At 31.2% G+C, this 67,762-nt stretch overlaps 3 protein-coding genes across 3 annotated transcripts; all 3 read left to right on the top strand.

Annotated features, from left to right (window-relative positions):
* The first annotated feature begins 40,099 nt into the window (after positions 1–40,099).
* LOC132953620 (protein FAM200C-like) lies at positions 40,100–40,603 on the top strand. Its single transcript, XM_061025999.1, has one exon. It carries the CDS (start codon positions 40,100–40,102, stop codon positions 40,601–40,603), a length of 504 nt encoding a protein of 167 aa, XP_060881982.1.
* A 2,335-nt stretch (positions 40,604–42,938) lies between these two features.
* Positions 42,939–43,421, top strand: LOC132953630 (SCAN domain-containing protein 3-like). Its single transcript, XM_061026007.1, has one exon. It carries the CDS (start codon positions 42,939–42,941, stop codon positions 43,419–43,421), a length of 483 nt encoding a protein of 160 aa, XP_060881990.1.
* Positions 43,422–52,167: 8,746 nt separating this feature from the next.
* On the top strand, positions 52,168–60,728 carry LOC132953640 (SCAN domain-containing protein 3-like). The gene is made up of 2 exons (XM_061026017.1): positions 52,168–52,602; positions 60,594–60,728. Exons 1-2 carry the CDS (start codon positions 52,168–52,170, stop codon positions 60,726–60,728), a joined length of 570 nt encoding a protein of 189 aa, XP_060882000.1.
* Positions 60,729–67,762: the final 7,034 nt, after the last annotated feature.

Here is a 67,762-nt window from a genome sequence, read left to right on the forward strand (position 1 = left end):
CAAGCGGTTGATTCTTGAACACAATGGCTCAAGGGAGGGTAGGAAGTGCGCACTTGTGCTGTCGTGTACATGAAAACGGATGTGATTTGGACGAGAATACATGTTTAAAAATACAAAAAGGCTACAAAATTGGCTAAAGACAGTCTGAAACATAGACCAAATACGACGATTAGGGATGTGGGGCAAACGTCTCCAGTTCACCTTCCTGCATCCGCTACTGGTCTACAACAACCCGGCTACCCATACCAGCATACATAATTTTCACAAATTAGAGTCAAGTCTGCAATATTAATTAAAAATTAGAAAAAAAAGTGATGAAAACTGAGAAGTGAAAGAATAGAAAGAAAATATAAAACCCGTTGATCTTCATGTCTGTGATTCTATACTGTAAAAAACATTTCATTAAATGTAATACTATATCCTTGTATACTGATAAATGGTTAAGACGATGATACAACCTTAGTACATTTACATTGTAAAGTTCCATTATTTTTCGTTGTTAGTAATACGTTTTAATAAAGTAAAACTAAGCTAATAGTCTGGTGTTATTTTTATTGGTGGTTGATACGGAGCGTCTGTTCGTGACGTCCCGTGTCGTAAATACCAATGCGTTGTGTATTGTTATGATTCGTTTATTATATAACCAATAAGTAATGTTTACAATGATCGGGGCAAGTTATCCCGGGCCGCGCGGCAGGCTTAAGGAAGCGGCCGCGGCGGGCGGGTTCGGGCCTGAAGAGGCGCGAGCAAAACAATAGTCGGGACTTGCCTATACGTTTCGTAGAAGTAATACAATAATAGGGGAGAGTAGAAACCGTCCGTGCACGGACTCGAGCAAGTCGTGTGGGTTCGGTTCTTCCTCGCGGCGAAACTCGAATAAGCTCGCCGTAGGGGGGAACGAAGTACTACTTGTCGGCTTGCTGAATAGTCGATTGGCCAAGTTACGTCGCGAAGTCGGTTCCCGGCGTGTCTTGGTATTCGTCCAACGGTGTGACTGGACTCGATTGAACGGGTGGACTGTCAGTAATGGATCGCCGGAGTATAATTATATTATACGCTGCCGTCGGTGGGTCAATCAGGTCCCGGTGTGGCGGCTATCCGTTGTCGTCGATCGCTGGATGTACACGGTAGGCTTGGCGTCGTCGGTCCGTGAAGTGGCGCTTATTAGCCAGGTATGCCGGGTACTGTTGAGTCTCGGCGGTATCGGGCGATCACGTTAGATCGGTGCGTTCAGGGTGCGTCGTCGTGGACTGGTTAGGTCGGATCAGCTTCGCCGGTGTCGTTCAGGTCGGTGTTGCTGCTGCGTTGATGGTCTTCGGGTCTTCAGGTCTTCGGGTCTTCTATAGTGCTTGTTGACTTGTAGAAGATATGTTGAAGACTGGTGTGGTGGATTGTTTGACCGGTGAACTGTCCCGGTATATATACTATTTGTTTCCCTTTGTTGTCCTGTGATTGGTCGAGGATGGTTGCTTTGATAAGCAATAACCACACCTCGACCCGTTGGTGTTCGCTTTGTTAATGTGGTTCTTGTTTGTTATTTCCGTGAAATTTTCCTGTTGGTAAACTACTTATTCTAATATGTCGCGTCTATTACTTGTGTCGCATTATGTTGCCATACTGTTGTGTTTGGTGGTCCTGAAAAGGACCACTTTAATACAGTGACGGTTTATCCCGTTACATGGTTTAGACTACACAGTAACAAAAGATTCACTCCGAAAAATAATTGAGCAATTGGGTTGTAACGAAACAAAAAGAAGCGAGTGCGTCCGCAGTGCGCACAGTATCGAACAAATGTGAGCCGGACGGTATTAAACCACCGATATACACGGACACAATTTTCCAAATTTATACAGCATTCTCCCTGGACCTGCGTAAGCTGGACGGTATTAACGACACCGTTATACACGGATACGCCACAGATCTTACGATCCATATCCCTTGTACTGACGTCAGTTCACCAAGGAATCGCAATCGTCCCTCCTAGCAGCCTCGATCTCCTCGACCGCAGAGCCGTTACTAAAAACGATTGCCGCCGGATCAGTGCGAACACACACCACGCAACACCGCCAACCCGCAACTGCATCGTCTTTCGAGTTGCTATCACCATATTGTGCCTTCGACTCCAACTACTCAGTGAAGCCACATTTTAATGAATTACCATTTTGAATTTTTCCTTACTCTACCACCGGCTACAACTACATTCAATTCTCATCGTCCAGGTAAAAATATAAATAATTAAATACCTACTTAATATTTCAATAATCAAATTAAAAATATGAATATATAAGTAAAATATACATTTTACGGTTTAGTGGAATTTGTTTCTTCGCCGTATGAAGAGAATACACGTATCAAATATGATTATTGCTCACGGTTTTGAAATACTAAATGTGTTAATGAAGTCTTAACAGAACAGACACATATTTCATTATACAGTATGTTTCAAGAAATATGCCGACAGTTAAGTATGAATTAATTCGTAACGGGACAAAAATTATGATGATCGAAATAAAATACGGGGGCTTAAATATTTAACTCATCGATAACCATCATTTTATAGAGTTTAAGCTATATGATTTTACAAAAACATTTGGACTTACGGAAGCAAAAAAAATATTATCTTAATATTAATCTATTTAACTTCAAACATATTATATTAATGTTTATATTTAATACTTAATAGTACCGTTAACATTTAAATATTGATTTCAACCTGGTTAAATTTTCATAGAAAAATCGTAATTATTAATTGAATTGCCAGACATTAGCATTCTATTGATCGGTGCGAATTGACTATAATTATTACGATAAGTAGGTACATAAAACTTTTTGTCACACGTTTATTAGTTTGTGGGACATTTAGAGGTATTTAGCTAAATAGTTCTGTACAAATTATTTGAGAATTCAGTAGTTTATATAACAAAGACACATCATGAAATGTTCTCCTATTTTCAAGCGACTCTATATTTTATCTGCTAGCTAGTTGCTCAAATGAAACGTCAGTTCTATTAGACTCATATGCCAGTACTCACAAAAATCGTTTTTGGACTCGTTTAATTTTACTAATTAGTCCAGCTTGGTAAGGATTCCAAATAACTGAGCCATATTCTAGAATAGAGCGGACTAAAGAACAATATAATGGTATAAAGTATTTTGGATTTTTAAATTCTAAACAGTTTCGTCTTATAAAACCAATTTCTAGAGAGCTTTATTACACATTATGGTTATGTGATTATTAAATGATAATTTATTTGACAATAAAATACCTAGGTCGATAAATATATAAATAAAAAAAGTGAAAGAATAGAAAGAAAATATAAAACACTTAGATCCTCATATTTGTGATTCTATATAGTAAGAAACATTTTGATAATGTGTATAAACGAATTTAATAATATGTTCTTGTATACTGATAAATGGTTAAGACGATGATACAACCTTAGCACATTTACATTGTAAAATTCCATTATTTTTTGTTGTTAGTAATACGCTTAATAAAGTAAAACTAAACCAATAGTCAGTCTGTTGTTATTTTTATTAAGAAATTATCAAAACTTTTTTCTTTTTTTTTTTTTATTAAAATATAATTACAATTTATACACATTCGGTACAATAAGTAATTTTGATCAAAGATTATAAATACATAGCGAGCCTAAAATATATTGGGGGCCCTTAGTAGTGCCACCTGAATAATAATCAAAACTAAAACTTTATTTTACGCTTCTTGAGTTTTTATAAATTTTGAAATTTATTAAAAAATCTTCAAAATCAATTATTTTCTTAATATAACTTTTATATAATGTTTGTATGATATAATATTAAAATAAACAAAAAATATATATTTTTTTTTTAATAATGGTTCAGTATGTTTTAACATTTTGTCACACTTAACTAATTTGCTAGTAGTATCACTTTTTATTTTTTATTTACTCATTCTATTTTGCGTTATTTAGTATTCCATTATAATTTTTATTCCAGTTTTTTCATAAACATCATAACTGATGAATTGCAGTAATAGCTTAAGTAACATAAATCTTATTTGATTGGTAAATTATTTTTAAATAGTTAATAAAGATAATATTAATTATATAGCTACACTTACACAACCACTATTTGTTAAATATTCTCTACCACACATTTGATTATAATCTTATTGACTGTTAATGTACTGTGTTATATATGTTATATATAACCCCATTGCTTGTAGTCAAATAAATATATATATACCTTTTGTTTTTAAACTGTAAACACGTTTTACCACGTGCAAATTAGCTAACAGTTACATCCAAACAATTATGTTGGAGCTTATGGGTTTTAATTCAATATTCTTTCAAAAATAATACATTTATGAGCTTACAAATCGTTAGACTATGCCAGGGGCTCATACATATGCGTTTATTTAAGAATATATAAAACCATATCTAAGTACACCATGTATCAGTTGAATATTTTACTTACAATGATTATCATACTCAACAATATTGACTAATAATAGGTTATATATTATCAGGTATTTTCTTTTTTTTACTTCTTTAATTTTAAAACAAATGTATATCAATGTTAATGCAAATGTGGTAGAAAAGAACAAATGGCTATTATACAAGTATTGGTACACAACTAATAGTTTATTAATTATAATTATTAAAATAATATTATATTTATATACAATTTCAAACATTTTGATTTATAAATGGATTATGTGAAGTGTAGTTGAAGTAATAAGCTTTAGTTCATAACTCAGAACCAAATTATATCATACATTTATTATTTTAAATTATGTTAGTGCGTAACGATTCTACCATAAAATGTTTTTATGATGAAATCAACATCAACAAGCGTAAAATATATTTAGTTCATATTATAATTATTATCACTATAATTAAGTAAAATGGAAATTTTCAAGACTCAAAAGATACAAATTTGTCATAAAATAGTTGAATTATCACACCATATGTTTATAAAGGCGAACAGTCATACAACAAACTTTTTATTACATTACAACAACTAAAAAATATATAAAAATCTAAATGACAAGGTGCTAGATTGACCATCGATCAAAACATTAATTATCAAAGTGGGTTATCCTAAAAATACTTAGGAAAAACAGGGTAGACTACAAAATATGGTCTAACAAGCCTTGGGTGGGCAATGGGACTGTGTGGTATACGCTCATGAAAATTGTTGTCAATGGGACGAGAATACTAATTGTGTTTATACTATATAAAGTACCCTTAAGTTTAAATGGCCAAACCCTTGTTAATATTAACTTATAACAACAATAAATTTGGTTTATTTTAGCGCCCTTGAGTTGATTCTCAAATGTATTATGAAATAATATTTAATATTTGAAAAAATGATTGCATGGTCACATGAGGATTTGTTATCATAGTATCACAGTTATTATATGTTGTGCAGAAGGGTACAAGTCGTTTACCTATTAATTTTATTTTTATTGTATTAAACTAATATAATTACGTTATTTTAATCACAAAACCGTATTGAATAAATCATACAAGATGCTTGATTTCATAAATAGAAATACGCAACAATTAAAAAATTTGTATTGTTCTCTTGTACGTTCTTCCTTGGAATTCGGCTCATTAATTTGTTCACAGAATTTATCGACATATAATAATAAACTTGAAATTGTTGAATACAAATTGTTGAAAAAAGTTGCATATATTCATAATATTCTTATATCTAGAGCAGGGGTCTCCAACCTACGGCCCACGATCCGAATTTGGCCAACCTCGGTTTTTGTATCGGCCCGCCAAGCTAATTAATGTTTTGAAAATAATATGTTTAATATATTATTATTCTCATTTAATTTTGATTGTTTTTAATTTATTGAATTAATTAAATACAATTAATTTATTTTTTTTCTTTTGATATTATTCATAACAGTTTATAATTGTCAAGTAATTTATTGTAATAATTATTCATCTATTTTTGTTTCATTTTTTTATGTTTATTTTATGTATTATTATAAAGGACTTAGGTCAGTTAAATTATTTATAAATAAAAAATAAATATTATAATACCTTACAAATTCTAGAATTATTTACTTACCAAAAAATGTGTACAATTATAAGTAAAACAAAAATAAAAAATAAAATAAGATTTACTGAAAAAATAATAATTTTAAAGTTATTTGACTCAACTGATAACAACTGAACTTAATTTTTGGTTTTTAAAAACAATAAAAATACTATATAGATAAAACACCTTAATTGTATTCAGTGGTTATGCCACGATTATGAAATTGGTTGTGGGTGGGAGGGTTATGTGTAAATTAAATCAAGTTTTACAATTTATTTTCATAAATATTTCAAAAATATCTCATGATAAGCGTTAATCTGTTTTTCATTATTTGATAATGACATATCAAAAAAAAAAAATACAAAAATTACAAAAATAAAAGTATGAGACTTTGGAAACAATGATACAGTTGGCAGTACGATATGGGAACATAAACTATTTTTCATTACTAATCTTGACAAAGACCGCTGTTTTAGTTTAAAAAAGTGACTTACTTCTAGCCCTGAGTATTAGTGACTAGTGAGGCATGATTTAGGACTATAAATTAAATTTTACCGCTCACAACAATAGTAACCAACCACACTGATTCAGATGTAAATTTATTTGGCATGATTTTATAATAGACTCCAATCACATTATTTTTTAAACCCGACTATTTTCAATAACTTTGATTTAGTACTTACTACAAATAGTAAAACAGAATAACAATTAAACTTTGGAAGAACAGTTTAAATTTAAATCATCAACAGGCTGAAAAAAACCAGCCAGACTACTCCTGCTATAAAGTTAACTGACATACAATTTATTGAAACGTAACAACATTATTCGTTTACAAAAAAACAACTCTTATAACTCATATGTTGAAGCTATCACTACCACTAATTGTTATTATTAACAAATAACTCTTAAATATAAATTTCAGTTACAATATTTTATGTTTTTTTATATTGTATTATTATTTTAGGTATAATAATGACCGGACCACCAAATAATATGGTCTTCAGACCATCGTGGAATGAATTCAAACATTTTAGCACCTATGTTGAATATAATCAATAGGTTAATATTTTAAACATGTTAAGCTTATTTATTTTAAATTTCAGTGTCATTTTATTAAAGACCATCATGTCCTATCTGATGAAGTTGGTGGATTAGTTCAACTTGTAATTGAAGAAAATTATAAAGAATTGTTATACAACAACAATCGTAAACCTGAGAAGAAGCTAATATATAGATAACAGACAGCCAAGCAAAAAAAAGAACATTGGTATCATCTCAAGGCCATGCAAAGAAATCTTGGTAATTAAGAGGACATGTAAATGACTTTGAAATGCTACTCGACGGTAGATACCTCTAACCACTGACCGAATTTTGGAAGTACGTTAGATTACTATACTGCTCCAATAACCTCAAGCAAATTTCACGTACAATTATATATATATATACACATACACACACATAAATATATACACAATTAAAGCCTACTAACTGACAGTTATATTCAACGGAAATCAGTAGTTCAAAATCAATATTTTATTGAAAAAAATATGTATTTCAGACCACCTTTTTTAAAGCGGTTACGGTTGCCGAACGCACAAGATAAACTGTCCGGATTATACCTGCTTAACACGTGTTGCACATAATAATAAAATAGGTACTTATTATTAACGCCCGACTATTGCCACCAAAACTATTGTTGAGGTCATACAAACCGGTTCCGATTAAACGCGTTTGACGAATATTTTAAATGCATTTTGAATGCGTAGGTATTAAAATAATATTAACATAGGTATCTAATAAATTGGAAAATAATACGTTAATTAAAATTAAAATTCACAAACGCCAAAGTAGGTACGATAAATAAATACATTTTATTTATACAAGTGTTATTTTCTTGTATAATATAGGGAACAGGTATGAATTTATAATTGACGATAATTATAATCACTATGGATGTTTAGTATTAATAATATGATCATAATACTTACGGTGGTGAGACGGCATCGCTGCAAGTGTGAAAACGACGATGAATCATATCGACTGACCTGGCGGTGACCATCGAAGCAAAATCATAAGTGAAAACGATCCGCGGTGGTTCTGATGGGACACGACATCCCTCCGGTGAACTAATGACTAGAATGTGCGTGTGGCGTGTGTGACCGGCGACGGTAGGTGGCGTGTGGCGTGTGTAACAGTAGGTACGACGTACACCGCAGCCGAGTACAGCACGCCCGGTATCGGAATCTCTCGTGCGTTTGTGTGACGCGGGACAGACGTCGATAATAATGTTGTACACATGCACGCATGCGCGCCGGACAGGGGACGTAACCTCGCCACGCGCGCGTTAGCGCAAGTGTGTGTGTGTGTGTGTGTGTGTGTGTGTGTATTTCATAAGGCAAACTGCAAAACATTTTAAATACGCACGTCAATTGAAATATTCAACAAAAAAAAAAATCAGAAATTTTTAGTATGACGCAAAAAATGCAATTTAGAATTCGTAGGTATTAAAATAATATTAACATAGGTATCTAATAAATTGGAAAATAATACGTTAATTAAAATTAAAATTCACAAACGCCAAAGTAGGTACGATAAATAAATACATTTTATTTATACACGTGTTATTTTCTTGTATAATATAGGGAACAAGTATGAATTTATAATTGACGATAATGATAATCACTATGCATGTTTAGTATTAATAATATGATAATAATACTTACGGTGGTGAGACGGCATCGCTGCAAGTGTGAAAACGACGATGAATCATATCGACTGACCTGGCGGTGACCATCGAAGCAAAATCATAAGTGAAAACGATCCGCGGTGGTTCTGATGGGACACGACATCCCTCCGGTGAACTAATGACTAGAATGTGCGCGTGGCGTGTGTGACCGGCGACGGTAGGTGGCGTGTGGCGTGTGTAACAGTAGGTACGACGTACACCGCAGCCGAGTACAGCACGCCCGGTATCGGAATCTCTCGTGCGTTTGTGTGACGCGGGACAGACGTCGATAATAATGTTGTACACATGCACGCATGCGCGCCGGACAGGGGACGTAACCTCGCCACGCGCGCGTTAGCGCAAGTGTGTGTGTGTGTGTGTGTGTGTGTGTGTGTATTTCATAAGGCAAACTGCAAAACATTTTAAATACGCACGTCAATTGAAATATTCAACAAAAAAAAAAATCAGAAATTTTTAGTATGACGCAAAAAATGCAATTTAGAATTCGTAGGTATTAAAATAATATTAACATAGGTATCTAATAAATTGGAAAATAATACGTTAATTAAAATTAAAATTCACAAACGCCAAAGTAGGTACGATAAATAAATACATTTTATTTATACACGTGTTATTTTCTTGTATAATATAGGGAACAAGTATGAATTTATAATTGACGATAATGATAATCACTATGCATGTTTAGTATTAATAATATGATAATAATACTTACGGTGGTGAGACGGCATCGCTGCAAGTGTGAAAACGACGATGAATCATATCGATTGACCTGGCGATGACCATCGAAGCAAAATCATAAGTGAAAATGAGCCGCGGTGGTTCTGGTGTGACACAACATCCCTCCGGTGAACTACGAGTGTAGTGACTAGAATGTGCGTGTGGCGTGTGTGACCGGCGACGGTAGGTATGTCACACCCCTCGGTCGAGTATCGGAATCTCTCGTGCGTTTGTGTGGCGGGGGACAGACGTTGATATTGTTGTTGTAAACGTGCACGCATGCGCGACGGACAGGGGGCGTGCTAGCGTGGGGGCGCGCGCGCTCGTGTGTGTGTCCGTGTGTGTGTGCGTATCATATTGTATACATTGTTCAATAGGTCTAAAAGGTATTTTATTAAAATATCCATGTAGGTACTCTAAAACATATAATATTTCTTATAATAATAATAATAAACGTTTTTCTGTTTGTTTGACAATAAAAAAACTACCTATTGGGGGACGAGGTGGCCGAGCGGTCTAACGCGTCGACTGCGGCGCTGGCAGTCGCGGGTTCGACTCCCGGCCACTGGGCGGCATTTTTCTTCGGGCAAGTCACGGTGTCCGGAGAACAAGTGCTGCCATCCCCCACCCGGGCATAACAGATACCTACGGGTGCCCAAATTGAAAATTCTGCCAAAACCCAACACACACGTGTTCCCCCCTGCTACTACCAACACCTATTGAAATATAATCACGGCAATAATAATTTTTTTTTACATATCATTATTATTTCAGAATATTATTGTTATATAATAGTATCTATATGATTGGTTAGACTATTTTATTTTGATTTCGACATGGAAATATAGGCGTTCATAAACTATTATAAATCAATGAATAATAAACCTTCAATGACCATCGTTATTTGTATCACCATTCTCCAACCAATTACCTACCGCGGATAATGCAAAAGTTATCAGTATATTTGTTTGATTTGTTCAAACAGTAAAATATGATCATACTAATATTACAAGGTTCACTCGAAACCTTAAAACGATAATTACTATTCTATTACATATTAGTTTAATATGTTTAGTCGACGAATTATAATAATACCATAATAAGTAGGTACCTAGCAGGTACCTACGTCTGTCAACGATTTGCTGCGCATGTAATTATTTCCACATAGGTACATTGGTAGTCGCGTATATACATGGCGGATATCGTATTTATTTTATTAACACACGATGTTGTGTTTAGTATAGTGAAAATAATTTTCCATATTATTTAACGTTGGAATACAGTCTATCCATATCACTGAACATGGGGGGCGAGGAGACTTTACAGCGCCGGTCTTGTATTTGACCATTCGATTACAGTCGTCTTTGTGAAATAAAAACATGTTACCAGTAGATATGTTCGTGTTCATTATACAGTTGATTTTTGAGCATGCTCATTCATAATTACTTATTATATAATAAACTTAGGTACTAATAATTTATCATATTGATATTTTGTAATTTTAATTTTAAAAAATACTAAGATAATTACGAATAAAAATTTGATAAAAAAAACTAAATTTTCAATAATAATAACAAAATTAAAGATACTAAATGAGCATTATTATAAAATCACCGCACATTAACAGTTAATGGTCTTATCGAATTAAAGGCAAGTGTACTTCTGTAAGAGTAGGTATTGTGAAGTAAATAAAACACCTATCGATGCTCAAATTGTTAATATACATACTATGAATATAGTTAGAATATAAGACAATTAGACAGCTTATGATATTACTAAGTGGATTGATGATATTGTTGTGAATAAAGTAATTTATATACAACAATATTTACGTGGAACCTTGTTTAAGATTTTTAATACTTAACTATAAAAGTAGAACATTTTATAAATTTTTAACTACAAAATAATTATTACAATTTCATTTTGATAAATTTTGTCAAAACTTTAAATGCTCATAAAAAAAATGCATATACATTTTCAATATTTTTAATTTTTTGTTGTAACGATATATCAGGAACTTTGTATTAAATTCTCACGCTTCTTGAACAACAAATAAATAGTTATTATTATTTATAGAAAAAAATTTAAAAAATTTATATTTTTAATTTTCTGTAAACAGCTCAAAACAATGAGAAATTAAACATTCAGACAATTTTTCATGTATCAACAGTTATTTGTTTTTGAATTACAACAAAATAACAAAATCGATACATGAGAAATCGAGTAAATATCTAATGTTGTACAAATTTTAAAATCAAACGCTCATAAAAATGTAATTTGTCTTTCCGGTAGAGATTTTGTTATTGATAAAGATAGATAAACTTATAAGAAATCTTGTATTAAATTTTCAAATATTAGAATTGAATAGAATATTTTTTATGAATTTCTAACTCAAAATAATTTGCACATTTTCGTGATTTTTACGTGTTTTGTCGACATTTGAACTTTATTATGCTTATAAAAAAAAAAATTGTATTTATGGATTTTTATTTTTTTCAAATGTCATTGTAACAACATATCAGGAGCTTTGTATTCAATGTTTAAGGTTTTTTACCCAACAAATACAATTTTCTTGTCATTTATAGAAAAAAAAAATAATACAATTGTAAACTGTAAATCTCTGTATACAGTTCATAACACATCGAAATATTTTGAAAAATATATAAAGTATAGATAATGCTAATATAAACAACCAGTGATAATTTTTTTCAGAATCATTTTTTTTAGAGTTACACCAAAAAACAAAATCCATTTGCTCGAATTTTTTCTTATTAGATTCTGAGTGGAACGATTGATTTTACAATGATGTGTGTTTTTTTTATTTTTATTTTTATTTTTGTATCTGTGTACACGATTAGTTGTGGAAATAATGCTTCGATTTTCTACTTCAGTATCTTGTTTGATGGGAAAGTGAAACTAGTTGCAACTTTTGGGAGGTAAAAATTTAAAATTCCCAATAGTTTTCAAAAACGACCGGAAAAACGGGAAAATTGGTTTTTGACAAAGGCTGACTGACTTCCCATCTGACATAGAAAATCAAAGCATTATTTCGATTACTCATCGTATAGGTACACAGGCAATAATATAATAATAATAATCATTAAATTTTATATTTTTTTTATTCTTATTATTATTGACAGCTCTATTGAACGATTATGGCTTCAGGGATTTTTTTTGTCCTTGATTCGTGTATGCATGTGTAATTGGAGGTTAAGGGTAAATGTGATGCGTATATCCATCATCTGCTTTAAATATTATTATGATTTATATTTTTAAATACTGTCCAAATAGGACAGTAAATTTGGTTAGATTTTTTTCTATATAATATTATTGTGAGACTAATAGACTATAGACTATATTATATTATATATACTATACAAATTCTATACTATATGCATTATGCATATTCACTACTGCATATACTATACTAGTCTATAGAAATATTATGTGTGTGGAGTTAAAATCTTAGAGTATAGAGTGTAGACACACTATTTACATTATTCTGTGAAAATCATCGAGAATGCTCTTTATTATTTAATTTTAAATATGATTTATTACTGTTCTGCTAGTACAAATTGTTGATTATGGTCATTGAAATTTTCGAGACTTTAAGTAAAAAAACGTTCGTTACCTGTGCAGTGCTAAATCGAAATCACGGGTAATTCAGTACCCCTCAAGGTGGAACCGATAACTTTATGGGCATATATAATAATTATAACAATATACTATTACGCAATATTACCGCAGTATTATCGTGTATATTATAATTGGTGTACAAAAGAAATTTTTTTGTATATAGGTATTATTATAATTTACACAATATTATTATGTGTAATATAATTAAACTGAACACGACTATATTCAACAAATGTGCCATTATTCTGCACTCTGCAGCGAAAAGTTTATACAAACCTTAGAATATATGTACTATACGAAATAATATAATACCATAAACTATATTATTGTGTTCGGCATATGGCAGCTGTGAGTGTATTTATACCTACAAGTATAGTGGTAGTATCCGACGTAAGTTTTAGTGCAGGATTCAGAACTCTCGCCAAATGTTCACTCTCTCATTTCGCCTGGAAGTTTCGTAGATACCTAAGATACCTTTATAATATTATGAGAACCTATATTAAAGGGCTGTGTGTCACTGCATAGGTAAAGAACGTTTTTTTACTTTAAGTCTCGGAAATTTCAATGACCATAATAGACAACCTACGAGTGTAGTGACTAGAATGTGCGTGTGGCGTGTGTGACCGGTGACGGTAGGTATGTCACACACCTCGGTCGAGTATCGGAATCTCTCGTGCGTTTGTGTGGCGGGGGACAGACGTTGATATTGTTGTTGTAAACGTGCACGCATGCGCGACGGACAGGGGACGTGCTATACTCCGGCCCACGAGAGGTATTTTTTAGAATTTTTTAAAATATGAATATTTTTTTGATTAAATTCATTAGGAACGTAATAACATTTTTTTAAATTAAGTTTTAGGACATTTTCTGACATGAGTATATTTACTACTCATATAATGTTAAAAAATTGTTGTCCTACGTTAAGGTAGCATTATTTATTTATTTATTTATTTTTTGGTCAGGTTTATCTGTTACACCTTGTATATGTTTTACATAATTCGTAAATTCTAAATTATGAACGAAACGAAATCATTTTTATATTTGAACATCGTATTATAGTAATTAAATAATTAAATAATTATTGTTTCAGTTTGTTGGAAGAGGGCAAAAACAGAATATTGTGAATTTATACAAGTCAAAAAAACATCAACAGCCAGACATAAAGTATAAAGATATGATAGCATCTATTTCAAAAGAAATTGGGTTTAGAAAGCGTACAGTGATAACCACAATAAGTGAGTACAAAAATACAGGACAGTTGAAGTCGCCGTGTAAAACAAAAATCCGCCCCAAAATCAATGACAAAATTGACGATTTTGACAAAAACGCAATTCGTCAAAAAATTCATGGATTTTGGTTTAGAGGTGAAATCCCAACTTTAAGGAAAATTGTCAATGCTATTGATGAGGATCCAGATATTCCGAGTTTACCTAGAACCTCTTTACAGCGGATATTGAAAGAGTTAAATTTTGAATATACAAAAAGGAATCGGAATAGTGCGCTTACGGAAAGAGGAGATCTCGTTGTTTGGCGACAAAAATATATTGAGGACATAAGGCAATATCGGAGTGAAGGTCGTACAATATATTTCCTTGATGAAACGTGGGTAAACGCAGGGGAATGTAGCAGTAGAGTATGGATTGACACTTCGGTAAAATCTCATAGGGATGCATTCCTGAAAGGACTATCTACAGGCCCCAAAAATCCATCAGGTAAAGGCAAACGTCTAATAGTTGTCCATATTGGTTCAGCAGATGGTTTCGTCGAGGGGGGTCTATTGTGTTTTGAGTCGAAAAAAAACACAGCAGACTACCACGACGAAATGAATGGCGACACGTTTTACGAATGGTTTTGTGGAGTTCTGCCTCGATTAAAGGAAAATTCAATAATAGTTATGGACAACGCATCGTACCATTCTGTTAAAAAAGACCCGGTTCCCACAGTGGCTTGGAAAAAAGAAGACATAATAAATTGGTTAAAGTCTAAAGACATTGTTTTCGATAAACCGATGGAGAAATTTCGATTGCTTGATAAGGTAAACGAAATTAAACCTCTTCACACTAAATATGTAATTGACGAAGAGGCTTTGAAAACAAATCGACTTGTATTATGTTTGCCACCTTACCATGCCGAACTTAATCCTATAGAACTTGCGTGGTCTGTAGTGAAGAATCATGTTAAACAAAATAATACAACATTTAAACTAAATTATGTTAAAAAATTGCTGATCGAAGGTGTCCAGAAAGTGACTTCTGACATGTGGGCCAATTTCGTTAGTCATACTATTAAAGAAGAAGACAAATTGTATGAAATTGACTTCATCACTGAAAATATGCTGGATAATGAAGAATCACATTCACATATAATGACTATAACTGGTGACACTTCTTCTGATTTTTCTGACGAGTAATTATTGTAAAATATATACCTAATTAATAAATGTGACTTAAATATTTTTTTGTATTTATATACTAAATATTATATTTTTGTTATTATCCGATTCTAAAATATAATATTTATAAAAGTGACTTACATTTTTTTTTGTATTTATTTACTAATAATAAGTATATTTTTTGTTTTTTCATACAGTTGTAAAATATATTATTAATACTAACATAACTAAATCACTTTTGAATACCTACCTAAACGTGAAATATTACGTTATAGTATACATATTATGTAGGTACTTATATACTTTAAATTTTACATGTTTTGATACTATTACGTACAATTTTGTAAATATTGAATATTTAAAAATAAAAATAAATTTTAATTAACATTTGTTCCACTCGTGCTATACGTTAATATTATGAATGACAATATATTATAATCACTCTGTATAGCGCTTGTTTCGCGCTGTATGCACGCCACAACCCGACACTGAATGACACAAAGTAGGGGAATAGAGGTCTCGGAATGGTCGCAGCCGGCAGTCTCCGGGTTACTTCTCTCGTGGGCCGGAGTATATAGCGTGGGGGCGCGAACGCGCGTGTGTGTGTCCGTGTGTGTGTGCGTATCATATTGTATACATTGTTTAATAGGTCTAAAAGGTATTTTATTAAAATATCCATGTAGGTACTCTAAAATATATAATATTTCTTATAATAATAATAAACGTTTTTCTGTTTGTTTGACAATAAAAAAATTACCTATTGAAATATAATCGCGGCAATAATAATTTTTTTTTACATATCATTATTATTTCAGAATATTATTGTTATATAATAGTATCTATATGATTGGTTAGACTATTTTATTTTGATTTCGACATGGAAATATAGGCGTTCATAAACTATTATAAATCAATGAATAATAAACCTTCAATGACCATCGTTATTTGTATCACCATTCGCCAACCAATTACCTACCGGGGATAATGCAAAAGTTATCAGTATATTTGTTTGATTTGTTCAAACAGTAAAATATGATCATACTAATCTACTAAATCGTAAAATATATTTAGTTCATATTATAATTAATATCACTATAATTAAGTAAAATGGAAATTTTCAAGACTCAAAAGATACAAATTTGTCATAAAATATTTGAATTATCACACCATATGTTTATAAAGGTGAACAGTCAATACAACAAACTTTTTATTACATTACAACAACTAAAAAATATATAAAAATCTAAATGACAAGGTGCTAGATTGGCCATCGATCAAAACATTAATGATCAAAGTGGGTATAAGTTAGCTATGGACCTTCCAGAATAGGATGTCTTAAATAACTCGAAAGAGAGCAATATTTGATCAAGTAAATTTGATAAACTACTCAATTTTATGTTATAATATTTTTTTTTCTAACCGTGTGTGAGAAAGGTAAAAATACTTAGGAAAAACAGGGTAGACTACAAAATATGGTCTAACAAGCCTTGGGTGGGCAATGGGACTGTGTGGTATACGCTCATGAAAATTGTTGTCAATGGGACGAGAATACTAATTGTGTTTATACTATATAAAGTACCCTTAAGTTTAAATGGCCAAACCCTTGTTAATATTAACTTATAACAACAATAAATTTGGTTTTTTTTAGCGACCTAGAGTTGATGCTCAAATGTATTATGTAATAATATTTAATATTTGAAAAAATGATTGCATGGTCACATGAGTATTTGTTATCATACTATCACAGTAATAATATGTTACGAATACGCTTGGGCACACCACACTACCATCCTAACATATTATGATATCGGTGAAGAAGTTATCAATTCAACAAATTTAATTTCAACCAACATTTTTATGTGTAGATATTTAAAATTACCTATGTCAAATAAATATTCACATAATATCTTATTATATTTTTCATATTTTATAAATTCAGATGAATATCAAGTTAAAAAATATTCATCCATCAAACAATAAACAACGAAATTCAATACTTAATTCAATGGAGAAACTGTGGGTTAAATCAAAACACATGGAAACCAGAAGAAAACCGAAAAAGTTAAGTGTTTTGATAGTAATAATAAAATAGAAAAATAATTTGAATAATAATAATAGAGTATATTTCACATATTCAGTGCAAGGTATAACACACTTACGGTCACACCGTTTACATACCTATTATAATATTTTCCTAACAGACCGGTCTCAGAATATACCTATACATAATATATAAATAGTTTATATCTACTGTAATGATATGCTGACACACCATTATAATAAACTAAAATTTTACAGAATCATAAACAACGGCCAGACTGTCGCTTGTAGAAATCGGTCGCATCAAATAAAACCATTAACAACGGCAGTTAAGATATCGGCACGCACTCATAACAATATAACGTAGGATGTGTGTGACTTTATTTTATGCTAACGCCAAAGAAAAATCTAGTTCCCAGGCCCACGATAAATTGGTGACAAAGCCACCCACCACTCTCTGGTCAGCAGCCTCGAGTCCGTCCCTTAAATCAGTGCATGAGCACCAACCACCAGAGTAACAACCTCTCAAGTCCCAAAAAACCGATTTCGTCGAGCGACAACTGGACTCCTAATGCGAGCAATAATCAGTGCGTTCTTTAATTCAATTTGTGTATTTGAAGTATTACTTTGTTTTATCTAAAACCTAAAACTCCTACAATATTATCTACAAACAACTGCGAATCAGGTAAGGCATATAAAATAATATTTTATGTTGATTGCAGTTAATACATTGTATGTGCTTTTTTTCCATAAAATTTTATTGTATGGTATATTTGATCTAATTCTCGAATAAACGATCTCGAGAGCCCTACGAACACCTGGTGGAAGGTATTAGCGTAATTTTACTACTCTAACTTTTACCATTTTAATATAACTATCGACAGGAGTCGTATTTATATTTTATCTCATTTCTACATTATAACCCTACATCATAGCAGTAATAGTAATTTACGTAAAATAAAGATATTACAATATTCCGACAATATACCGGCGGCTATATATCAAAAGATACAATAATAATTAACGTTACCCGACCGCATACGCATTTGACAGGAAAGTTGATGCCGCCACTGGTCCAGCGTCGACCATTGACCGATATTGCGATTTGACTAAATTACGCCGATGTCGTAACACAATAAGAATACGCTTGGGCACACCACACTACCATCCTAACATATTATGATATCGGTGAAGAAGTTATCAATTCAACAAATTTAATTTCAACCAACATTTTTATGTGTAGATATTTAAAATAACCTATTTCAAATAAATATTCACATAATATCTTATTATATTTTTCATAATATATAAATTCAGATGAATATCAAGTTAAAAAATATTCATCCATCAAACAATAAACAACGAAATTCAATATTTTATTCAATGGAGAAATTGTGGGTTAAATCAAAACACATGGAAACCAGAAGAAAACCGAAAAAATCAAAACAAAAATGATCAACTTAGACCAGCGGTTCCCAACCTGGGGGGCGTATACACATCGATGGGGAGGCGCAAGTAGTCATCACAAAGTAAAATTTTTATCTATCAAATTTTATTATATTTAAAATTAAGAGAAAAAATGAAAAATTAATAAAGACTGGTTATCGTTATAGAATATAGATTATAGAATATAGGGTCGTTAAAGTCGATAAAGTAATCGATAAAGATTACAAGTGTTTAGCCATAATTAGGTGCCATGCCACATCGTCCGTAAATTAATCAGTACGATAAGAAAAAGCCAGGGTTAAAAACTATTGGATTAGTTTAGACTCGATTTAGTTTTATTTTGCAGTTGCTCAGTGCACGTCAGTGTCGTAGTACGTAGTCGTCGCGAGTGCACGTATATCAAAGTAATGGCTCCTCCGAAAATAAGAACGTATATCGATGATTATGTCAAATTTGGTTTTACGTTCATTGAAAAAGATGGTGTCCAAAAGCCTCAGTGTGTTATTTGTCACGTTTTCTTAAGTAACGATGCCCTTCCGACCTAGTCGACTAGAACGACATTTAACCACAGCTCATCCGATGCTAAAAGGAAAACCTAAAGAGTTTTTTGTTGCTAAAAAAAATTCTTCAAGTAAAATGAAAATTGACCATACCGGTGAGTTTCAACAGAATAATGAAAAAATTGTTGAAGCTTCATATCACATCGCCTTCATGGTGGCTCAGCAAAAGAAACCCCATACCTTATGTTATTTGTCACGTTGTATTAAGTAACGATGCCCTCCGACCTAGTCGACTAGAACGACATTTAACCACAGCTCATCCGATGCTAAAAGGAAAACCTAAAGAGTTTTTTGTTGCTAAAAACAATTCTTCAAGTAAAATGAAAATTGACCATACCGGTGAGTTTCAACAGAATAATGAAAAAATTGTTGAAGCTTCATATCACATCGCCTTCATGGGGGCTCAGCAAAAGAAACCCCATACCTTTGGTGAAACATTAATTAAACCTAGCATACTTAAAGCTGTTGAAATAGTACTTGGCGAAGAAAGCAAAAGGAAAATAGCTCAATTATCTCTTTCAGATAATACAGTGAAACGACGTATAGACGTAAGTCTTAGACGGAAACGAAAAATATCTAATTCGAGTTATATTTAAAATATATTTACGCTAGGATTATATCGGACCGATAACCTATCGTCCGACGTTAAACTCATTGCCCGAGCGGCACGTCGTCATGAATTATTATTTGGACGTAATATTACAATATATAATTTGTGACACTCAGAATTTGATTTTGTTGTGTTTCATCATCAACTCGATTCTAACCAGACACTTCGACAGGAACACGATCGACCTTACTACATTCAACTCTCATCGTCCAGGTAAAAATATAAATAATTAAATACCTACTTAATATTTCAATAATCGAATCAAAAATATGAATATATAAGTAAAATATGCGTTTTACGGTTTAGTGGAATTTGTTTCTTCGCCTTATGAAGAGAATACACATATCCAATATGATTATTGCTCACGGTTTTGAAGGCAACAAATATTATTTTCTACAGGCGCCGCCGTTTCGGCTAATGATAATTTTTTTAAATGGACACTGACCAAAGAAATGAAAGGAACAACGTACATAGCACACAATTCAAAAGCTTACGACACTGTTGTAATAAGATGGTAATTATTTATATCAACAAGTCACTGTTGTTGCCACTGGTCACTTCTAGCCTCTCTGCCTAAGAGTGCAATTAATGTTTTTGTCATTATGTAATAAAAAATATAGTTTTGTGTTTAATATCGAAATACTAAATGTGTTAATGAAGTCTTAACATAACAGATTCGAGTATCCGTCATCGGACCGTCGGACCGATAGCATATCGTCTGACGTTGAACCCATTGCCCGAGCGGCACGTCATGTATTATTATAAGGTCGTAATATTGCTATACATATTTTGTGACACTCAGAAAGTGTTTGTTTTGTGTTTTTTCATCACCTCGATCCTAACCAGACACTTCGACCGGAAAAGGATCGACCTTGATTCAATCATCGAGTACACGTCACTACGTATTAAACGAAAAAAAGAACAAATAATATATGTGTTTGGCAATAGTATCAGATCTCCTTAGAGTTGATATACTATATACCACGACGCTTACTAATCTCTGAAGTTAAGTGTTTTGATAATAATAATAATAATAATAGAGTATATTTCACATATTCAGTGCAAGGTATAACACACTTACGGTCACACCGTTTACATGCCACTTATAATAGTTTCCTAATAGAACGGTCTCAGAATATACCTATACATATATAAATAGTATATACCTACATCATAACAGTAATAGTAATTTACGTAGAATAAAGATAATACAATATTCCGACGCTATACCGACGGCTATATATCAAAAGACACAATAATAATTAACGTTACCAGACCGCATTCGCATTTGACCGATATTGCGATTTGACTAAATTACGCCGATTTCGTAACACAATAAGAATACGCTTGGGCACACCACACTACCATCCTAACATATTATGATATCGGTGAAGAAGTTATCAATTCAACAAATTTAATTTCAACCAACATTTTTATGTGTAGATATTTAAAATTACCTATGTCAAATAAATATTCACATAATATCTTATTATATTTTTCATAATATATAAATTCAGATGAATATCAAGTTAAAAAATATTCATCCATCAAACAATAAACAACGAAATACAATACTTAATTCAATGGAGAAACTGTGGGTTAAATCAAAACACATGGAAACCAGAAGAAAACCGAAAAAAACAAAACAAAAATGATCAACTTAGACGGAAACGTAAAATATCTAATTCGAGTTATAATAAAGATAATACAATATTCCGACGATATACTGACGGCTATATATCAAAAGATACAATAATAATTAACGTTACCCGACCGCATACGCATTAGACAGGAAAGTTGATGCCACTGCTCGTTTAATTTCAACCAAAATTTTTATTTGTAGATATTTAAAATTACCTATATCAAATAAATAATCACATATCTTATTATATTTTTAACAATAAATAGCGCAAGCGGTTGATTCTTGAACACAATGGCTCAAGGGAGGGTAGGAAGTGCGCACTTGTGCTGTCGTGTACATGAAAACGGATGTGATTTGGACGAGAATACATGTTTAAAAATACAAAAAGGCTACAAAATTGGCTAAAGACAGTCTGAAACATAGACCAAATACGACGATTAGGGATGTGGGGCAAACGTCTCCAGTTCACCTTCCTGCATCCGCTACTGGTCTACAACAACCCGGCTACCCATACCAGCATACATAATTTTCACAAATTAGAGTCAAGTCTGCAATATTAATTAAAAATTAGAAAAAAAAGTGATGAAAACTGAGAAGTGAAAGAATAGAAAGAAAATATAAAACCCGTTGATCTTCATGTCTGTGATTCTATACTGTAAAAAACATTTCATTAAATGTAATACTATATCCTTGTATACTGATAAATGGTTAAGACGATGATACAACCTTAGTACATTTACATTGTAAAGTTCCATTATTTTTCGTTGTTAGTAATACGTTTTAATAAAGTAAAACTAAGCTAATAGTCTGGTGTTATTTTTATTGGTGGTTTAGACTACACAGTAACAAAAGATTCACTCCGAAAAATAATTGAGCAATTGGGTTGTAACGAAACAAAAAGAAGCGAGTGCGTCCGCAGTGCGCACAGTATCGAACAAATGTGAGCCGGACGGTATTAAACCACCGATATACACGGACACAATTTTCCAAATTTATACAGCATTCTCCCTGGACCTGCGTAAGCTGGACGGTATTAACGACACCGTTATACACGGATACGCCACAGATCTTACGATCCATATCCCTTGTACTGACGTCAGTTCACCAAGGAATCGCAATCGTCCCTCCTAGCAGCCTCGATCTCCTCGACCGCAGAGCCGTTACTAAAAACGATTGCCGCCGGATCAGTGCGAACACACACCACGCAACACCGCCAACCCGCAACTGCATCGTCTTTCGAGTTGCTATCACCATATTGTGCCTTCGACTCCAACTACTCAGTGAAGCCACATTTTAATGAATTACCATTTTGAATTTTTCCTTACTCTACCACCGGCTACAACTACATTCAATTCTCATCGTCCAGGTAAAAATATAAATAATTAAATACCTACTTAATATTTCAATAATCAAATTAAAAATATGAATATATAAGTAAAATATACATTTTACGGTTTAGTGGAATTTGTTTCTTCGCCGTATGAAGAGAATACACGTATCAAATATGATTATTGCTCACGGTTTTGAAATACTAAATGTGTTAATGAAGTCTTAACAGAACAGACACATATTTCATTATACAGTATGTTTCAAGAAATATGCCGACAGTTAAGTATGAATTAATTCGTAACGGGACAAAAATTATGATGATCGAAATAAAATACGGGGGCTTAAATATTTAACTCATCGATAACCATCATTTTATAGAGTTTAAGCTATATGATTTTACAAAAACATTTGGACTTACGGAAGCAAAAAAAATATTATCTTAATATTAATCTATTTAACTTCAAACATATTATATTAATGTTTATATTTAATACTTAATAGTACCGTTAACATTTAAATATTGATTTCAACCTGGTTAAATTTTCATAGAAAAATCGTAATTATTAATTGAATTGCCAGACATTAGCATTCTATTGATCGGTGCGAATTGACTATAATTATTACGATAAGTAGGTACATAAAACTTTTTGTCACACGTTTATTAGTTTGTGGGACATTTAGAGGTATTTAGCTAAATAGTTCTGTACAAATTATTTGAGAATTCAGTAGTTTATATAACAAAGACACATCATGAAATGTTCTCCTATTTTCAAGCGACTCTATATTTTATCTGCTAGCTAGTTGCTCAAATGAAACGTCAGTTCTATTAGACTCATATGCCAGTACTCACAAAAATCGTTTTTGGACTCGTTTAATTTTACTAATTAGTCCAGCTTGGTAAGGATTCCAAATAACTGAGCCATATTCTAGAATAGAGCGGACTAAAGAACAATATAATGGTATAAAGTATTTTGGATTTTTAAATTCTAAACAGTTTCGTCTTATAAAACCAATTTCTAGAGAGCTTTATTACACATTATGGTTATGTGATTATTAAATGATAATTTATTTGACAATAAAATACCTAGGTCGATAAATATATAAATAAAAAAAGTGAAAGAATAGAAAGAAAATATAAAACACTTAGATCCTCATATTTGTGATTCTATATAGTAAGAAACATTTTGATAATGTGTATAAACGAATTTAATAATATGTTCTTGTATACTGATAAATGGTTAAGACGATGATACAACCTTAGCACATTTACATTGTAAAATTCCATTATTTTTTGTTGTTAGTAATACGCTTAATAAAGTAAAACTAAACCAATAGTCAGTCTGTTGTTATTTTTATTAAGAAATTATCAAAACTTTTTTCTTTTTTTTTTTTTATTAAAATATAATTACAATTTATACACATTCGGTACAATAAGTAATTTTGATCAAAGATTATAAATACATAGCGAGCCTAAAATATATTGGGGGCCCTTAGTAGTGCCACCTGAATAATAATCAAAACTAAAACTTTATTTTACGCTTCTTGAGTTTTTATAAATTTTGAAATTTATTAAAAAATCTTCAAAATCAATTATTTTCTTAATATAACTTTTATATAATGTTTGTATGATATAATATTAAAATAAACAAAAAATATATATTTTTTTTTTAATAATGGTTCAGTATGTTTTAACATTTTGTCACACTTAACTAATTTGCTAGTAGTATCACTTTTTATTTTTTATTTACTCATTCTATTTTGCGTTATTTAGTATTCCATTATAATTTTTATTCCAGTTTTTTCATAAACATCATAACTGATGAATTGCAGTAATAGCTTAAGTAACATAAATCTTATTTGATTGGTAAATTATTTTTAAATAGTTAATAAAGATAATATTAATTATATAGCTACACTTACACAACCACTATTTGTTAAATATTCTCTACCACACATTTGATTATAATCTTATTGACTGTTAATGTACTGTGTTATATATGTTATATATAACCCCATTGCTTGTAGTCAAATAAATATATATATACCTTTTGTTTTTAAACTGTAAACACGTTTTACCACGTGCAAATTAGCTAACAGTTACATCCAAACAATTATGTTGGAGCTTATGGGTTTTAATTCAATATTCTTTCAAAAATAATACATTTATGAGCTTACAAATCGTTAGACTATGCCAGGGGCTCATACATATGCGTTTATTTAAGAATATATAAAACCATATCTAAGTACACCATGTATCAGTTGAATATTTTACTTACAATGATTATCATACTCAACAATATTGACTAATAATAGGTTATATATTATCAGGTATTTTCTTTTTTTTACTTCTTTAATTTTAAAACAAATGTATATCAATGTTAATGCAAATGTGGTAGAAAAGAACAAATGGCTATTATACAAGTATTGGTACACAACTAATAGTTTATTAATTATAATTATTAAAATAATATTATATTTATATACAATTTCAAACATTTTGATTTATAAATGGATTATGTGAAGTGTAGTTGAAGTAATAAGCTTTAGTTCATAACTCAGAACCAAATTATATCATACATTTATTATTTTAAATTATGTTAGTGCGGGGAGAGAGAAGAGAGAGATTCACGTGCTCACTGTGTAACATCAACAAGCGTAAAATATATTTAGTTCATATTATAATTATTATCACTATAATTAAGTAAAATGGAAATTTTCAAGACTCAAAAGATACAAATTTGTCATAAAATAGTTGAATTATCACACCATATGTTTATAAAGGCGAACAGTCATACAACAAACTTTTTATTACATTACAACAACTAAAAAATATATAAAATCTAAATGACAAGGTGCTAGATTGACCATCGATCAAAACATTAATTATCAAAGTGGGTTATCCTAAAAATACTTAGGAAAAAACAGGGTAGACTACAAAATATGGTCTAACAAGCCTTGGGTGGGCAATGGGACTGTGTGGTATACGCTCATGAAAATTGTTGTCAATGGGACGAGAATACTAATTGTGTTTATACTATATAAAGTACCCTTAAGTTTAAATGGCCAAACCCTTGTTAATATTAACTTATAACAACAATAAATTTGGTTTATTTTAGCGCCCTTGAGTTGATTCTCAAATGTATTATGAAATAATATTTAATATTTGAAAAATGATTGCATGGTCACATGAGGATTTGTTATCATAGTATCACAGTTATTATATGTTGTGCAGAAGGGTACAAGTCGTTTACCTATTAATTTTATTTTTATTGTATTAAACTAATATAATTACGTTATTTTAATCACAAAACCGTATTGAATAAATCATACAAGATGCTTGATTTCATAAATAGAAATACGCAACAATTAAAAAATTTGTATTGTTCTCTTGTACGTTCTTCCTTGGAATTCGGCTCATTAATTTGTTCACAGAATTTATCGACATATAATAATAAACTTGAAATTGTTGAATACAAATTGTTGAAAAAAGTTGCATATATTCATAATATTCTTATATCTAGAGCAGGGGTCTCCAACCTACGGCCCACGATCCGAATTTGGCCAACCTCGGTTTTTGTATCGGCCCGCCAAGCTAATTAATGTTTTGAAAATAATATGTTTAATATATTATTCTCATTTAATTTTGATTGTTTTTAATTTATTGAATTAATTAAATACAATTAATTTATTTTTTTTCTTTTGATATTATTCATAACAGTTTATAATTGTCAAGTAATTTATTGTAATAATTATTCATCTATTTTTGTTTTATTTTTTTATGTTTATTTTATGTATTATTATAAAGGACTTAGGTCAGTTAAATTATTTATAAATAAAAAATAAATATTATAATACCTTACAAATTCTAGAATTATTTACTTACCAAAAAATGTGTACAATTATAAATAAAACAAAAATAAAAAATAAAATAAGATTTACTGAAAAAATAATAATTTTAAAGTTATTTGACTCAACTGATAACAACTGAACTTAATTTTTGGTTTTTAAAAACAATAAAAATACTATATAGATAAAACACCTTAATTGTATTCAGTGGTTATGCCACGATTATGAAATTGGTTGTGGGTGGGAGGGTTATGTGTAAATTAAATCAAGTTTTACAATTTATTTTCATAAATATTTCAAAAATATCTCATGATAAGCGTTAATCTGTTTTTCATTATTTGATAATGACATATCAAAAAAAAAAAAATACAAAAATTACAAAAATAAAAGTATGAGACTTTGGAAACAATGATACAGTTGGCAGTACGATATGGGAACATAAACTATTTTTCATTACTAATCTTGACAAAGACCGCTGTTTTAGTTAAAAAAAGTGACTTACTTCTAGCCCTGAGTATTAGTGACTAGTGAGGCATGATTTAGGACTATAAATTAAATTTTACCGCTCACAACAATAGTAACCAACCACACTGATTCAGATGTAAATTTATTTGGCATGATTTTATAATAGACTCCAATCACATTATTTTTTAAACCCGACTATTTTCAATAACTTTGATTTAGTACTTACTACAAATAGTAAAACAGAATAACAATTAAACTTTGGAAGAACAGTTTAAATTTAAATCATCAACAGGCTGAAAAAAACCAGCCAGACTACTCCTGCTATAAAGTTAACTGACATACAATTTATTGAAACGTAACAACATTATTCGTTTACAAAAAAACAACTCTTATAACTCATATGTTGAAGCTATCACTACCACTAATTGTTATTATTAACAAATAACTCTTAAATATAAATTTCAGTTACAATATTTTATGTTTTTTTATATTGTATTATTATTTTAGGTATAATAATGACCGGACCACCAAATAATATGGTCTTCAGACCATCGTGGAATGAATTCAAACATTTTAGCACCTATGTTGAATATAATCAATAGGTTAATATTTTAAACATGTTAAGCTTATTTATTTTAAATTTCAGTGTCATTTTATTAAAGACCATCATGTCCTATCTGATGAAGTTGGTGGATTAGTTCAACTTGTAATTGAAGAAAATTATAAAGAATTGTTATACAACAACAATCGTAAACCTGAGAAGAAGCTAATATATAGATAACAGACAGCCAAGCAAAAAAAAGAACATTGGTATCATCTCAAGGCCATGCAAAGAAATCTTGGTAATTAAGAGGACATGTAAATGACTTTGAAATGCTACTCGACGGTAGATACCTCTAACCACTGACCGAATTTTGGAAGTACGTTAGATTACTATACTGCTCCAATAACCTCAAGCAAATTTCACGTACAATTATATATATATATACACATACACACACATAAATATATACACAATTAAAGCCTACTAACTGACAGTTATATTCAACGGAAATCAGTAGTTCAAAATCAATATTTTATTGAAAAAAATATGTATTTCAGACCACCTTTTTTAAAGCGGTTACGGTTGCCGAACGCACAAGATAAACTGTCCGGATTATACCTGCTTAACACGTGTTGCACATAATAATAAAATAGGTACTTATTATTAACGCCCGACTATTGCCACCAAAACTATTGTTGAGGTCATACAAACCGGTTCCGATTAAACGCGTTTGACGAATATTTTAAATGCATTTTGAATGCGTAGGTATTAAAATAATATTAACATAGGTATCTAATAAATTGGAAAATAATACGTTAATTAAAATTAAAATTCACAAACGCCAAAGTAGGTACGATAAATAAATACATTTTATTTATACAAGTGTTATTTTCTTGTATAATATAGGGAACAGGTATGAATTTATAATTGACGATAATTATAATCACTATGGATGTTTAGTATTAATAATATGATCATAATACTTACGGTGGTGAGACGGCATCGCTGCAAGTGTGAAAACGACGATGAATCATATCGACTGACCTGGCGGTGACCATCGAAGCAAAATCATAAGTGAAAACGATCCGCGGTGGTTCTGATGGGACACGACATCCCTCCGGTGAACTAATGACTAGAATGTGCGTGTGGCGTGTGTGACCGGCGACGGTAGGTGGCGTGTGGCGTGTGTAACAGTAGGTACGACGTACACCGCAGCCGAGTACAGCACGCCCGGTATCGGAATCTCTCGTGCGTTTGTGTGACGCGGGACAGACGTCGATAATAATGTTGTACACATGCACGCATGCGCGCCGGACAGGGGACGTAACCTCGCCACGCGCGCGTTAGCGCAAGTGTGTGTGTGTGTGTGTGTGTGTGTGTGTGTATTTCATAAGGCAAACTGCAAAACATTTTAAATACGCACGTCAATTGAAATATTCAACAAAAAAAAAAATCAGAAATTTTTAGTATGACGCAAAAAATGCAATTTAGAATTCGTAGGTATTAAAATAATATTAACATAGGTATCTAATAAATTGGAAAATAATACGTTAATTAAAATTAAAATTCACAAACGCCAAAGTAGGTACGATAAATAAATACATTTTATTTATACACGTGTTATTTTCTTGTATAATATAGGGAACAAGTATGAATTTATAATTGACGATAATGATAATCACTATGCATGTTTAGTATTAATAATATGATAATAATACTTACGGTGGTGAGACGGCATCGCTGCAAGTGTGAAAACGACGATGAATCATATCGACTGACCTGGCGGTGACCATCGAAGCAAAATCATAAGTGAAAACGATCCGCGGTGGTTCTGATGGGACACGACATCCCTCCGGTGAACTAATGACTAGAATGTGCGCGTGGCGTGTGTGACCGGCGACGGTAGGTGGCGTGTGGCGTGTGTAACAGCAGGTACGACGTACACCGCAGCCGAGTACAGCACGCCCGGTATCGGAATCTCTCGTGCGTTTGTGTGACGCGGGACAGACGTCGATAATAATGTTGTACACATGCACGCATGCGCGCCGGACAGGGGACGTAACCTCGCCACGCGCGCGTTAGCGCAAGTGTGTGTGTGTGTGTGTGTGTGTGTGTGTGTATTTCATAAGGCAAACTGCAAAACATTTTAAATACGCACGTCAATTGAAATATTCAACAAAAAAAAAAATCAGAAATTTTTAGTATGACGCAAAAAATGCAATTTAGAATTCGTAGGTATTAAAATAATATTAACATAGGTATCTAATAAATTGGAAAATAATACGTTAATTAAAATTAAAATTCACAAACGCCAAAGTAGGTACGATAAATAAATACATTTTATTTATACACGTGTTATTTTCTTGTATAATATAGGGAACAAGTATGAATTTATAATTGACGATAATGATAATCACTATGCATGTTTAGTATTAATAATATGATAATAATACTTACGGTGGTGAGACGGCATCGCTGCAAGTGTGAAAACGACGATGAATCATATCGATTGACCTGGCGATGACCATCGAAGCAAAATCATAAGTGAAAATGAGCCGCGGTGGTTCTGGTGTGACACAACATCCCTCCGGTGAACTACGAGTGTAGTGACTAGAATGTGCGTGTGGCGTGTGTGACCGGCGACGGTAGGTATGTCACACCCCTCGGTCGAGTATCGGAATCTCTCGTGCGTTTGTGTGGCGGGGGACAGACGTTGATATTGTTGTTGTAAACGTGCACGCATGCGCGACGGACAGGGGGCGTGCTAGCGTGCTAACAAGTGCTGCCATCCCCCCCCCGGGCATAACAGATACCTACGGGTGCCCAAATTGAAAATTCTGCCAAAACCCAACACACACGTGTTCCCCCCTGCTACTACCAACACCTATTGAAATATAATCACGGCAATAATAATTTTTTTTTACATATCATTATTATTTCAGAATATTATTGTTATATAATAGTATCTATATGATTGGTTAGACTATTTTATTTTGATTTCGACATGGAAATATAGGCGTTCATAAACTATTATAAATCAATGAATAATAAACCTTCAATGACCATCGTTATTTGTATCACCATTCTCCAACCAATTACCTACCGCGGATAATGCAAAAGTTATCAGTATATTTGTTTGATTTGTTCAAACAGTAAAATATGATCATACTAATATTACAAGGTTCACTCGAAACCTTAAAACGATAATTACTATTCTATTACATATTAGTTTAATATGTTTAGTCGACGAATTATAATAATACCATAATAAGTAGGTACCTAGCAGGTACCTACGTCTGTCAACGATTTGCTGCGCATGTAATTATTTCCACATAGGTACATTGGTAGTCGCGTATATACATGGCGGATATCGTATTTATTTTATTAACACACGATGTTGTGTTTAGTATAGTGAAAATAATTTTCCATATTATTTAACGTTGGAATACAGTCTATCCATATCACTGAACATGGGGGGCGAGGAGACTTTACAGCGCCGGTCTTGTATTTGACCATTCGATTACAGTCGTCTTTGTGAAATAAAAACATGTTACCAGTAGATATGTTCGTGTTCATTATACAGTTGATTTTTGAGCATGCTCATTCATAATTACTTATTATATAATAAACTTAGGTACTAATAATTTATCATATTGATATTTTGTAATTTTAATTTTAAAAAATACTAAGATAATTACGAATAAAAATTTGATAAAAAAAACTAAATTTTCAATAATAATAACAAAATTAAAGATACTAAATGAGCATTATTATAAAATCACCGCACATTAACAGTTAATGGTCTTATCGAATTAAAGGCAAGTGTACTTCTGTAAGAGTAGGTATTGTGAAGTAAATAAAACACCTATCGATGCTCAAATTGTTAATATACATACTATGAATATAGTTAGAATATAAGACAATTAGACAGCTTATGATATTACTAAGTGGATTGATGATATTGTTGTGAATAAAGTAATTTATATACAACAATATTTACGTGGAACCTTGTTTAAGATTTTTAATACTTAACTATAAAAGTAGAACATTTTATAAATTTTTAACTACAAAATAATTATTACAATTTCATTTTGATAAATTTTGTCAAAACTTTAAATGCTCATAAAAAAAATGCATATACATTTTCAATATTTTTAATTTTTTGTTGTAACAATATATCAGGAACTTTGTATTAAATTCTCACGCTTCTTGAACAACAAATAAATAGTTATTATTATTTATAGAAAAAAATTTAAAAAATTTATATTTTTAATTTTCTGTAAACAGCTCAAAACAATGAGAAATTAAACATTCAGACAATTTTTCATGTATCAACAGTTATTTGTTTTTGAATTACAACAAAATAACAAAATCGATACATGAGAAATCGAGTAAATATCTAATGTTGTACAAATTTTAAAATCAAACGCTCATAAAAATGTAATTTGTCTTTCCGGTAGAGATTTTGTTATTGATAAAGATAGATAAACTTATAAGAAATCTTGTATTAAATTTTCAAATATTAGAATTGAATAGAATATTTTTTATGAATTTCTAACTCAAAATAATTTGCACATTTTCGTGATTTTTACGTGTTTTGTCGACATTTGAACTTTATTATGCTTATAAAAAAAAAAATTGTATTTATGGATTTTTATTTTTTTCAAATGTCATTGTAACAACATATCAGGAGCTTTGTATTCAATGTTTAAGGTTTTTTACCCAACAAATACAATTTTCTTGTCATTTATAGAAAAAAAAAATAATACAATTGTAAACTGTAAATCTCTGTATACAGTTCATAACACATCGAAATATTTTGAAAAATATATAAAGTATAGATAATGCTAATATAAACAACCAGTGATAATTTTTTTCAGAATCATTTTTTTTAGAGTTACACCAAAAAACAAAATCCATTTGCTCGAATTTTTTCTTATTAGATTCTGAGTGGAACGATTGATTTTACAATGATGTGTGTTTTTTTTATTTTTATTTTTATTTTTGTATCTGTGTACACGATTAGTTGTGGAAATAATGCTTCGATTTTCTACTTCAGTATCTTGTTTGATGGGAAAGTGAAACTAGTTGCAACTTTTGGGAGGTAAAAATTTAAAATTCCCAATAGTTTTCAAAAACGACCGGAAAAACGGGAAAATTGGTTTTTGACAAAGGCTGACTGACTTCCCATCTGACATAGAAAATCAAAGCATTATTTCGATTACTCATCGTATAGGTACACAGGCAATAATATAATAATAATAATCATTAAATTTTATATTTTTTTTATTCTTATTATTATTGACAGCTCTATTGAACGATTATGGCTTCAGGGATTTTTTTTGTCCTTGATTCGTGTATGCATGTGTAATTGGAGGTTAAGGGTAAATGTGATGCGTATATCCATCATCTGCTTTAAATATTATTATGATTTATATTTTTAAATACTGTCCAAATAGGACAGTAAATTTGGTTAGATTTTTTTCTATATAATATTATTGTGAGACTAATAGACTATAGACTATATTATATTATATATACTATACAAATTCTATACTATATGCATTATGCATATTCACTACTGCATATACTATACTAGTCTATAGAAATATTATGTGTGTGGAGTTAAAATCTTAGAGTATAGAGTGTAGACACACTATTTACATTATTCTGTGAAAATCATCGAGAATGCTCTTTATTATTTAATTTTAAATATGATTTATTACTGTTCTGCTAGTACAAATTGTTGATTATGGTCATTGAAATTTTCGAGACTTTAAGTAAAAAAACGTTCGTTACCTGTGCAGTGCTAAATCGAAATCACGGGTAATTCAGTACCCTTCAAGGTGGAACCGATAACTTTATGGGCATATATAATAATTATAACAATATACTATTACGCAATATTACCGCAGTATTATCGTGTATATTATAATTGGTGTACAAAAGAAATTTTTTTGTATATAGGTATTATTATAATTTACACAATATTATTATGTGTAATATAATTAAACTGAACACGACTATATTCAACAAATGTGCCATTATTCTGCACTCTGCAGCGAAAAGTTTATACAAACCTTAGAATATATGTACTATACGAAATAATATAATACCATAAACTATATTATTGTGTTCGGCATATGGCAGCTGTGAGTGTATTTATACCTACAAGTATAGTGGTAGTATCCGACGTAAGTTTTAGTGCAGGATTCAGAACTCTCGCCAAATGTTCACTCTCTCATTTCGCCTGGAAGTTTCGTAGATACCTAAGATACCTTTATAATATTATGAGAACCTATATTAAAGGGCTGTGTGTCACTGCATAGGTAAAGAACGTTTTTTTACTTTAAGTCTCGGAAATTTCAATGACCATAATAGACAACCTACGAGTGTAGTGACTAGAATGTGCGTGTGGCGTGTGTGACCGGTGACGGTAGGTATGTCACACACCTCGGTCGAGTATCGGAATCTCTCGTGCGTTTGTGTGGCGGGGGACAGACGTTGATATTGTTGTTGTAAACGTGCACGCATGCGCGACGGACAGGGGACGTGCTATACTCCGGCCCACGAGAGGTATTTTTTAGAATTTTTTAAAATATGAATATTTTTTTGATTAAATTCATTAGGAACGTAATAACATTTTTTTAAATTAAGTTTTAGGACATTTTCTGACATGAGTATATTTACTACTCATATAATGTTAAAAAATTGTTGTCCTACGTTAAGGTAGCATTATTTATTTATTTATTTATTTTTTGGTCAGGTTTATCTGTTACACCTTGTATATGTTTTACATAATTCGTAAATTCTAAATTATGAACGAAACGAAATCATTTTTATATTTGAACATCGTATTATAGTAATTAAATAATTAAATAATTATTGTTTCAGTTTGTTGGAAGAGGGCAAAAACAGAATATTGTGAATTTATACAAGTCAAAAAAACATCAACAGCCAGACATAAAGTATAAAGATATGATAGCATCTATTTCAAAAGAAATTGGGTTTAGAAAGCGTACAGTGATAACCACAATAAGTGAGTACAAAAATACAGGACAGTTGAAGTCGCCGTGTAAAACAAAAATCCGCCCCAAAATCAATGACAAAATTGACGATTTTGACAAAAACGCAATTCGTCAAAAAATTCATGGATTTTGGTTTAGAGGTGAAATCCCAACTTTAAGGAAAATTGTCAATGCTATTGATGAGGATCCAGATATTCCGAGTTTACCTAGAACCTCTTTACAGCGGATATTGAAAGAGTTAAATTTTGAATATACAAAAAGGAATCGGAATAGTGCGCTTACGGAAAGAGGAGATCTCGTTGTTGGGCGACAAAAATATATTGAGGACATAAGGCAATATCGGAGTGAAGGTCGTACAATATATTTCCTTGATGAAACGTGGGTAAACGCAGGGGAATGTAGCAGTAGAGTATGGATTGACACTTCGGTAAAATCTCATAGGGATGCATTCCTGAAAGGACTATCTACAGGCCCCAAAAATCCATCAGGTAAAGGCAAACGTCTAATAGTTGTCCATATTGGTTCAGCAGATGGTTTCGTCGAGGGGGGTCTATTGTGTTTTGAGTCGAAAAAAAACACAGCAGACTACCACGACGAAATGAATGGCGACACGTTTTACGAATGGTTTTGTGGAGTTCTGCCTCGATTAAAGGAAAATTCAATAATAGTTATGGACAACGCATCGTACCATTCTGTTAAAAAAGACCCGGTTCCCACAGTGGCTTGGAAAAAAGAAGACATAATAAATTGGTTAAAGTCTAAAGACATTGTTTTCGATAAACCGATGGAGAAATTTCGATTGCTTGATAAGGTAAACGAAATTAAACCTCTTCACACTAAATATGTAATTGACGAAGAGGCTTTGAAAACAAATCGACTTGTATTATGTTTGCCACCTTACCATGCCGAACTTAATCCTATAGAACTTGCGTGGTCTGTAGTGAAGAATCATGTTAAACAAAATAATACAACATTTAAACTAAATTATGTTAAAAAATTGCTGATCGAAGGTGTCCAGAAAGTGACTTCTGACATGTGGGCCAATTTCGTTAGTCATACTATTAAAGAAGAAGACAAATTGTATGAAATTGACTTCATCACTGAAAATATGCTGGATAATGAAGAATCACATTCACATATAATGACTATAACTGGTGACACTTCTTCTGATTTTTCTGACGAGTAATTATTGTAAAATATATACCTAATTAATAAATGTGACTTAAATATTTTTTTGTATTTATATACTAAATATTATATTTTTGTTATTATCCGATTCTAAAATATAATATTTATAAAAGTGACTTACATTTTTTTTTGTATTTATTTACTAATAATAAGTATATTTTTTGTTTTTTCATACAGTTGTAAAATATATTATTAATACTAACATAACTAAATCACTTTTGAATACCTACCTAAACGTGAAATATTACGTTATAGTATACATATTATGTAGGTACTTATATACTTTAAATTTTACATGTTTTGATACTATTACGTACAATTTTGTAAATATTGAATATTTAAAAATAAAAATAAATTTTAATTAACATTTGTTCCACTCGTGCTATACGTTAATATTATGAATGACAATATATTATAATCACTCTGTATAGCGCTTGTTTCGCGCTGTATGCACGCCACAACCCGACACTGAATGACACAAAGTAGGGGAATAGAGGTCTCGGAATGGTCGCAGCCGGCAGTCTCCGGGTTACTTCTCTCGTGGGCCGGAGTATATAGCGTGGGGGCGCGAACGCGCGTGTGTGTGTCCGTGTGTGTGTGCGTATCATATTGTATACATTGTTTAATAGGTCTAAAAGGTATTTTATTAAAATATCCATGTAGGTACTCTAAAATATATAATATTTCTTATAATAATAATAAACGTTTTTCTGTTTGTTTGACAATAAAAAAATTACCTATTGAAATATAATCGCGGCAATAATAATTTTTTTTTACATATCATTATTATTTCAGAATATTATTGTTATATAATAGTATCTATATGATTGGTTAGACTATTTTATTTTGATTTCGACATGGAAATATAGGCGTTCATAAACTATTATAAATCAATGAATAATAAACCTTCAATGACCATCGTTATTTGTATCACCATTCGCCAACCAATTACCTACCGGGGATAATGCAAAAGTTATCAGTATATTTGTTTGATTTGTTCAAACAGTAAAATATGATCATACTAATCTACTAAATCGTAAAATATATTTAGTTCATATTATAATTAATATCACTATAATTAAGTAAAATGGAAATTTTCAAGACTCAAAAGATACAAATTTGTCATAAAATATTTGAATTATCACACCATATGTTTATAAAGGTGAACAGTCAATACAACAAACTTTTTATTACATTACAACAACTAAAAAATATATAAAAATCTAAATGACAAGGTGCTAGATTGGCCATCGATCAAAACATTAATGATCAAAGTGGGTATAAGTTAGCTATGGACCTTCCAGAATAGGATGTCTTAAATAACTCGAAAGAGAGCAATATTTGATCAAGTAAATTTGATAAACTACTCAATTTTATGTTATAATATTTTTTTTTCTAACCGTGTGTGAGAAAGGTAAAAATACTTAGGAAAAACAGAGTAGACTACAAAATATGGTCTAACAAGCCTTGGGTGGGCAATGGGACTGTGTGGAATACGCTCATGAAAATTGTTGTCAATGGGACGAGAATACTAATTGTGTTTATACTATATAAAGTACCCTTAAGTTTAAATGGCCAAACCCTTGTTAATATTAACTTATAACAACAATAAATTTGGTTTTTTAGCGACCTAGAGTTGATGCTCAAATGTATTATGTAATAATATTTAATATTTGAAAAAATGATTGCATGGTCACATGAGTATTTGTTATCATACTATCACAGTAATAATATGTTACGAATACGCTTGGGCACACCACACTACCATCCTAACATATTATGATATCGGTGAAGAAGTTATCAATTCAACAAATTTAATTTCAACCAACATTTTTATGTGTAGATATTTAAAATTACCTATGTCAAATAAATATTCACATAATATCTTATTATATTTTTCATATTTTATAAATTCAGATGAATATCAAGTTAAAAAATATTCATCCATCAAACAATAAACAACGAAATTCAATACTTAATTCAATGGAGAAACTGTGGGTTAAATCAAAACACATGGAAACCAGAAGAAAACCGAAAAAGTTAAGTGTTTTGATAGTAATAATAAAATAGAAAAATAATTTGAATAATAATAATAGAGTATATTTAACATATTCAGTGCAAGGTATAACACACTTACGGTCACACCGTTTACATACCTATTATAATATTTTCCTAACAGACCGGTCTCAGAATATACCTATACATAATATATAAATAGTTTATATCTACTGTAATGATATGCTGACACACCATTATAATAAACTAAAATTTTACAGAATAATAAACAACGGCCAGACTGTCGCTTGTAGAAATCGGTCGCATCAAATAAAACCATTAACAACGGCAGTTAAGATATCGGCACGCACTCATAACAATATTACGTAGGATGTGTGTGACTTTATTTTATGCTAACGCCAAAGAAAAATCTAGTTCCCAGGCCCACGATAAATTGGTGACAAAGCCACCCACCACTCTCTGGTCAGCAGCCTCGAGTCCGTCCCTTAAATCAGTGCATGAGCACCAACCACCAGAGTAACAACCTCTCAAGTCCCAAAAAACCGATTTCGTCGAGCGACAACTGGACTCCTAATGCGAGCAATAATCAGTGCGTTCTTTAATTCAATTTGTGTATTTGAAGTATTACTTTGTTTTATCTAAAACCTAAAACTCCTACAAAATTATCTACAAACAACTGCGAATCAGGTAAGGCATATAAAATAATATTTTATGTTGATTGCAGTTAATACATTGTATGTGCTTTTTTTCCATAAAATTTTATTGTATGGTATATTTGATCTAATTCTCGAATAAACGATCTCGAGAGCCCAACGAACACCTGGTGGAAGGTATTAGCGTAATTTTACTACTCTAACTTTTACCATTTTAATATAACTATCGACAGGAGTCGTATTTATATTTTATCTCATTTCTACATTATAACCCTACATCATAGCAGTAATAGTAATTTACGTAAAATAAAGATATTACAATATTCCGACAATATACCGGCGGCTATATATCAAAAGATACAATAATAATTAACGTTACCCGACCGCATACGCATTTGACAGGAAAGTTGATGCCGCCGCTCGTCCAGCGTCGACCATTGACCGATATTGTGATTTGACTAAATTACGCCGATCTCGTAACACAATAAGAATACGCTTGGGCACACCACACTACCATCCTAACATATTATGATATCGGTGAAGAAGTTATCAATTCAACAAATTTAATTTCAACCAACATTTTTATGTGTAGATATTTAAAATTACCTATTTCAAATAAATATTCACATAATATCTTATTATATTTTTCATAATATATAAATTCAGATGAATATCAAGTTAAAAAATATTCATCCATCAAACAATAAACAACGAAATACAATACTTAATTCAATGGAGAAACTGTGGGTTAAATCAAAACACATGGAAACCAGAAGAAAACCGAAAAAATCAAAACAAAAATGATCAACTTAGACCAGCGGTTCCCAACCTGGGGGGCGTATACACATCGCTGGGGAGGCGCAAGCAGTCATCACAAAGTAAAATTTTTATTTATCAAATTTTATTATATTTAAAATTAAGAGAAAAAATGAAAAATTAATAAAGACTGGTTATCGTTATGGAATATAGATTATAGAATATAGGGTCGTTAAAGTCGATAAAGTAATCGATAAAGATTACAAGTGTTTAGCCATAGTTAGGTGCCATGCCACATCGTCCGTAAATTAATCAGTACGATAAGAAAAAGCCAGGGGAAAAAACTATTAGATTAGTTTAGACTCGATTTAGTTTTATTTTGCAGTTGCTCAGTGCACGTCAGTGTCGTAGTACGTAGTCGTCGCGAGTGCACGTATATCAAAGTAATGGCTCCTCCGAAAATAAGAACGTATATCGATGATTATGTCAAATTTGGTTTTACGTTCATTGAAAAAGATGGTGTCCAAAAGCCTCAGTGTGTTATTTGTCACGTTGTATTAAGTAATGATGCCCTCCGACCTAGTCGACTAGAACGACATTTAACCACAGCTCATCCGATGCTAAAAGGAAAACCTAAAGAGTTTTTTGTTGCTAAAAACAATTCTTCAAGTAAAATGAAAATTGACCATACCGGTGAGTTTCAACAGAATAATGAAAAAATTGTTGAAGCTTCATATCACATCGCCTTCATGGGGGCTCAGCAAAAGAAACCCCATACCTTTGGTGAAACATTAATTAAACCTAGCATACTTAAAGCTGTTGAAATAGTACTTGGCGAAGAAAGCAAAAGGAAAATAGCTCAATTATCTCTTTCAGATAATACAGTGAAACGACGTATAGACGTAAGTCTTAGACGGAAACGAAAAATATCTAATTCGAGTTATATTTAAAATATATTTACGCTAGGATTATATCGGACCGATAACCTATCGTCCGACGTTAAACTCATTGCCCGAGCGGCACGTCGTCATGAATTATTATTTGGACGTAATATTACAATATATAATTTGTGACACTCAGAATTTGATTTTGTTGTGTTTCATCATCAACTCGATTCTAACCAGACACTTCGACAGGAACACGATCGACCTTACTACATTCAACTCTCATCGTCCAGGTAAAAATATAAATAATTAAATACCTACTTAATATTTCAATAATCGAATCAAAAATATGAATATATAAGTAAAATATGCGTTTTACGGTTTAGTGGAATTTGTTTCTTCGCCATATGAAGAGAATACACATATCCAATATGATTATTGCTCACGGTTTTGAAGGCAACAAATATTATTTTCTACAGGCGCCGCCGTTTCGGCTAATGATAATTTTTTTAAATGGACACTGACCAAAGAAATGAAAGGAACAACGTACATAGCACACAATTCAAAAGCTTACGACACTGTTGTAATAAGATGGTAATTATTTATATCAACAAGTCACTGTTGTTGCCACTGGTCACTTCTAGCCTCTCTGCCTAAGAGTGCAATTAATGTTTTTGTCATTATGTAATAAAAAATATAGTTTTGTGTTTAATATCGAAATACTAAATGTGTTAATGAAGTCTTAACATAACAGATTCGAGTATCCGTCATCGGACCGTCGGACCGATAGCATATCGTCTGACGTTGAACCCATTGCCCGAGCGGCACGTCATGTATTATTATAAGGTCGTAATATTGCTATACATATTTTGTGACACTCAGAAAGTGTTTGTTTTGTGTTTTTTCATCACCTCGATCCTAACCAGACACTTCGACCGGAAAAGGATCGACCTTGATTCAATCATCGAGTACACGTCACTACGTATTAAACGAAAAAAAGAACAAATAATATATGTGTTTGGCAATAGTATCAGATCTCCTTAGAGTTGATATACTATATACCACGACGCTTACTAATCTCTGAAGTTAAGTGTTTTGATAATAATAATAATAATAATAGAGTATATTTCACATATTCAGTGCAAGGTATAACACACTTACGGTCACACCGTTTACATGCCACTTATAATAGTTTCCTAATAGAACGGTCTCAGAATATACCTATACATATATAAATAGTATATACCTACATCATAACAGTAATAGTAATTTACGTAGAATAAAGATAATACAATATTCCGACGCTATACCGACGGCTATATATCAAAAGACACAATAATAATTAACGTTACCAGACCGCATTCGCATTTGACCGATATTGCGATTTGACTAAATTACGCCGATTTCGTAACACAATAAGAATACGCTTGGGCACACCACACTACCATCCTAACATATTATGATATCGGTGAAGAAGTTATCAATTCAACAAATTTAATTTCAACCAACATTTTTATGTGTAGATATTTAAAATAACCTATTTCAAATAAATATTCACATAATATCTTATTATATTTTTCATAATATATAAATTCAGATGAATATCAAGTTAAAAAATATTCATCCATCAAACAATAAACAACGAAATTCAATATTTTATTCAATGGAGAAATTGTGGGTTAAATCAAAACACATGGAAACCAGAAGAAAACCGAAAAAATCAAAACAAAAATGATCAACTTAGACCAGCGGTTCCCAACCTGGGGGGCGTATACACATCGATGGGGAGGCGCAAGCAGTCATCACAAAGTAAAATTTTTATCTATCAAATTTTATTATATTTAAAATTTTAAGAGAAAAAATGAAAAATTAATAAAGACTGGTTATCGTTATAGAATATAGATTATAGAATATAGGGTCGTTAAAGTCGATAAAGTAATCGATAAAGATTACAAGTGTTTAGCCATAATTAGGTGCCATGCCACATCGTCCGTAAATTAATCAGTACGATAAGAAAAAGCCAGGGTTAAAAACTATTGGATTAGTTTAGACTCGATTTAGTTTTATTTTGCAGTTGCTCAGTGCACGTCAGTGTCGTAGTACGTAGTCGTCGCGAGTGCACGTATATCAAAGTAATGGCTCCTCCGAAAATAAGAACGTATATCGATGATTATGTCAAATTTGGTTTTACGTTCATTGAAAAAGATGGTGTCCAAAAGCCTCAGTGTGTTATTTGTCACGTTTTCTTAAGTAACGATGCCCTTCCGACCTAGTCGACTAGAACGACATTTAACCACAGCTCATCCGATGCTAAAAGGAAAACCTAAAGAGTTTTTTGTTGCTAAAAAAAATTCTTCAAGTAAAATGAAAATTGACCATACCGGTGAGTTTCAACAGAATAATGAAAAAATTGTTGAAGCTTCATATCACATCGCCTTCATGGTGGCTCAGCAAAAGAAACCCCATACCTTATGTTATTTGTCACGTTGTATTAAGTAACGATGCCCTCCGACCTAGTCGACTAGAACGACATTTAACCACAGCTCATCCGATGCTAAAAGGAAAACCTAAAGAGTTTTTTGTTGCTAAAAACAATTCTTCAAGTAAAATGAAAATTGACCATACCGGTGAGTTTCAACAGAATAATGAAAAAATTGTTGAAGCTTCATATCACATCGCCTTCATGGGGGCTCAGCAAAAGAAACCCCATACCTTTGGTGAAACATTAATTAAACCTAGCATACTTAAAGCTGTTGAAATAGTACTTGGCGAAGAAAGCAAAAGGAAAATAGCTCAATTATCTCTTTCAGATAATACAGTGAAACGACGTATAGACGTAAGTCTTAGACGGAAACGAAAAATATCTAATTCGAGTTATATTTAAAATATATTTACGCTAGGATTATATCGGACCGATAACCTATCGTCCGACGTTAAACTCATTGCCCGAGCGGCACGTCGTCATGAATTATTATTTGGACGTAATATTACAATATATAATTTGTGACACTCAGAATTTGATTTTGTTGTGTTTCATCATCAACTCGATTCTAACCAGACACTTCGACAGGAACACGATCGACCTTACTACATTCAACTCTCATCGTCCAGGTAAAAATATAAATAATTAAATACCTACTTAATATTTCAATAATCGAATCAAAAATATGAATATATAAGTAAAATATGCGTTTTACGGTTTAGTGGAATTTGTTTCTTCGCCTTATGAAGAGAATACACATATCCAATATGATTATTGCTCACGGTTTTGAAGGCAACAAATATTATTTTCTACAGGCGCCGCCGTTTCGGCTAATGATAATTTTTTTAAATGGACACTGACCAAAGAAATGAAAGGAACAACGTACATAGCACACAATTCAAAAGCTTACGACACTGTTGTAATAAGATGGTAATTATTTATATCAACAAGTCACTGTTGTTGCCACTGGTCACTTCTAGCCTCTCTGCCTAAGAGTGCAATTAATGTTTTTGTCATTATGTAATAAAAAATATAGTTTTGTGTTTAATATCGAAATACTAAATGTGTTAATGAAGTCTTAACATAACAGATTCGAGTATCCGTCATCGGACCGTCGGACCGATAGCATATCGTCTGACGTTGAACCCATTGCCCGAGCGGCACGTCATGTATTATTATAAGGTCGTAATATTGCTATACATATTTTGTGACACTCAGAAAGTGTTTGTTTTGTGTTTTTTCATCACCTCGATCCTAACCAGACACTTCGACCGGAAAAGGATCGACCTTGATTCAATCATCGAGTACACGTCACTACGTATTAAACGAAAAAAAGAACAAATAATATATGTGTTTGGCAATAGTATCAGATCTCCTTAGAGTTGATATACTATATACCACGACGCTTACTAATCTCTGAAGTTAAGTGTTTTGATAATAATAATAATAATAATAGAGTATATTTCACATATTCAGTGCAAGGTATAACACACTTACGGTCACACCGTTTACATGCCACTTATAATAGTTTCCTAATAGAACGGTCTCAGAATATACCTATACATATATAAATAGTATATACCTACATCATAACAGTAATAGTAATTTACGTAGAATAAAGATAATACAATATTCCGACGCTATACCGACGGCTATATATCAAAAGACACAATAATAATTAACGTTACCAGACCGCATTCGCATTTGACCGATATTGCGATTTGACTAAATTACGCCGATTTCGTAACACAATAAGAATACGCTTGGGCACACCACACTACCATCCTAACATATTATGATATCGGTGAAGAAGTTATCAATTCAACAAATTTAATTTCAACCAACATTTTTATGTGTAGATATTTAAAATTACCTATGTCAAATAAATATTCACATAATATCTTATTATATTTTTCATAATATATAAATTCAGATGAATATCAAGTTAAAAAATATTCATCCATCAAACAATAAACAACGAAATACAATACTTAATTCAATGGAGAAACTGTGGGTTAAATCAAAACACATGGAAACCAGAAGAAAACCGAAAAAAACAAAACAAAAATGATCAACTTAGACGGAAACGTAAAATATCTAATTCGAGTTATAATAAAGATAATACAATATTCCGACGATATACTGACGGCTATATATCAAAAGATACAATAATAATTAACGTTACCCGACCGCATACGCATTAGACAGGAAAGTTGATGCCACTGCTCGTTTAATTTCAACCAAAATTTTTATTTGTAGATATTTAAAATTACCTATATCAAATAAATAATCACATATCTTATTATATTTTTAACAATAAATAGCGCAAGCGGTTGATTCTTGAACACAATGGCTCAAGGGAGGGTAGGAAGTGCGCACTTGTGCTGTCGTGTACATGAAAACGGATGTGATTTGGACGAGAATACATGTTTAAAAATACAAAAAGGCTACAAAATTGGCTAAAGACAGTCTGAAACATAGACCAAATACGACGATTAGGGATGTGGGGCAAACGTCTCCAGTTCACCTTCCTGCATCCGCTACTGGTCTACAACAACCCGGCTACCCATACCAGCATACATAATTTTCACAAATTAGAGTCAAGTCTGCAATATTAATTAAAAATTAGAAAAAAAAGTGATGAAAACTGAGAAGTGAAAGAATAGAAAGAAAATATAAAACCCGTTGATCTTCATGTCTGTGATTCTATACTGTAAAAAACATTTCAATAAATGTAATACTATATCCTTGTATACTGATAAATGGTTAAGACGATGATACAACCTTAGTACATTTACATTGTAAAGTTCCATTATTTTTCGTTGTTAGTAATACGTTTTAATAAAGTAAAACTAAGCTAATAGTCTGGTGTTATTTTTATTGGTGGTTTAGACTACACAGTAACAAAAGATTCACTCCGAAAAATATTTGAGCAATTGGGTTGTAACGAAACAAAAAGAAGCGAGTGCGTCCGCAGTGCGCACAGTATCGAACAAATGTGAGCCGGACGGTATTAAACCACCGATATACACGGACACAATTTTCCAAATTTATACAGCATTCTCCCTGGACCTGCGTAAGCTGGACGGTATTAACGACACCGTTATACACGGATACGCCACAGATCTTACGATCCATATCCCTTGTACTGACGTCAGTTCACCAAGGAATCGCAATCGTCCCTCCTAGCAGCCTCGATCTCCTCGACCGCAGAGCCGTTACTAAAAACGATTGCCGCCGGATCAGTGCGAACACACACCACGGAACACCGCCAACCCGCAACTGCATCGTCTTTCGAGTTGCTATCACCATATTGTGCCTTCGACTCCAACTACTCAGTGAAGCCACATTTTAATGAATTACCATTTTGAATTTTTCCTTACTCTACCACCGGCTACAACTACATTCAATTCTCATCGTCCAGGTAAAAATATAAATAATTAAATACCTACTTAATATTTCAATAATCAAATTAAAAATATGAATATATAAGTAAAATATACATTTTACGGTTTAGTGGAATTTGTTTCTTCGCCGTATGAAGAGAATACACGTATCAAATATGATTATTGCTCACGGTTTTGAAATACTAAATGTGTTAATGAAGTCTTAACAGAACAGACACATATTTCATTATACAGTATGTTTCAAGAAATATGCCGACAGTTAAGTATGAATTAATTCGTAACGGGACAAAAATTATGATGATCGAAATAAAATACGGGGGCTTAAATATTTAACTCATCGATAACCATCATTTTATAGAGTTTAAGCTATATGATTTTACAAAAACATTTGGACTTACGGAAGCAAAAAAAATATTATCTTAATATTAATCTATTTAACTTCAAACATATTATATTAATGTTTATATTTAATACTTAATAGTACCGTTAACATTTAAATATTGATTTCAACCTGGTTAAATTTTCATAGAAAAATCGTAATTATTAATTGAATTGCCAGACATTAGCATTCTATTGATCGGTGCGAATTGACTATAATTATTACGATAAGTAGGTACATAAAACTTTTTGTCACACGTTTATTAGTTTGTGGGACATTTAGAGGTATTTAGCTAAATAGTTCTGTACAAATTATTTGAGAATTCAGTAGTTTATATAACAAAGACACATCATGAAATGTTCTCCTATTTTCAAGCGACTCTATATTTTATCTGCTAGCTAGTTGCTCAAATGAAACGTCAGTTCTATTAGACTCATATGCCAGTACTCACAAAAATCGTTTTTGGACTCGTTTAATTTTACTAATTAGTCCAGCTTGGTAAGGATTCCAAATAACTGAGCCATATTCTAGAATAGAGCGGACTAAAGAACAATATAATGGTATAAAGTATTTTGGATTTTTAAATTCTAAACAGTTTCGTCTTATAAAACCAATTTCTAGAGAGCTTTATTACACATTATGGTTATGTGATTATTAAATGATAATTTATTTGACAATAAAATACCTAGGTCGATAAATATATAAATAAAAAAAGTGAAAGAATAGAAAGAAAATATAAAACACTTAGATCCTCATATTTGTGATTCTATATAGTAAGAAACATTTTGATAATGTGTATAAACGAATTTAATAATATGTTCTTGTATACTGATAAATGGTTAAGACGATGATACAACCTTAGCACATTTACATTGTAAAATTCCATTATTTTTTGTTGTTAGTAATACGCTTAATAAAGTAAAACTAAACCAATAGTCAGTCTGTTGTTATTTTTATTAAGAAATTATCAAAACTTTTTTCTTTTTTTTTTTTTATTAAAATATAATTACAATTTATACACATTCGGTACAATAAGTAATTTTGATCAAAGATTATAAATACATAGCGAGCCTAAAATATATTGGGGGCCCTTAGTAGTGCCACCTGAATAATAATCAAAACTAAAACTTTATTTTACGCTTCTTGAGTTTTTATAAATTTTGAAATTTATTAAAAAAATCTTCAAAATCAATTATTTTCTTAATATAACTTTTATATAATGTTTGTATGATATAATATTAAAATAAACAAAAAATATATATTTTTTTTTTAATAATGGTTCAGTATGTTTTAACATTTTGTCACACTTAACTAATTTGCTAGTAGTATCACTTTTTATTTTTTATTTACTCATTCTATTTTGCGTTATTTAGTATTCCATTATAATTTTTATTCCAGTTTTTTCATAAACATCATAACTGATGAATTGCAGTAATAGCTTAAGTAACATAAATCTTATTTGATTGGTAAATTATTTTTAAATAGTTAATAAAGATAATATTAATTATATAGCTACACTTACACAACCACTATTTGTTAAATATTCTCTACCACACATTTGATTATAATCTTATTGACTGTTAATGTACTGTGTTATATATGTTATATATAACCCCATTGCTTGTAGTCAAATAAATATATATATACCTTTTGTTTTTAAACTGTAAACACGTTTTACCACGTGCAAATTAGCTAACAGTTACATCCAAACAATTATGTTGGAGCTTATGGGTTTTAATTCAATATTCTTTCAAAAATAATACATTTATGAGCTTACAAATCGTTAGACTATGCCAGGGGCTCATACATATGCGTTTATTTAAGAATATATAAAACCATATCTAAGTACACCATGTATCAGTTGAATATTTTACTTACAATGATTATCATACTCAACAATATTGACTAATAATAGGTTATATATTATCAGGTATTTTCTTTTTTTTACTTCTTTAATTTTAAAACAAATGTATATCAATGTTAATGCAAATGTGGTAGAAAAGAACAAATGGCTATTATACAAGTATTGGTACACAACTAATAGTTTATTAATTATAATTATTAAAATAATATTATATTTATATACAATTTCAAACATTTTGATTTATAAATGGATTATGTGAAGTGTAGTTGAAGTAATAAGCTTTAGTTCATAACTCAGAACCAAATTATATCATACATTTATTATTTTAAATTATGTTAGTGCGTAACGATTCTACCATAAAATGTTTTTATGATGAAATCAACATCAACAAGCGTAAAATATATTTAGTTCATATTATAATTAATATCACTATAATTAAGTAAAATGGAAATTTTCAAGACTCAAAAGATACAAATTTGTCATAAAATATTTGAATTATCACACCATATGTTTATAAAGGTGAACAGTCAATACAACAAACTTTTTATTACATTACAACAACTAAAAAATATATAAAAATCTAAATGACAAGGTGCTAGATTGGCCATCGATCAAAACATTAATGATCAAAGTGGGTATAAGTTAGCTATGGACCTTCCAGAATAGGATGTCTTAAATAACTCGAAAGAGAGCAATATTTGATCAAGTAAATTTGATAAACTACTCAATTTTATGTTATAATATTTTTTTTTTTAACCGTGTGTGAGAAAGGTAAAAATACTTAGGAAAAACAGGGTAGACTACAAAATATGGTCTAACAAGCCTTGGGTGGGCAATGGGACTGTGTGGTATACGCTCATGAAAATTGTTGTCAATGGGACGAGAATACTAATTGTGTTTATACTATATAAAGTACCCTTAAGTTTAAATGGCCAAACCCTTGTTAATATTAACTTATAACAACAATAAATTTGGTTTTTTTTAGCGACCTAGAGTTGATGCTCAAATGTATTATGTAATAATATTTAATATTTGAAAAAATGATTGCATGGTCACATGAGTATTTGTTATCATACTATCACAGTAATAATATGTTACGAATACGCTTGGGCACACCACACTACCATCCTAACATATTATGATATCGGTGAAGAAGTTATCAATTCAACAAATTTAATTTCAACCAACATTTTTATGTGTAGATATTTAAAATTACCTATGTCAAATAAATATTCACATAATATCTTATTATATTTTTCATATTTTATAAATTCAGATGAATATCAAGTTAAAAAATATTCATCCATCAAACAATAAACAACGAAATTCAATACTTAATTCAATGGAGAAACTGTGGGTTAAATCAAAACACATGGAAACCAGAAGAAAACCGAAAAAGTTAAGTGTTTTGATAGTAATAATAAAATAGAAAAATAATTTGAATAATAATAATAGAGTATATTTCACATATTCAGTGCAAGGTATAACACACTTACGGTCACACCGTTTACATACCTATTATAATATTTTCCTAACAGACCGGTCTCAGAATATACCTATACATAATATATAAATAGTTTATATCTACTGTAATGATATGCTGACACACCATTATAATAAACTAAAATTTTACAGAATAATAAACAACGGCCAGACTGTCGCTTGTAGAAATCGGTCGCATCAAATAAAACCATTAACAACGGCAGTTAAGATATCGGCACGCACTCATAACAATATAACGTAGGATGTGTGTGACTTTATTTTATGCTAACGCCAAAGAAAAATCTAGTTCCCAGGCCCACGATAAATTGGTGACAAAGCCACCCACCACTCTCTGGTCAGCAGCCTCGAGTCCGTCCCTTAAATCAGTGCATGAGCACCAACCACCAGAGTAACAACCTCTCAAGTCCCAAAAAACCGATTTCGTCGAGCGACAACTGGACTCCTAATGCGAGCAATAATCAGTGCGTTCTTTAATTCAATTTGTGTATTTGAAGTATTACTTTGTTTTATCTAAAACCTAAAACTCCTACAATATTATCTACAAACAACTGCGAATCAGGTAAGGCATATAAAATAATATTTTATGTTGATTGCAGTTAATACATTGTATGTGCTTTTTTTCCATAAAATTTTATTGTATGGTATATTTGATCTAATTCTCGAATAAACGATCTCGAGAGCCCTACGAACACCTGGTGGAAGGTATTAGCGTAATTTTACTACTCTAACTTTTACCATTTTAATATAACTATCGACAGGAGTCGTATTTATATTTTATCTCATTTCTACATTATAACCCTACATCATAGCAGTAATAGTAATTTACGTAAAATAAAGATATTACAATATTCCGACAATATACCGGCGGCTATATATCAAAAGATACAATAATAATTAACGTTACCCGACCGCATACGCATTTGACAGGAAAGTTGATGCCGCCACTGGTCCAGCGTCGACCATTGACCGATATTGCGATTTGACTAAATTACGCCGATGTCGTAACACAATAAGAATACGCTTGGGCACACCACACTACCATCCTAACATATTATGATATCGGTGAAGAAGTTATCAATTCAACAAATTTAATTTCAACCAACATTTTTATGTGTAGATATTTAAAATAACCTATTTCAAATAAATATTCACATAATATCTTATTATATTTTTCATAATATATAAATTCAGATGAATATCAAGTTAAAAAATATTCATCCATCAAACAATAAACAACGAAATTCAATATTTTATTCAATGGAGAAATTGTGGGTTAAATCAAAACACATGGAAACCAGAAGAAAACCGAAAAAATCAAAACAAAAATGATCAACTTAGACCAGTGGTTCCCAACCTGGGGGGCGTATACACATCGATGGGGAGGCGCAAGCAGTCATCACAAAGTAAAATTTTTATCTATCAAATTTTATTATATTTAAAATTTTAAGAGAAAAAATGAAAAATTAATAAAGACTGGTTATCGTTATAGAATATAGATTATAGAATATAGGGTCGTTAAAGTCGATAAAGTAATCGATAAAGATTACAAGTGTTTAGCCATAATTAGGTGCCATGCCACATCGTCCGTAAATTAATCAGTACGATAAGAAAAAGCCAGGGTTAAAAACTATTGGATTAGTTTAGACTCGATTTAGTTTTATTTTGCAGTTGCTCAGTGCACGTCAGTGTCGTAGTACGTAGTCGTCGCGAGTGCACGTATATCAAAGTAATGGCTCCTCCGAAAATAAGAACGTATATCGATGATTATGTCAAATTTGGTTTTACGTTCATTGAAAAAGATGGTGTCCAAAAGCCTCAGTGTGTTATTTGTCACGTTTTCTTAAGTAACGATGCCCTTCCGACCTAGTCGACTAGAACGACATTTAACCACAGCTCATCCGATGCTAAAAGGAAAACCTAAAGAGTTTTTTGTTGCTAAAAAAAATTCTTCAAGTAAAATGAAAATTGACCATACCGGTGAGTTTCAACAGAATAATGAAAAAATTGTTGAAGCTTCATATCACATCGCCTTCATGGTGGCTCAGCAAAAGAAACCCCATACCTTATGTTATTTGTCACGTTGTATTAAGTAACGATGCCCTCCGACCTAGTCGACTAGAACGACATTTAACCACAGCTCATCCGATGCTAAAAGGAAAACCTAAAGAGTTTTTTGTTGCTAAAAACAATTCTTCAAGTAAAATGAAAATTGACCATACCGGTGAGTTTCAACAGAATAATGAAAAAATTGTTGAAGCTTCATATCACATCGCCTTCATGGGGGCTCAGCAAAAGAAACCCCATACCTTTGGTGAAACATTAATTAAACCTAGCATACTTAAAGCTGTTGAAATAGTACTTGGCGAAGAAAGCAAAAGGAAAATAGCTCAATTATCTCTTTCAGATAATACAGTGAAACGACGTATAGACGTAAGTCTTAGACGGAAACGAAAAATATCTAATTCGAGTTATATTTAAAATATATTTACGCTAGGATTATATCGGACCGATAACCTATCGTCCGACGTTAAACTCATTGCCCGAGCGGCACGTCGTCATGAATTATTATTTGGACGTAATATTACAATATATAATTTGTGACACTCAGAATTTGATTTTGTTGTGTTTCATCATCAACTCGATTCTAACCAGACACTTCGACAGGAACACGATCGACCTTACTACATTCAACTCTCATCGTCCAGGTAAAAATATAAATAATTAAATACCTACTTAATATTTCAATAATCGAATCAAAAATATGAATATATAAGTAAAATATGCGTTTTACGGTTTAGTGGAATTTGTTTCTTCGCCTTATGAAGAGAATACACATATCCAATATGATTATTGCTCACGGTTTTGAAGGCAACAAATATTATTTTCTACAGGCGCCGCCGTTTCGGCTAATGATAATTTTTTTAAATGGACACTGACCAAAGAAATGAAAGGAACAACGTACATAGCACACAATTCAAAAGCTTACGACACTGTTGTAATAAGATGGTAATTATTTATATCAACAAGTCACTGTTGTTGCCACTGGTCACTTCTAGCCTCTCTGCCTAAGAGTGCAATTAATGTTTTTGTCATTATGTAATAAAAAATATAGTTTTGTGTTTAATATCGAAATACTAAATGTGTTAATGAAGTCTTAACATAACAGATTCGAGTATCCGTCATCGGACCGTCGGACCGATAGCATATCGTCTGACGTTGAACCCATTGCCCGAGCGGCACGTCATGTATTATTATAAGGTCGTAATATTGCTATACATATTTTGTGACACTCAGAAAGTGTTTGTTTTGTGTTTTTTCATCACCTCGATCCTAACCAGACACTTCGACCGGAAAAGGATCGACCTTGATTCAATCATCGAGTACACGTCACTACGTATTAAACGAAAAAAAGAACAAATAATATATGTGTTTGGCAATAGTATCAGATCTCCTTAGAGTTGATATACTATATACCACGACGCTTACTAATCTCTGAAGTTAAGTGTTTTGATAATAATAATAATAATAATAGAGTATATTTCACATATTCAGTGCAAGGTATAACACACTTACGGTCACACCGTTTACATGCCACTTATAATAGTTTCCTAATAGAACGGTCTCAGAATATACCTATACATATATAAATAGTATATACCTACATCATAACAGTAATAGTAATTTACGTAGAATAAAGATAATACAATATTCCGACGCTATACCGACGGCTATATATCAAAAGACACAATAATAATTAACGTTACCAGACCGCATTCGCATTTGACCGATATTGCGATTTGACTAAATTACGCCGATTTCGTAACACAATAAGAATACGCTTGGGCACACCACACTACCATCCTAACATATTATGATATCGGTGAAGAAGTTATCAATTCAACAAATTTAATTTCAACCAACATTTTTATGTGTAGATATTTAAAATTACCTATGTCAAATAAATATTCACATAATATCTTATTATATTTTTCATAATATATAAATTCAGATGAATATCAAGTTAAAAAATATTCATCCATCAAACAATAAACAACGAAATACAATACTTAATTCAATGGAGAAACTGTGGGTTAAATCAAAACACATGGAAACCAGAAGAAAACCGAAAAAAACAAAACAAAAATGATCAACTTAGACGGAAACGTAAAATATCTAATTCGAGTTATAATAAAGATAATACAATATTCCGACGATATACTGACGGCTATATATCAAAAGATACAATAATAATTAACGTTACCCGACCGCATACGCATTAGACAGGAAAGTTGATGCCACTGCTCGTTTAATTTCAACCAAAATTTTTATTTGTAGATATTTAAAATTACCTATATCAAATAAATAATCACATATCTTATTATATTTTTAACAATAAATAGCGCAAGCGGTTGATTCTTGAACACAATGGCTCAAGGGAGGGTAGGAAGTGCGCACTTGTGCTGTCGTGTACATGAAAACGGATGTGATTTGGACGAGAATACATGTTTAAAAATACAAAAAGGCTACAAAATTGGCTAAAGACAGTCTGAAACATAGACCAAATACGACGATTAGGGATGTGGGGCAAACGTCTCCAGTTCACCTTCCTGCATCCGCTACTGGTCTACAACAACCCGGCTACCCATACCAGCATACATAATTTTCACAAATTAGAGTCAAGTCTGCAATATTAATTAAAAATTAGAAAAAAAAGTGATGAAAACTGAGAAGTGAAAGAATAGAAAGAAAATATAAAACCCGTTGATCTTCATGTCTGTGATTCTATACTGTAAAAAACATTTCAATAAATGTAATACTATATCCTTGTATACTGATAAATGGTTAAGACGATGATACAACCTTAGTACATTTACATTGTAAAGTTCCATTATTTTTCGTTGTTAGTAATACGTTTTAATAAAGTAAAACTAAGCTAATAGTCTGGTGTTATTTTTATTGGTGGTTTAGACTACACAGTAACAAAAGATTCACTCCGAAAAATATTTGAGCAATTGGGTTGTAACGAAACAAAAAGAAGCGAGTGCGTCCGCAGTGCGCACAGTATCGAACAAATGTGAGCCGGACGGTATTAAACCACCGATATACACGGACACAATTTTCCAAATTTATACAGCATTCTCCCTGGACCTGCGTAAGCTGGACGGTATTAACGACACCGTTATACACGGATACGCCACAGATCTTACGATCCATATCCCTTGTACTGACGTCAGTTCACCAAGGAATCGCAATCGTCCCTCCTAGCAGCCTCGATCTCCTCGACCGCAGAGCCGTTACTAAAAACGATTGCCGCCGGATCAGTGCGAACACACACCACGCAACACCGCCAACCCGCAACTGCATCGTCTTTCGAGTTGCTATCACCATATTGTGCCTTCGACTCCAACTACTCAGTGAAGCCACATTTTAATGAATTACCATTTTGAATTTTTCCTTACTCTACCACCGGCTACAACTACATTCAATTCTCATCGTCCAGGTAAAAATATAAATAATTAAATACCTACTTAATATTTCAATAATCAAATTAAAAATATGAATATATAAGTAAAATATACATTTTACGGTTTAGTGGAATTTGTTTCTTCGCCGTATGAAGAGAATACACGTATCAAATATGATTATTGCTCACGGTTTTGAAATACTAAATGTGTTAATGAAGTCTTAACAGAACAGACACATATTTCATTATACAGTATGTTTCAAGAAATATGCCGACAGTTAAGTATGAATTAATTCGTAACGGGACAAAAATTATGATGATCGAAATAAAATACGGGGGCTTAAATATTTAACTCATCGATAACCATCATTTTATAGAGTTTAAGCTATATGATTTTACAAAAACATTTGGACTTACGGAAGCAAAAAAAATATTATCTTAATATTAATCTATTTAACTTCAAACATATTATATTAATGTTTATATTTAATACTTAATAGTACCGTTAACATTTAAATATTGATTTCAACCTGGTTAAATTTTCATAGAAAAATCGTAATTATTAATTGAATTGCCAGACATTAGCATTCTATTGATCGGTGCGAATTGACTATAATTATTACGATAAGTAGGTACATAAAACTTTTTGTCACACGTTTATTAGTTTGTGGGACATTTAGAGGTATTTAGCTAAATAGTTCTGTACAAATTATTTGAGAATTCAGTAGTTTATATAACAAAGACACATCATGAAATGTTCTCCTATTTTCAAGCGACTCTATATTTTATCTGCTAGCTAGTTGCTCAAATGAAACGTCAGTTCTATTAGACTCATATGCCAGTACTCACAAAAATCGTTTTTGGACTCGTTTAATTTTACTAATTAGTCCAGCTTGGTAAGGATTCCAAATAACTGAGCCATATTCTAGAATAGAGCGGACTAAAGAACAATATAATGGTATAAAGTATTTTGGATTTTTAAATTCTAAACAGTTTCGTCTTATAAAACCAATTTCTAGAGAGCTTTATTACACATTATGGTTATGTGATTATTAAATGATAATTTATTTGACAATAAAATACCTAGGTCGATAAATATATAAATAAAAAAAGTGAAAGAATAGAAAGAAAATATAAAACACTTAGATCCTCATATTTGTGATTCTATATAGTAAGAAACATTTTGATAATGTGTATAAACGAATTTAATAATATGTTCTTGTATACTGATAAATGGTTAAGACGATGATACAACCTTAGCACATTTACATTGTAAAATTCCATTATTTTTTGTTGTTAGTAATACGCTTAATAAAGTAAAACTAAACCAATAGTCAGTCTGTTGTTATTTTTATTAAGAAATTATCAAAACTTTTTTCTTTTTTTTTTTTTATTAAAATATAATTACAATTTATACACATTCGGTACAATAAGTAATTTTGATCAAAGATTATAAATACATAGCGAGCCTAAAATATATTGGGGGCCCTTAGTAGTGCCACCTGAATAATAATCAAAACTAAAACTTTATTTTACGCTTCTTGAGTTTTTATAAATTTTGAAATTTATTAAAAAATCTTCAAAATCAATTATTTTCTTAATATAACTTTTATATAATGTTTGTATGATATAATATTAAAATAAACAAAAAATATATATTTTTTTTTTAATAATGGTTCAGTATGTTTTAACATTTTGTCACACTTAACTAATTTGCTAGTAGTATCACTTTTTATTTTTTATTTACTCATTCTATTTTGCGTTATTTAGTATTCCATTATAATTTTTATTCCAGTTTTTTCATAAACATCATAACTGATGAATTGCAGTAATAGCTTAAGTAACATAAATCTTATTTGATTGGTAAATTATTTTTAAATAGTTAATAAAGATAATATTAATTATATAGCTACACTTACACAACCACTATTTGTTAAATATTCTCTACCACACATTTGATTATAATCTTATTGACTGTTAATGTACTGTGTTATATATGTTATATATAACCCCATTGCTTGTAGTCAAATAAATATATATATACCTTTTGTTTTTAAACTGTAAACACGTTTTACCACGTGCAAATTAGCTAACAGTTACATCCAAACAATTATGTTGGAGCTTATGGGTTTTAATTCAATATTCTTTCAAAAATAATACATTTATGAGCTTACAAATCGTTAGACTATGCCAGGGGCTCATACATATGCGTTTATTTAAGAATATATAAAACCATATCTAAGTACACCATGTATCAGTTGAATATTTTACTTACAATGATTATCATACTCAACAATATTGACTAATAATAGGTTATATATTATCAGGTATTTTCTTTTTTTTACTTCTTTAATTTTAAAACAAATGTATATCAATGTTAATGCAAATGTGGTAGAAAAGAACAAATGGCTATTATACAAGTATTGGTACACAACTAATAGTTTATTAATTATAATTATTAAAATAATATTATATTTATATACAATTTCAAACATTTTGATTTATAAATGGATTATGTGAAGTGTAGTTGAAGTAATAAGCTTTAGTTCATAACTCAGAACCAAATTATATCATACATTTATTATTTTAAATTATGTTAGTGCGTAACGATTCTACCATAAAATGTTTTTATGATGAAATCAACATCAACAAGCGTAAAATATATTTAGTTCATATTATAATTATTATCACTATAATTAAGTAAAATGGAAATTTTCAAGACTCAAAAGATACAAATTTGTCATAAAATAGTTAAATTATCACACCATATGTTTATAAAGGCGAACAGTCATACAACAAACTTTTTATTACATTACAACAACTAAAAAATATATAAAAATCTAAATGACAAGGTGCTAGATTGACCATCGATCAAAACATTAATTATCAAAGTGGGTTATCCTAAAAATACTTAGGAAAAACAGGGTAGACTACAAAATATGGTCTAACAAGCCTTGGGTGGGCAATGGGACTGTGTGGTATACGCTCATGAAAATTGTTGTCAATGGGACGAGAATACTAATTGTGTTTATACTATATAAAGTACCCTTAAGTTTAAATGGCCAAACCCTTGTTAATATTAACTTATAACAACAATAAATTTGGTTTATTTTAGCGCCCTTGAGTTGATTCTCAAATGTATTATGAAATAATATTTAATATTTGAAAAAATGATTGCATGGTCACATGAGGATTTGTTATCATAGTATCACAGTTATTATATGTTGTGCAGAAGGGTACAAGTCGTTTACCTATTAATTTTATTTTTATTGTATTAAACTAATATAATTACGTTATTTTAATCACAAAACCGTATTGAATAAATCATACAAGATGCTTGATTTCATAAATAGAAATACGCAACAATTAAAAAATTTGTATTGTTCTCTTGTACGTTCTTCCTTGGAATTCGGCTCATTAATTTGTTCACAGAATTTATCGACATATAATAATAAACTTGAAATTGTTGAATACAAATTGTTGAAAAAAGTTGCATATATTCATAATATTCTTATATCTAGAGCAGGGGTCTCCAACCTACGGCCCACGATCCGAATTTGGCCAACCTCGGTTTTTGTATCGGCCCGCCAAGCTAATTAATGTTTTGAAAATAATATGTTTAATATATTATTCTCATTTAATTTTGATTGTTTTTAATTTATTGAATTAATTAAATACAATTAATTTATTTTTTTTCTTTTGATATTATTCATAACAGTTTATAATTGTCAAGTAATTTATTGTAATAATTATTCATCTATTTTTGTTTCATTTTTTTATGTTTATTTTATGTATTATTATAAAGGACTTAGGTCAGTTAAATTATTTATAAATAAAAAATAAATATTATAATACCTTACAAATTCTAGAATTATTTACTTACCAAAAAATGTGTACAATTATAAATAAAACAAAAATAAAAAATAAAATAAGATTTACTGAAAAAATAATAATTTTAAAGTTATTTGACTCAACTGATAACAACTGAACTTAATTTTTGGTTTTTAAAAACAATAAAAATACTATATAGATAAAACACCTTAATTGTATTCAGTGGTTATGCCACGATTATGAAATTGGTTGTGGGTGGGAGGGTTATGTGTAAATTAAATCAAGTTTTACAATTTATTTTCATAAATATTTCAAAAATATCTCATGATAAGCGTTAATCTGTTTTTCATTATTTGATAATGACATATCAAAAAAAAAAAAATACAAAAATTACAAAAATAAAAGTATGAGACTTTGGAAACAATGATACAGTTGGCAGTACGATATGGGAACATAAACTATTTTTCATTACTAATCTTGACAAAGACCGCTGTTTTAGTTAAAAAAAGTGACTTACTTCTAGCCCTGAGTATTAGTGACTAGTGAGGCATGATTTAGGACTATAAATTAAATTTTACCGCTCACAACAATAGTAACCAACCACACTGATTCAGATGTAAATTTATTTGGCATGATTTTATAATAGACTCCAATCACATTATTTTTTAAACCCGACTATTTTCAATAACTTTGATTTAGTACTTACTACAAATAGTAAAACAGAATAACAATTAAACTTTGGAAGAACAGTTTAAATTTAAATCATCAACAGGCTGAAAAAAACCAGCCAGACTACTCCTGCTATAAAGTTAACTGACATACAATTTATTGAAACGTAACAACATTATTCGTTTACAAAAAAACAACTCTTATAACTCATATGTTGAAGCTATCACTACCACTAATTGTTATTATTAACAAATAACTCTTAAATATAAATTTCAGTTACAATATTTTATGTTTTTTTATATTGTATTATTATTTTAGGTATAATAATGACCGGACCACCAAATAATATGGTCTTCAGACCATCGTGGAATGAATTCAAACATTTTAGCACCTATGTTGAATATAATCAATAGGTTAATATTTTAAACATGTTAAGCTTATTTATTTTAAATTTCAGTGTCATTTTATTAAAGACCATCATGTCCTATCTGATGAAGTTGGTGGATTAGTTCAACTTGTAATTGAAGAAAATTATAAAGAATTGTTATACAACAACAATCGTAAACCTGAGAAGAAGCTAATATATAGATAACAGACAGCCAAGCAAAAAAAGCCAAGCCTCAAAAAAATTTGTCGAACAATTTTTTGCGACTTTCAACTGATTTTGAAATTAAAAAACATTGATCAAAGAAGAAAAAAACGGACTACACTAATCACAAGACTATAAATGGGTCAGCATCATACTATGGTAATTCATGTTCATTTATTTGTTAAAATGACAAAGTTATTTTGAATCATAATGAAAAAAATCATCTCTTCCATAATATTTCACTTAAGTCTCCACCGAAAACAAAATGTATTGGATGCGATACTATATTTTCTTTATTAAATGCTCTTCGAATAAGTATTCAAACTAATAAATAGTAAATAATTTATTTTCAATCACCTATTATACCAAAATCTCAATGGAATTTTAAACTGCAAAAAACATGTTTTAAATTCTTTTCAACACTTATAACATTGTATGGGTAATAAAATAAAAGTATTATCACCGTTTTTTTTATAGAAGATTTTTACCAGAAGAAGGAATAATATAATAATAAAAGAACATTGGTATCATCTCAAGGCCATGCAAAGAAATCTTGGTAATTAAGAGGACATGTAAATGACTTTGAAATGCTACTCGACGGTAGATACCTCTAACCACTGACCGAGTTTTGGAAGTACGTTAGATTACTATACTGCTCCCATAACCTCAAGCAAATTTCACGTACATTTATATATATATATACACATACACACACATAAATATATACACAATTAAAGCCTACTAACTGACAGTTATATTCAACGGAAATCAGTAGTTCAAAATCAATATTTTATTGAAAAAAATATGTATTTCAGACCACCTTTTTTAAAGCGGTTACGGTTGCCGAACGCACAAGATAAACTGTCCGGATTATACCTGCTTAACACGTGTTGCACATAATAATAAAATAGGTACTTATTATTAACGCCCGACTATTGCCACCAAAACTATTGTTGAGGTCATACAAACCGGTTCCGATTAAACGCGTTTGACGAATATTTTAAATGCATTTTGAATGCGTAGGTATTAAAATAATATTAACATAGGTATCTAATAAATTGGAAAATAATACGTTAATTAAAATTAAAATTCACAAACGCCAAAGTAGGTACGATAAATAAATACATTTTATTTATACAAGTGTTATTTTCTTGTATAATATAGGGAACAGGTATGAATTTATAATTGACGATAATTATAATCACTATGGATGTTTAGTATTAATAATATGATCATAATACTTACGGTGGTGAGACGGCATCGCTGCAAGTGTGAAAACGACGATGAATCATATCGACTGACCTGGCGGTGACCATCGAAGCAAAATCATAAGTGAAAACGATCCGCGGTGGTTCTGATGGGACACGACATCCCTCCGGTGAACTAATGACTAGAATGTGCGTGTGGCGTGTGTGACCGGCGACGGTAGGTGGCGTGTGGCGTGTGTAACAGTAGGTACGACGTACACCGCAGCCGAGTACAGCACGCCCGGTATCGGAATCTCTCGTGCGTTTGTGTGACGCGGGACAGACGTCGATAATAATGTTGTACACATGCACGCATGCGCGCCGGACAGGGGACGTAACCTCGCCACGCGCGCGTTAGCGCAAGTGTGTGTGTGTGTGTGTGTGTGTGTGTGTGTGTGTATTTCATAAGGCAAACTGCAAAACATTTTAAATACGCACGTCAATTGAAATATTCAACAAAAAAAAAAATCAGAAATTTTTAGTATGACGCAAAAAATGCAATTTAGAATTCGTAGGTATTAAAATAATATTAACATAGGTATCTAATAAATTGGAAAATAATACGTTAATTAAAATTAAAATTCACAAACGCCAAAGTAGGTACGATAAATAAATACATTTTATTTATACAAGTGTTATTTTCTTGTATAATATAGGGAACAGGTATGAATTTATAATTGACGATAATTATAATCACTATGGATGTTTAGTATTAATAATATGATCATAATACTTACGGTGGTGAGACGGCATCGCTGCAAGTGTGAAAACGACGATGAATCATATCGACTGACCTGGCGGTGACCATCGAAGCAAAATCATAAGTGAAAACGATCCGCGGTGGTTCTGATGGGACACGACATCCCTCCGGTGAACTAATGACTAGAATGTGCGTGTGGCGTGTGTGACCGGCGACGGTAGGTGGCGTGTGGCGTGTGTAACAGTAGGTACGACGTACACCGCAGCCGAGTACAGCACGCACGGTATCGGAATCTCTCGTGCGTTTGTGTGACGCGGGACAGACGTCGATAATAATGTTGTACACATGCACGCATGCGCGCCGGACAGGGGACGTAACCTCGCCACGCGCGCGTTAGCGCAAGTGTGTGTGTGTGTGTGTGTGTGTGTGTGTGTATTTCATAAGGCAAACTGCAAAACATTTTAAATACGCACGTCAATTGAAATATTCAACAAAAAAAAAAATCAGAAATTTTTAGTATGACGCAAAAAATGCAATTTAGAATTCGTAGGTATTAAAATAATATTAACATAGGTATCTAATAAATTGGAAAATAATACGTTAATTAAAATTAAAATTCACAAACGCCAAAGTAGGTACGATAAATAAATACATTTTATTTATACACGTGTTATTTTCTTGTATAATATAGGGAACAAGTATGAATTTATAATTGACGATAATGATAATCACTATGCATGTTTAGTATTAATAATATGATAATAATACTTACGGTGGTGAGACGGCATCGCTGCAAGTGTGAAAACGACGATGAATCATATCGACTGACCTGGCGGTGACCATCGAAGCAAAATCATAAGTGAAAACGATCCGCGGTGGTTCTGATGGGACACGACATCCCTCCGGTGAACTAATGACTAGAATGTGCGCGTGGCGTGTGTGACCGGCGACGGTAGGTGGCGTGTGGCGTGTGTAACAGTAGGTACGACGTACACCGCAGCCGAGTACAGCACGCCCGGTATCGGAATCTCTCGTGCGTTTGTGTGACGCGGGACAGACGTCGATAATAATGTTGTACACATGCACGCATGCGCGCCGGACAGGGGACGTAACCTCGCCACGCGCGCGTTAGCGCAAGTGTGTGTGTGTGTGTGTGTGTGTGTGTGTGTATTTCATAAGGCAAACTGCAAAACATTTTAAATACGCACGTCAATTGAAATATTCAACAAAAAAAAAAATCAGAAATTTTTAGTATGACGCAAAAAATGCAATTTAGAATTCGTAGGTATTAAAATAATATTAACATAGGTATCTAATAAATTGGAAAATAATACGTTAATTAAAATTAAAATTCACAAACGCCAAAGTAGGTACGATAAATAAATACATTTTATTTATACACGTGTTATTTTCTTGTATAATATAGGGAACAAGTATGAATTTATAATTGACGATAATGATAATCACTATGCATGTTTAGTATTAATAATATGATAATAATACTTACGGTGGTGAGACGGCATCGCTGCAAGTGTGAAAACGACGATGAATCATATCGATTGACCTGGCGATGACCATCGAAGCAAAATCATAAGTGAAAATGAGCCGCGGTGGTTCTGGTGTGACACAACATCCCTCCGGTGAACTACGAGTGTAGTGACTAGAATGTGCGTGTGGCGTGTGTGACCGGCGACGGTAGGTATGTCACACCCCTCGGTCGAGTATCGGAATCTCTCGTGCGTTTGTGTGGCGGGGGACAGACGTTGATATTGTTGTTGTAAACGTGCACGCATGCGCGACGGACAGGGGGCGTGCTAGCGTGGGGGCGCGCGCGCTCGTGTGTGTGTCCGTGTGTGTGTGCGTATCATATTGTATACATTGTTCAATAGGTCTAAAAGGTATTTTATTAAAATATCCATGTAGGTACTCTAAAACATATAATATTTCTTATAATAATAATAATAAACGTTTTTCTGTTTGTTTGACAATAAAAAAACTACCTATTGGGGGACGAGGTGGCCGAGCGGTCTAACGCGTCGACTGCGGCGCTGGCAGTCGCGGGTTCGACTCCCGGCCACTGGGCGGCATTTTTCTTCGGGCAAGTCACGGTGTCCGGAGAACAAGTGCTGCCATCCCCCACCCGGGCATAACAGATACCTACGGGTGCCCAAATTGAAAATTCTGCCAAAACCCAACACACACGTGTTCCCCCCTGCTACTACCAACACCTATTGAAATATAATCACGGCAATAATAATTTTTTTTTACATATCATTATTATTTCAGAAATATTATTGTTATATAATAGTATCTATATGATTGGTTAGACTATTTTATTTTGATTTCGACATGGAAATATAGGCGTTCATAAACTATTATAAATCAATGAATAATAAACCTTCAATGACCATCGTTATTTGTATCACCATTCTCCAACCAATTACCTACCGCGGATAATGCAAAAGTTATCAGTATATTTTGTTTGATTTGTTCAATACAGTAAAATATGATCATACTAATATTACAAGGTTCACTCGAAACCTATAAAACGATAATTACTATTCTATTACATATTAGTTTAATATGTTTAGGTCGACGATTATAATAATACCATAATAAGTAGGTACCTAGTAGGTTAGGTTAGGTCTATCAACCTACGTCTGTCAACCATTTGCTGCGCATGTAATTATTTCCACATAGGTACATTGGTAGTCGCGTATATACATGGCGGATATCGTATTTATTTTATTAACACACGATGTTGTGTTTAGCATAGTGAAAATAATTTTCCATATTATTTAACGTTGGAATACAGTCTATCCATATCACTGAACATGGGGGGCGAGGAGACTTTACAGCGCCGGTCTTGTATTTGACCATTCGATTACAGTCGTCTTTGTGAAATAAAAACATGTTACCAGTAGATATGTTCGTGTTCATTATACAGTTGATTTTTGAGCATGCTCATTCATAATTACTTATTATATAATAAACTTAGGTACTATTAATTTATCATATTGATATTTTGTAATTTTAATTTTAAAAAATACGAAGATAATTACGAATAAAAATTTGATAAAAAAAACTAAATTTTCAATAATAATAACAAAAATAAAGATACTAAATGAGCATTATTATAAAATCACCGCACATTAACAGTTAATGGTCTTATCGAATTAAAGGCAAGTGTACTTCTGTAAGAGTAAGGTATTGTGAAGTAAATAAAACACCTATCAAATTGTTAATATACTTACTATGAATATAGTTAGAATATAAGACAATTAGACAGCTTATGATATTACTAAGTAGATTGATGATATTGTTGTGAATAAAGTAGATTTATATACAACAATATTTACGTGGAACCTTGTTTAAGATTTTTAATACTTAACTATAAAAGTAGAACATTTTATAAATTTTTAACTACAAAATAATTATTACAATTTCATTTTGATAAATTTTGTCAAAACTTTAAATGCTCATAAAAAAAAATGCATATACATTTTCAATATTTTTAAGTTTTTTGTTGTAACAATATATCAGGAACTTTGTATTAAATTCTCACGCTTCTTGAACAACAAATAGTTATTATTATTTATAGAAAAAAATTTAAAAAATTTATATTTTTAATTTTAGGTAAACAGCTCAAAACAATGAGAAATTAAACATTCAGTCAATTTTTCATGTATCAACAGTTATTTGTTTTTGAATTACAACAAAATAACAAAATCGATACATGAGAAATCGAGTAAATATCTAATGTTGTACAAATTTTAAAATCAAACGCTCATAAAAATGTAATTTGTCTTTCCGGTAGAGATTTTATTATTGATAAAGATAGATAAACTTATAAGAAATCTTGTATTAAATTTTCAAATATTAGAATTGAATAGAATATTTTTTATGAATTTCTAACTCAAAATAATTTGCACATTTTCGTGATTTTTACGTGTTTTGTCGACATTTGAACTTTATTATGCTTATAAAAAAAAATTGTATTTATGGATTTTTATTTTTTTCAAATGTCATTGTAACAACATATCAGGAGCTTTGTATTCAATGTTTAAGGTTTTTTACCCAACAAATACAATTTTCTTGTCATTTATAGAAAAAAAAAATAATACAATTGTAAACTGTAAATCTCTGTATACAGTTCATAACACATCGAAATATTTTGAAAAATGTATAAAGTATAGATAATGCTAATATAAACAACCAGTGATAATTTTTTTCAGAATCATTTTTTTTAGAGTTACACCAAAAAACAAAATCCATTTGCTCGAATTTTTTCTTATTAGATTTCTGAGTGGAACGATTGATTTTACAATGATGTGTTGTTTTTTTATTTTTATTTTTTTTTTTGTGTCTGTGTACACGATTAGTTGTGGAAATAATGCTTCGATTTTCAACTTCAGTATCTTGTTTGATGGGAAAGTGAAACTAGTTGCAACTTTTGGGAGGTGAAAATTTAAAATTCCCAATAGTTTTCAAAAACGCCCGGAAAAACGGGAAAATTGGTTTTTGACAAAGGCTGACTGACTTCCCATCTGACATTGAAAATCAAAGCATTATTTCGATTACTCATCGTATAGGTACACAGGCAATAATATAATAATAAAAATCATTAAATTTTATATTTTTTTTATTCTTATTATTATTGACAGCTCTATTGAACGATTATGGCTTCAGGATTTTTTTTGTCCTTGATTCGTGTATGCATGTGTAATTGGAGGTTAAGGGTAAATGTGATGCGTATATCCATCATCTGCTTTAAATATTATTATGATTTATATTTTTAAATACTGTCGCAAATAGGACAGTAAATTTGGTTAGATTTTTTTTCTATATAATATTATTGTGAGACTAATAGATTATAGACTATATTATATTATATATACTATACAAATTCTATACTATATTGCATTATGCATATACACTACTGCATTATACTATACTAGTCTATAGAAATATTATGTGGTGTGGAGTTAAAATCTTAGAGTATAGAGTGTAGACACACTATTTACATTATTCTGTGAAAATCATCGAGAATGCTCTTTATTATTTAATTTTAAATATGATTTATTACTGTA

Source organism: Metopolophium dirhodum, chromosome 1 (genome assembly GCF_019925205.1).
Source record: "Metopolophium dirhodum isolate CAU chromosome 1, ASM1992520v1, whole genome shotgun sequence".
Taxonomy (NCBI): Eukaryota; Metazoa; Arthropoda; class Insecta; order Hemiptera; family Aphididae; genus Metopolophium; species Metopolophium dirhodum.

Excerpts from the sequence above, each read along its gene's own strand:
- LOC132953620 (XM_061025999.1), top strand. The coding sequence starts at position 40,100 with ATGGCTCCTCCGAAAATAAGAACGTATATCGATGATTATGTCAAATTT.
- LOC132953640 (XM_061026017.1), top strand. The coding sequence starts at position 52,168 with ATGAAAAAATTGTTGAAGCTTCATATCACATCGCCTTCATGGTGGCTC. Across the intron at positions 52,603-60,593 it reads CAGTGAAACGACGTATAGAC|TGTCATTTTATTAAAGACCA; the intron begins GTAAGTCTTAGA and ends TTTAAATTTCAG.
- LOC132953630 (XM_061026007.1), top strand. The coding sequence starts at position 42,939 with ATGAAAAAATTGTTGAAGCTTCATATCACATCGCCTTCATGGTGGCTC.